At 44.5% G+C, this 67,440-nt stretch overlaps 3 protein-coding genes and 4 pseudogenes across 4 annotated transcripts; 3 read left to right on the top strand and 4 right to left on the bottom strand.

Annotated features, from left to right (window-relative positions):
• Positions 1-2,812: 2,812 nt before the first annotated feature.
• Positions 2,813-5,164, bottom strand: LOC136523163 (uncharacterized; annotated as a pseudogene).
• A 1,927-nt stretch (positions 5,165-7,091) lies between these two features.
• LOC136523164 (LRR receptor-like serine/threonine-protein kinase ER1) lies at positions 7,092-15,936 on the bottom strand. Of its 2 annotated transcripts, none has more exons than XR_010776127.1 (7): positions 15,374-15,936; positions 12,919-13,051; positions 10,158-10,229; positions 9,992-10,063; positions 9,827-9,898; positions 9,674-9,745; positions 7,092-9,157 (listed from the first exon to the last, which is right to left on the bottom strand). XR_010776127.1 is itself a non-coding variant. In XM_066516940.1 (7 exons), exons 4-7 carry the CDS (start codon positions 10,016-10,018, stop codon positions 9,094-9,096), a joined length of 231 nt encoding a protein of 76 aa, XP_066373037.1. In that variant the 5' UTR covers positions 10,019-10,063; positions 10,158-10,229; positions 12,919-13,051; positions 15,374-15,936; the 3' UTR covers positions 7,092-9,093. The 2 variants fall into 2 exon arrangements, 1 of the variants encoding a protein (XP_066373037.1); XM_066516940.1 differs by having other exon boundaries at positions 9,996-10,063.
• Positions 15,937-17,607: 1,671 nt separating this feature from the next.
• On the top strand, positions 17,608-23,282 carry LOC136523302 (uncharacterized). Its single transcript, XM_066517026.1, has 8 exons — positions 17,608-17,665; positions 17,803-17,909; positions 19,396-19,876; positions 19,998-20,092; positions 20,183-20,249; positions 20,396-20,722; positions 21,096-21,711; positions 23,007-23,282. Exons 1-6 carry the CDS (start codon positions 17,608-17,610, stop codon positions 20,518-20,520), a joined length of 933 nt encoding a protein of 310 aa, XP_066373123.1. The 3' UTR covers positions 20,521-20,722; positions 21,096-21,711; positions 23,007-23,282.
• LOC136521054 (LIMR family protein Os06g0128200-like) lies at positions 21,761-25,074 on the bottom strand (annotated as a pseudogene).
• Positions 25,075-30,752: 5,678 nt separating this feature from the next.
• LOC136523301 (uncharacterized) lies at positions 30,753-32,148 on the bottom strand (annotated as a pseudogene).
• A 521-nt stretch (positions 32,149-32,669) lies between these two features.
• On the top strand, positions 32,670-35,839 carry LOC136522904 (probable receptor-like protein kinase At2g21480). Its single transcript, XM_066516701.1, has one exon. It carries the CDS (start codon positions 32,892-32,894, stop codon positions 35,478-35,480), a length of 2,589 nt encoding a protein of 862 aa, XP_066372798.1. The 5' UTR covers positions 32,670-32,891; the 3' UTR covers positions 35,481-35,839.
• Positions 35,840-45,574: 9,735 nt separating this feature from the next.
• LOC136522433 (peroxisomal membrane protein 11-5-like) lies at positions 45,575-48,081 on the top strand (annotated as a pseudogene).
• The last annotated feature ends 19,359 nt before the right edge of the window (positions 48,082-67,440 follow it).

Raw genomic sequence — 67,440 nt, 5'->3', positions numbered from 1 at the left:
AGATATATATAGACGAATACAAAATACTAGGGTTACGTAAGCCTGATACTAATTAATACCCTTACAACAAAATAAATTCCTTGATTGATTCTATAAATCGGTCGGATGTTCAGGGGCTACATCTAGCAGGTGCACTGGGAGGGTCGGATGAACCAAGAAAGGTACTTCACTAGAGAAGGGAAGCTCACGCTCCCGAGGGGACACATTAAATTAAAACGATTAAAATCTTGTACAACAAACAATGCTTGAGATCGTGACATTACCCAGGACCATGAATGAACTACATATATTCTTTCAAGAAAAAAAAATCGATTATGACCTATAAAGATGAGTTATGTGAATATGCAGTACAGCAGTAGCATGCTAGTTGCTACTTGCTAGCAGGTAGCAGCTACGATGTCCACTTGTCCAGCATATATAGCATTTGGTTGGGCCCATGCGATGCGGCTCCAAGAACAGGCAGCATGCACCTGCCAGGTTGGGAAAAAAATCCAGTGGATACAGTATTTACCGAGAGCCGGTGCATACTGCTGCAGGATGGAGGACACGTGTGCAGTCTGCAGATCCTACGTTCACTTGTGAAGCGCCGTGCGACTCCGACGTCGATGGACCACGAGCCGAGCGGGGCGGAGCGGAGGACTCTCCATGTATGCACAGGTGTCAGCCAGGGAGTGGCGGTATGCACCAGGTTGCAGTGGATACCGGATGCACTGCCCTGCCACTCCCTCTGAAAGGATTCTTCATTTGATCACTTCCATGAGAGCCTCCATATAACAAGCTAGAACGACACTGGAAAAGAGTGTCGTGCGGTGAATTCTAAGCTAGCGACCTTTCGTCAGTTGACATGATAGCTAGCTGCTTTTGAAGAAGAGGTTCAGATGACTCAGGAACTGGTTCTGGTATGTGTGGTCATCATGCATGTATGATGCTGCTCCGATGTGACGCATAAGGAACAAAGTGACCCTGGGATTCTTTGATTTTAGAGCAACGTGATTCCTGAGAAGGAACAAAGTGACCCTGGGATTCTTTGCTCTTCACCCACCTGTGACTGTGAGCGAGAGAGAGATGAGAAGCATCAATAAGGCTCTGGGACAGCGAAAGCCAAATCCTCCGGCGTGTGGTGAGATGCAGTGAGGTGTCGTCACAACGGCGAAGTACAGCGAGAGGCCACATGTACGTACGTATGGTATCCGCTTGTCGATCGTATCCGCAGCGCGAGGCAAGCACGGCGACAGAGAAGCAGAATGCCGGCGCTTGAGAGCACGTCCCTGTCACTTGCCATGCCGTTCCCGGCCGTAGTGCACACTGCACAGCAGCACGTACCTTGCTTGTCAGACAGAGAAGCAGATTGCGTGGATTTGTGTTATTGTTGGGCATATATTACGATGCCAATATTTTAGAGACGGGCATGATGCATGCTTGCACTGCACGGCCTAAACTGCTCCTGAACCATTCATTGTTTTCATTCCTTGGGGGGAGCAACTAACAAGTACATGTGTACATGTACAAGTTGATAAGCACCCTGCAAAGTTTTTGTCACTATCTCAAAATTAATTGATTGCTCCATCACTTTCTTTTGGTGTTCCTACCTAAAGCAAAATTGCGGTTTTCAAAAGTAGGTTGATGGTGGTTAGTGGAGGGTTCATGAATAGTGTTCTGAAGAGCCCGAAAATGAAAGATGTGTGCTTTCTCTGTATTTTCTTCAATATGTTGTTTCTAGCCCCTTTCACTCAAATTGTTTGATCACATAAAGCTTACCTTCGGTATACCTTTAGTGGTATCAATGACCTTAACCAATCATTTATAGTCGATGAACTATTTATTACTTTTAATATACATGCGCCTGTCTGACATATGCCTGTATACTTCATTTGCTAACCTGAACTGATGGATTATTGATTCTCTCCTGACCAGTGATGCTCCTCTCTAACTCCTCTCTAACCTGCACCGTCAATGGACCGAGCGGCGGTGGCGGTTGGGAGTCTGGGGCGTGCAAGACACTCACGCCCTCGGGGAGGCGAGACAGAGAAGGACGCGGCGACGTCCTAATTGTACTCTCTCCTTGTTATGTATAAGTGTTCTCGAATTATATATATGGTCATATACAATTGCGTGAAACTTGAACTATAGAAAAAAAAAATCGTTATTTGGTTGTTTTCATATGCATCTCTGAAAATGAAGTCGTAGCGTTAGCACGAGTACTATACTAGTAAGATTAACGAGGCAGAATTGCATGATCCTTTGTTTCTGCATGTATTAAATTAGCCTGCTTGTGGTGGTCGCATTGCAGAGCTAAGTTTTTGCAGTTAGGACTGAAAGGACTCTGCTTGATCCATTGCTTGAAAGAATTGCATGAAAGGACTCTGTTTTCATTTGCATCCCTGAAAATGAAGTCGTAGCGTTGGTACGGGTAAGATTAACGAGGCAAGAATTGCATGATCCTCTGTTTCTGCACGTATTAAATTAGCCTGCTTGTGGTGGTCGCATTGCAAGCTAAGTTTTTTGCGCTGCGGATTCTGTGCCACGTCACTTCCGGTATCTACCTCTTCGTTTCTACTAGAAAAACTGGCATGCCTGTCCATGGTACAGCACATATGCTGTAGTCCAGTGGATGAACTTGTTTCGTTTCGTTGCGCTACTGTATACTAAGCATTAACTACATGCTAATTCATTAGTGAATAAGCCCAAAAGGCCTAGATACAGAGCTGAGTCTATAGCTTTTTAATAAAATCGCAATAAGATACATATGGACTGGTTGAAAATAAAAACGAGCACACAAATAAATAATATAGATTGGTATCAAAATCTTTGCATCTGAAGGACTAATTTATTAGCACGGACAATGCTTCAAATTGATTGAAAATGGAAAATGGCAAGGGCATAAAAATAGTGTTTATATTGAAGGCTACAAGAAAGAAACTTCTAAAGAAGAAGAATAATTCAAGGAAGCACCGGCATTCATTCTCATATGGATAAGACACATTGGGAATATGCTTTGAGTGCCAGTGACACATATTCCTTCTTGAAGAATTTTATCAACGCTTACTAGAACAATGCTATTTGGCGACAGGTCCTTCAGAGTATAAAACCATACGTCCTGCAGAACAATAACACATCAGGTAATCAGGTGACAGATAAAACCAGTTCAATGAAATATAAATAGTTGTTTATGATTTGAAGTTTGAGAGACCAAAGAAAGTTGCTATTGGTATAATACCAGACTGTACTCCTTTACAAATGCAAATATCTAAAACTAAATTTCTAAACAAAATTAAATCTTATTCGTCTAAGATAACTGTGTTAGATGCACAGAAGCCTTAGAAAATGAGCTTAGCATATTACTTTTCAATCATCTTGTGGAGTCCAAGTTTCTTCAGAATCACCTTATTCAGTAACAACACATAGCATGACTGGTTGTTTTATCATTGCCTAACACATCACTTTTACTAGCTCTTGATCTTTTTAGAAAAACTACTTTTGATAACTACAAATGTGTGGTTTTGAATTGCTACTCTCTACTTCTGTGGACTACTTACGAATTCTGTATATTCCTGGTTTCAAGTTTTGATTTCCAGCTTAGACATCGTTTACATACTTGAGCTTATTGGTGTCGAACCTTATATCAGTTTGTAATATATCCTAACCAATTCTGAATGATGAATAGACTCAAAGAACGATCTCAAGAATAAAGATGTAAATTAAATGAAGAAAAGGAAACCCCTGCTATTGACTTTATTGCCTAATGCCTATCCCAAATTTGCTTGGAAATAAAAGGATTTGTTATTGTTGTTGTTAAAACTTCATTGCCTTTCTTAGCTTCTTTGTCCATCATGGTTAATTAATGGGAAAGGGCAAATTTGCATAACAAAAAGGCACCATACAATGAGATTTGAGATCCAATGTCCAGCCATAACAAAAAGGCACCATACTGATTAGGCCAATAAAATTTGCATCCAGTTAAAGCTGTTACCCTTGATTGCTAGGGATGAGATCTACTGTCATTGTAATGAAAATGGCAAGTGAAGTGTTTTAGCACTTACCAGCCAAGTAACAAACATTGCAACTCCATTGACAATGTATGCTTTGGAATTTTTCTTTCCAGCAACATCAAGGAACCTTGATGAAACAGAGGTAGACAGAGGTAGAACAGCAGCTTAGATGGATTCAAAGATGACAACATCCAACCAACATTTTGTGTGACCTGCTAATTTATTCACTTACCATCGTAGGTTGGTTGTTCCTGGGGTGGTAGTCTCAGAGATGAGAAACATGTATGCTTATAACTGTCCTTCCCCAGAAAGCATCGCATATACAACACAAACAAGGCACAGAATGTGGTGGAAAACCTGACAAAGGACACCAGGAGTAAATGTTGCAAGCAGATAATGAAGTTTATAGGGGGCAAATGAGAGCAATATGTCTAGGTTAAAACGAGAGAGGAGAGGGGGCGGATAGGCTATGATGTAGCATGTTTACTTACATACTCCATACCACCAAGAGAAGGGTAGAACCAAAATATCATCGCAAGTTCTGCAATGAAGTACCCAACAGAGACCTGGTAAAAAGGAGAACTGAGACATATGAGGCCAGGGAACATAAAATATACTCCCTCTGGTCACAAATACTTGACACATTTGACTTTGCATGGTCTTCAATGCATATCTTTGAACAGTAATTTCTTCTAGATTATATATTTCTTAAAATCTTTCAAACATAAGAGATTTTGCGAGTATTTTGAAAACAAATCGACACATATAACTTACACATGCTTCCAAACTAAATAATGTAATAGTTATTAATGTTTGTAGTTTTTAAGGTTTGACCAAGTCTTGTCCTAAACGATAAGTTTTGGTGACCAGATGGAGTATATGTCAACAGAAAACCTGCCTGCAAGAACAGTGACAACAAATAGCATACCCCCAATGCTAAATTGGAGACGTGTGAACTCTGAAATGTTACTGGACTGGACCATCCAGCTGATCAGAGAACAAACCTGATAAGATGACTAGGTATACTGACATCATTGTAATGAATATTGCATGGACAGTGGACATTCCTCTGGAACAGAAAAGGATTAGACCAAGTATCATCAGAAACTTATAGATAACCTGCTGGATAAATTGCAGTGCTAATCTAACCTGTTGTTCCATTCAATCTTTTTCATCTTTGTAAGAGAGGCATAACCTTTTAAGTAGACAGAACTGATTATGTGTGTGAAGTCATAGGATTGAAGTAGTAAGAACAAACAATAATCAAGATATTAGATGGGGCTTTAGTATGTTATACGAGGCTACAGGTCATCTGAAATTTTTCTTGATGAATGTATCATCAGCATATTCAATTTCTGAAACTATGCCTGGTATTAACATCATACTGTTGAGACACGTGAGTTATTTCAACTCTCAGTGATTCTGTTCACTCGTAGTTATAAAACAACCCTACAGCTAGCGTTATGCAACTGAGTCATCTCTTAGCTTAGCTGTGCCACTTGGTTGAGCCTTAGAAAAGATCCTATAGTTCAAATTCCTTTTGTTTTTGAAATGTGGTCCACATTTGCCTTAAGTTGCATCCACTTTCCATGTACTTTGTTTTCCCTTATAATGCAAAATATGCAATTACCATTCATATACTAGGTAATGAACAATGTACTGTTATGTTCAAACGCTTTTTTCAAAGAATTATTTTACATTGGGTGTTAGTTCAAAAATGTCATTCGTCTTTTCAAAATGTTTCTCATTTATGCACAGCTTAGAACACATTGAGCTAAATTCAAGAAAATAGCTTAACTCCGAGTTTTTAATACTGTGAAGGCTACCTTTCACACTGGAAAAAGAAAGGAACTATAAGCATTGCCCAATTTCTCTTTGCCAGTATAAATAAGGATTAGGCAGAAAAAGAAGATTTGCACAGGTTGCCACAAAAAAAGGCTTCACAATCTTTGAAAGTGCTTTGCTGATTCATGTATTGAATAATGAATACTCCCTTTGTTCTAAATTATAAGGCGTTTTGGCTTTTCTAGGAACATAGTTTTTGCTATGTATCTAGACATAGCATAGTATCTAGGTGCATAACAAAAGCTATGTATCTACAAAAGCCAAAAACGACTTAGAATTTGGAACAGCATAAGTACTAAGGTTCGAAATGAAATCAAACAAACTACTGAGCTGATCTATCAAGTTAGGAATACTAAGGTTCGAAATGAAACTCAAACAAACTACTGAGCTGATCTATCAAGTTACGCATATATTTTGTTTCCATCTACAGATACAAATATGGTCCCTTGTAAATGCACTGTAATATTAAGCATACAATTTAACAGATGAAGTTAGAGTGAGTAAATAACAGTACCAACTTGCACATCAGGAGCCCCACGAGCACAGAAGTGTATAGAACATATGAATCTGCTAGCAAGTATTCCTTAAGAAGTGTATAGAACATATGAATCTGCAGGGCCGGCCCTGAGGGGGGGCAAGAGGGGCGGCCGCTCCAGGCCCCTAAAGCCAAAGGGCCCCTCAAGTATGTACTGTTATATAGATAATTAGTAGCTGGCCCAAAAATAAAACTACTGAAAACTAAACTAGGCCACATGTCCGCACAGAGATAGAATTCATGCAAATTAGAATCTGATCAGTTCACACAGAATTGATGGCATGAGTAGCGACGCCGCTACAATTTTTCTAAATTAATTTCTGAATACAAAATCCGTCTATCCATCACGTTATAGTATTATTATTAGTATGTGATGTGAAGACTGATCGTGTAAATGTCGAACTAGTAGTTACTAGTATTATTATTATTCAAGTTGGCTATAGCGTCGACTGAAAGAACCTTTTTAAAATTAAAATTGTTAAAAATCGTTGGAGATCTACAATATTTCTCTGTTTTAAGAGAGGTTAAATAGTTTGGGGAAGGAATTTTTAGATAAGATCAATATTGATGTCATCGTTAGCGACTTTGCAACAAACGTTAGAAGGTAATTTTAAGACAATTTAATGTGTACCGTTTTATGTTTTTAGTATTTTGATATCATAGGGCCCGAGTGTTTAGTCTGGCTCCAGGTCACGAAATCCTCAGGACCGGCACTGTGAATCTGCCTAGCACAGAAGTGTATAGGCCTTAGCTGGGTCAAAAGGAAAATACATGATCTGATCTATCAAGTTAACAGTCAACACCTATTAAATAAGTCAAGCAGATGCATGTTAATTAAGAATAGAAAGGAAAACAAACAAACAGACTGAATAATAGAACGAATTATAAGTGTCTCATGGTATCTAGGGTCCCATAGACAGTATGAATATTGGGTGTAACAGCCAGTGGAACCAGAGCCAGAAGTATTAATACAAGATCAAGCCGTTTGAATATTTTTGGAATTTGTAGAATTTCTAGAGGATTTGCATTGCCTTTTTGGCACAAAAAGAGGAAACATGTTTCAGGCAAATTGGGATTTTCATCATGGATGACTAGTGCTTTGGTGAAAATATCATTTGCCATAGCTAGTGCACTTCCACCTGTTATGCATCCTTTCAACATTAAAAAGGAACTTGATCCCTAGTGGAAAGACCTCCGCTGAGACATTGCATCAAGAAGAGGATCACAACACAGGGCCAAGAAAAGAGACCAAAGGCCGGACTGCCCAGGAACACAATCAGCAAGACCCTTTTTTTTGCGAGACCCAGGGTTCGGTTGGTGGTGTAACAATTGGGCGCCAGGGTGCGTGGCACAGCAGTTGCAAGCAGGGCAGCCTTATGTTCTATTGTTCTTAAAGTTTTCCCAAATTTGGATCTCAAGATTCTTGTCTGGGCTCATGTGGATCAACGTTTCTACTCCAGCAGCTTTCTTTTCAGCACAGTTCCTACAGCCTGTTCGGTTGGCTGGTTTATATCGTTGCTGGTTCGTGTAGAAATACTGCTGACTGGTTTGTGTGAGAGAAAAATACTGTTCCGACTGAAAATTTACGATCGTTTACGACAAGCCACAGCCAAACGAACAGGCTGCTAATCAGCGAACCAGCATACTCATCCCAACTTTCTCCATGGGTGCTACTCGAGTTTGCCATAAGCGAGTTCTGATCTGCTTGCTCAGTTCTTCCTAAGGTTTCGCCTCTCCACTTATGTTTAAAGGATTCTTTTTGGCCAAATTCGAAAAAAATTATTCACTGAAAATTTGAAGATTTTGATTCAATGGTCAGGAGGTCATCCGAATTGTAAGTCAGGCCAACAAAACAAAAAGGAATAATAATAACAGAATAATCAGGATCCGGAAGAAAAAAAACTGCTCAAATGGACAGGCCGAAGTTCTATCTTTTCCAAACAAAGTCAATACAGGATGTCTTTTCAGAATAAAGGGAGACGCTATATTTCATGTGCCTGAAATCTAACATTTTTTCAGGCGACGGCCAGATCTGCATCCAACGGCCAGGCTGTCTGCAGCTGCTTCTGTCACCCCCACACCAATAACGGGTCCGCGAATGAACCCGTGAACCCACCAGTCTGTTCGTTTGGCTGTGGCTTGTCGTAAACGATCGTAAATTTCTAGCTGGAACAGTATTTTTCTCACACAAATCAGCCAGCAGTACTTCTTCACGAACCAGCAACGATACGAACCAGCCAACCGAACAGGCGGTCAGCCACTTACCGGGCCCACCCAAACCTTAACGGGCGCATGAACCAAAACCCGCTAAAAGTTGCTGCTCATTTGGGCCAAAATGCAACAATCGGCCCAAAAAACATAGGTACAAGCAAAATGAAAAAATAACAAATCTGCCACTGCACCCTACAAACGCCGATCAATTCTGGATCCAGATAACATGCATGAAGAAAGAGAAGAAAATCAGTAAAAATGTACAGAAAAACCACAACAAGAGAGGAAAAGAAGATCAGCGAAAAAAATATGATCCTGGAAATTTTCAGAACATAAATATGAAAATTGCAAATTTCAAATACTGCAACTACTACTTGTCATTAATGCAATTATACTGAATATGTATATAATTACAAAAACTAGCTCATGCATGTGAACCCTGCTGCAGTTTACTACTTATAATCATCTTAGGTGCATCTTCTCAGTTCAGCGGTTAGTTCTTCTTGTACCCTTCTATTGTAGCCCCATGTTGTCAAAACTTCCACAAACTTCATCATAGAAATTGAAGTATTCAGTTCTGTACATTGCAAGAATGGTACAGAAGTTAAGTAAATCAAAAGCTATAGGACAAGTGAAGAACTAAACCTAGCATCAAAGTGCCTAAGTAACAAATTGATGCAAGGACTTCAGTAAGTCCTGCATTTTCTAGTCATACCGCTAAAAACACAAATCACAATTAACAGAAAAAAAAAACACAACAAACTTGCAGCAAACTAGGCAAGTTACAAGTACCAAAGGCCAGTCAGCTGGCACATATCAGGAGAGAGGCTTCCATCTAAATGATTGCCCCGCAAGCCCCTAGTAATTATAGTTACTAATTTAGCCACAGAACTCAGAAGAAATTACTTGATGTTTCAGTAACAACTTATGTGTTTGAATGCCATTTCACAAGAATATGTCCAAACCATAAAAACTTAATAATGTTTCCCAGCTTTTCCTGAGCAGGCATGCCCTTAAATATAGTAACAATGTAGGTATACTACCAGCAGTCCAGCACTAGTACAAACTTTTTGAACCTCAAAGGATGACTTACAAGTATTGAAGAACCTCCTTAAAATAAATAAGCCTTTGTATCTCCCTAGTCAGATTGTTTTGTGCAAAGTCCCTGGAGTGCGCATCACATTAGAAATTCTGAACCATCCTAGTTGATCCAACTTATAAGAATCATGTAGCAATAGTAACTTACAAAATCTTCAAATCTGGGAGTTGTGACAATGTTGATGGGATCGCACCAATCACCTGGTTGTTCTTCAATATCCTAGAAATCACAAACAGCACCACAACATCTGTAAAAACATCCAAAGCCAAAATGACATGTATTTCTATACATTTCAGAGCGAAGAAGCCTCACAGACTTTCCAGGAGCTTCAGTTTTCATATTGAAAATGGTATGTCACCATCCAAGTTGTTGAAGGAAAAGTCCCTAAACGAAAAAGGCAAGTTTGAATAAAAGCACTTTATGCTAAAACCTACATGCCACAACTACAAATAAACATGTTACTCGAAGTTCAACTAACAGCATCCTGAGTGATGAACAATAGCCAATCTCATCAGGGATCTACTCGGATAGCCCATTTGACTTCAGATCGCTGAATGTAAATGCAAAGGACACCAATTAACATAGGTCAGGAAACTAAAATCCAAAGTAGTGAGCACACAGCCCAACACAAGCGCAGACAAGGAAAATTGGGTCCCCTTATTGAATATTTATGTTGAAACTTGTGCCATTGAATTTTGAAATAAACTACTTAGTTCTAAGCTAATCAATTTGTCTTTTTATATGCAGGGTGCTTCGGCAAGAGATTTGAAAATAAATATTGAAAGTTATTACAAATTTGATTCAAAGCAAGTAAATCCCAATTATACTCATGAGGTAAACAAAAATTGCATTTATTGCATATTACGACAACTACAATTGCAGTGCTACATACTTGCAATTTACACTATTCCTGATTGCAACTACTAATATTTGTGTTTAATTTGTTTGTTTCTCATAAATAGGAGAGTTCGTCTTTTGGACTAACACTTGAGGTGCATAATCAGGCTCACACTTGAGGAAAATATGACTCCGACAAGCCAAAAGGGTAGAACATGATGGCTGTAACAAGTCTGCTACAAACTCAGCTTATCATCTTCCACCTTGAGGTGCATAAATTTAGTTAAGGAATCCCAAAAGTTAATAAGCAACAAATATGTTGATCTGCCTTTCGCTAAGTGTTTTGAGTTTTACAAAATAGAGCACAGGAGTGAAAGTCACAACTATGTTCAGAAGTATACAATGAAGTCCATCCCATTAGATGACTAGAGCAGACGAAAGGTACTCAATTGATGAGTTCGTCTTTTGGACTAACTTATAGTGGCAGAGCAGTAACTTTTGACCACCAGGGCAATTTACAAGAAAGATAATGTTCAGAGAAAAATCGAGAAAGTTTCAGCAAACCACTATATATAACGTACTTTATTATATAAAAAAACACAGCAGAACCAGTTCAAATTAGTAAGCCGAATTCATCAAAGGAACCAAATAAATACCTTTCGCTTACTGTCAGTTTTCTAAAGCAAATAAGGTTCACATGAAAGATGTACTGTGGTCCTGAGAACCTAGTGAGGCAGTGAAACCAAAGCTACATTCATCATCAGCACCTACCGCTACTGGTGCAGCTTCAGAACTTCTTGAGCTCACAGAATTCTCTCTAAACTACTAAGAGGCATGTGTCTAGGACTCTGCTTTAGACTAGCACAAAATTGACTAGACAACACTCTAAAACCACATTGGCCAGTGCTTTGTTTTGCATTCTTTAAACAGGACAGAGAGGATGAATTAGTGGCAGCAAAAGGTCATATAATATACAAAAACATATTATAAGTCTTTTGCTGAAAATTACTATGGAAAAAACACAAAATATCCTGGGAAATGAAGCAGACATGCACAACACAGGGAAAACCAGCAAGGATGACTTGTTTATCAGTATTAACAAAGATAGATGACAAACTAGGACACAACCACAAAATCATGACAAATATAGAATGACAAATGCTCTAGCACAAATCACAAGTAACAATTTTTTCTATAGGATGACAAGGACAAAAATATGATGTGTGCTAGCACAAATCACAATAAAAATGCAAAGGTGTGTTAGCACAAATCACAAGAAACAATTTTTTCTATGAAAAGACAAGGACAAATAATTGGTGTGTGCTGGCACAAATCACAAAAAACAAACTTCAATATGTGTTAGCACAAATCACAATAAACAATTTTTTCTATGTAAGGATAAGGACAAAAATGAGATGTGTGCTGGCACAAATCAGAATTAACAAAGTTCATGAAGTGTTAGCACAAATCATAAGAGACAATTTTTTTTCTATGAAAGGACAAGGACAAAAACTTGGCTTGGGCAAGCACAAATCACATATTCTCTCCTCTGAAATGTGTTGCCACAAATCAGAAAACAACTTTTTCTCTATGAAAGGACAAGGACACCACAAATCACAGAAAAAAAAATTCTCTATAAAAGGACAAGGACAAAACGACCAGCAAGCTGGCAACTCCGCCACCGACAACACGACCGTCTGGGCTCGTAAGAATTAACTATAGTACTTATCATCTGTGTAAAATTAATAAAAAACGAGGAATGACCAGACCATCAAAGGTTTCTACAAAACTAAACAACTTTAATCAACAAAACCCCATGATTTTATCAAGATTCTAGCACCGTAGTTAATTTTTTAGTGAATTCACTATGGTTCTGCGGGTCAGAACTGAAGCTATTCGATCTGCAGGTCAGTGCAGGAAGGGAGACAGAGATTATGAAGAATGGAAAGAACAGAGCAGCCCCAGCGGCTCCGTCCGTGGCACTAATGGCCTCATCCACGCCTGCCCCTGTCAGAAACCGTCGTGCCACCTAGGAGCGCAGCAGCAGCAGCACTGCCGGTCTCAACCCTGCTCCAACCAGTGCCCGGTCGCTCGTCATCTGCCGCAGCTGCGAAAAAGCAACAGCACACACGACAAAAAACCAACCCAGAAACCATGAAAACCTAAACAACCAAAACCTAATTAACGGAAACAACTACAGAAACAACCACAACCCAATCAATCATGCTAGGAACACCAAATTTCTGATTGGCAAGCAGAAAATCAATGTCAGAACCAGGTTTCACTATCATTGTAGTGGACACACTGCACAGCATAATAATAATTGCATACATTATCAACTGCATAGAGAGAAATGACAATTGTATAGAATAGATCAGGGCTTATAGATGATAAGAACGGACCAATATTGAGGGACAGTGCAGTGGCTGCTCTGAAACTAGAATGAAACCACGTACAGCCCAGTACACCACCACCCAAGTCAACAAAGTTGGAAGGATTCTTATGGAAGAATGATTTCCTTACTAATAGGCAACCCTGCAAGCAAAAAGGGACATATTGCATATCCTCATAACTAAAATTGTTGTGCTCGGTACTTGCAATTTATATCATTGTTGATTGTAATTAATTAACCGAATGATTTATTTGTTTTGTTTTCATGGATAGGAAAGATTAATAAGAACAGAGCACTACAACTACTATGGAGAAGAACATTAAAAAAAAACTCAGTAGTATACTGTGGATGCATCCTATTTCTGTAGTACTGCACCAACACAACTTCAAAGTAGCTGGAGCATATTTTCAAAGCTGTGAGGTTTTCTGAACTCAAAACTCAGTATTCCATATGTGAGAAAATTCCCTATTAATTTAGAGGATGGAAAACTGAAAGGTCCTGCCGAACTGAAAGAGATGTTCTTAGATAATCGTGGCCGGTGGGCTTCATTTCAGTTGGGCTTTCAAACTAATCGAATTTAAAATTTGAAAGAGCCCAGTGGTGGTGGGTGGGGAGCAAGCAGCGAGCTCCAAGACTGGGAGCAAAGAGGAGCAGGTCACATTTGCGAAAAACAAATTCAAAGCCATGAAAAAGATGGCAAAAAAAAAGAAGCTGATGGAGACTGCACCTCAAGAATAGGGGCTTTGGATCTGCGCGGAGATTTTCTTGGTGTTGTTTGTGTGAGTGTGTGTGGTTTCTTTCTTCTTCTTTTATATATATATATATATATGTTTTTATATATATAAGTGTGTGTGCGTGGTTTCTTTCCCTTTTTTGATATATTTTTATATATATAAGAGAGGGTGTGTGGTTGCAGTAGTAACAAAAAGAAGTTAGTTGTTCAATGATTTGGTTGTGTTGTTTATGTGCTTTCTCTTTAATCTCCCTTGATTTTCCAGGTGATGTTTATTGTTGTACAAGATATTGATGACCAGTAGAAGGGTACAAGATACTTAAAGGGAACATCATGTGAAAATCATGAACTTGTATACTGTACATAAAAATTCGGGTATTTGACTCTGCACTTACTTCGGGGGGGGGGGGGGGGGGGGGGGGGGGGGGGGGGGGGGGTTGGGGGGGGTGGCGGCAACCTTCTAGATAAAAGAGAGATTTGGAATGAAGTGTCCAGGGTGATCCTCCATTTTCTCTTGTCCTGTGATTCATTGGCGTGTTTTCTGGAAGAGGGTCCCATGAAGATCTTCTTGATGCAAAAGATAATATCTCCTTACACTAATAGGAGACAGTTTTTATGACAAATAATATTCCCATTATTGGTGCAGAATAGTAATAGGATAAGGTCTGCAATAATTTGGCGTTTTTTTTTCTTTTCTTTCTCAGCTTCTCTGAAGCTAAGTAGAGCACCAGCAACTTTGCTACCAGCTGGTTGAAACTTCAAACAATTTTATTTTCAGTTCATTTACAGGTATTTTAGGCTGGTCAATGAGACTGTAAATGCTGTTCAAGCTATTAGAGTTTATTTACAACAAAAGGTCAAATCTCTCTGGTCAGTAGCACTAGAAGTAGCACACCCAATTTCTCAATAGCATCAAAAAGGTTTGGTAAGGTGTCACTTTGATGGATCCCCTCTGAGCAACAATACGCTTCACTCTTGTTTTGCCTGTTCTCATGTTACTATGCTAAAGCCAAGAAAAAAGAACAAAATGTGTTAAGATTTGGCATGAGGCCATAGGTGATAAACAATTGCAAATGGTGATAGATGCTGCATCAGCTGTGAAGGTGATGCCCAATTTGGCTACAAATGGTTGTTGCAATCATTGCTCAATCCTAGCTCCTTGTTTAGCCAACAATTAATCCTTCCTCATTTCTTTATTTATTATAGGTTCTAGAAAGCAGTATGACTACCGGAGCACCTACTCTGCTACTCAACATGTTGCGTAAGCAAAAAAATATCTGTAGGGTGTAAAGATACACATGCTCATCCTAAATTTTGACGGCAGGATGAAATACATAATTTTTTGCACATAGCCATTTCTTTTATATAATAGTACTGCTGATCATGATTAGTCTTCTCATGTAGATTATACAAATACACAAATTATACAAATCTAGGTAGGATACCTGCCATATATAATTTTTTGCAGTAATAATGCTTGATACAACAACTGGGTGATTGGGTATCTAAATCAAAGGTGGAATTCATGTTAGATGAATTGGTTTTGATCAATCAGTACCAGTTTCTTCACCATTGTCATCAGCTTCCTTCAGTTATTTTCTTATATACAGGCATCTTATCTTGGCTTCTCTTATTACTTGATATGATCATCTCACAGAAAAATAACAGTTAACAATACACTAATTGCAACATAAGTTTCAAACAGGAGAGACGTAGTGGACTACAAGCGTACTTTGAATGGCACCAGCAATCCCCAAGGATAAGGGATTCCATCATATTTCCTTTCCTGGTGTCACCTGCTCTTCCAACACGCACATAAACCAATGGCAAATGATCTGGGTGACGATTACTGTATCTTAATCCTGCTCCACTTAGTATGCAGAAACAGTGTGTTCCAAATCAGAGCAGCGCCTGTAGTTTTGCTCATACAAATATATACAATAATATTATGCTCGTTTACATCCCCCAAGATTCTTCCTTGGTGCATACAGGCTTGGACCTTGGACCATTCTTCGTGTACTCCATCGAACACACGCCCCATACTTGTTCCTTTCAGGCATAACAATACAATAATTTGATCCCCTACCCTGAACTTTTTGGCTAAGATCAAGAGCATGCAACGGTGTAATAATGCAAAAGAGAGTTGGGCGCGTGCACTGACCGAAAGGCATTTTTGCCATGAAGAACTACTTGTAAATCAACCCAAATCTTTGCTGATAGAAACTACGTAAGTGATCAAGTCAAAGACCTTGATCAACATAGTGGTCCAACATCAGCACCCTGCAAAACCATAAACTAAGCCTAATGATATGTGACTGTGTCAAGTGATTATGCTTATTGGTTCAGCTGAAAGGCACAAGATGATGATGAAGGCTTAGACTCTCAGCAAGCACACAATAGGTGGTTAAAGCATAATCAACCTTGTAAAGTATGTTAAGGAGAGACTGGAAGGCAGTAAAGTACCACTTGTGCAATGCAAACACAAGTCTTTCTGGTTTCCTCTTTTTTGTTTCCACACCAAAGAAGGCCGTTAAAAACTACTACAGGAGAGACTGCATAGCATTAAGTGATGAATCATTTCATTTTAGTATGTGAGTCTAGGTGATAGTTAAAACTTTAAGATCAGAATGGGCATAAATTTCATACCAAATTCAAAACATTTACATATTATAAGATCTCAAGGATAAGGAACATATGTAGAAAGCTAAGATTAATTCTTCACATGAATATTTTACAGGTGCGAATGTGAATATTTGGGCAAAGCAAGGTCATTGAAAAACTTGAACATCATATTGTCCTAAATTATGACATTTCAAATAATGTGTTGGTTTCACAAAAAAGAATCTCTATAAGAGGCACTGGCTAAAAGGATTCAATATGGTTGACAGTTTCATTCAAGATACATAGTAAGCTGCGGTTACAACAAGCCAAATTGAAGCATTCAAAGCAAAAGCATTTTTCTTTCTTTGAAACCGAAGCGAAGAATTACAGAGAAAAGTCAAAATCACGTAGATAAATATGTATACACGATATAGTCTTCAACATATGCATTCTTTTTCAAAACGTGGCAATCCTCATTTCCCTTACAGAGGCAACGGAAACACAAGCAGTTTAAGACTTGTTCAGAGCAGCAAAAGAAAGCGCTAGAGGTAGCTAGATCGCATCAGGAGCTAGAGATAGCTAGATCGAAACGAAAAATAGGAACAGCACACTGGTTACATCCAAGTTCAGAGACAGAACATCACAAAATTCGTGCAGATTACAGAACATTGATTCTGCATCAAACGTCTTTCCACATCCTCGTCTTGGTTACTGTCCTTGATCATCAGAACATCATTGGCCTGTCCGTCCTCCTCATCCCTCATTCACAGGAAAGCCAAGAAGTTGTCCAACCCGGTTGAAAAGAGCAGGCATGGTATGGAATGGAAACTTATTCACACCCAATAAGTTAATGTCTTCTCTTATTCTTTGACACAAGGCTAAAAAAAAGATGACCTGTGTTAAAGTTGGGAAGCAGTTCTAACTATTTTTTTTCCATTTTAACGTCTATGTAATAACAACAATATATATGTTTGTAGTTAAACTAAAATTTATGAACAAAGATTCTGAAAATTTATGCAATAAAAGCACTATGTTCAATAACATCTTTACAAAAATATCACGACATTGGGCTAACTAAAAATCTTGTGTAACACAGGATTAACATTTTTCCACGCAGGTAAGAAAATATAAGGGAAAGAAAACAAATCACCTTTGTAATGTTCTGTTTTTGTATATTCACTTCCACTCTTCCAGAAAAATCAATCGGTTAACTTTTAAAATATAAGAACCGCATTAGATTGGCATTAGAAGTTAGTAACTTTATCAGTTCTTCTTGAAAAAAATGATAAGATTGAATGAGATGTTTCATCGATCCTTAAGGAACATAATTCTCCATAGGTACCTTCCCCATACAACTTCGGCGGCATGAAGAATTCACATCCAATGGCTTTCACTTCCGCTAAAAAAGCTTCAGCTTTAGGAAGTAATCCATTAACCTGCTCTTGGACACCTGCAACAATTTGAATAAAACATACATTAATCAAAATCAATCTGACATTGTTTGTCTTTGGGAGGTCAGATTGGTTTTGATTAATGTATGTTTTATTCAAATTGTTGCAGGTGCCGAAGAGCAGGTTGATAGATTACTTCCTAAAGGTGAAGCTTTTTTAGCAGAAGTGAAAGCCATTGGGTGTGAATTCTTTAAGCCGCCGAAGTTGCAAGGGAAGGTACCTGTGAAGAATTATGTTCCTGAGGGATCGATGAAACATCTCATTCAATCTTATCATTTTTTTCAAGAACTGATAAAGTTACTAACTCCTCCTAATGTCAATCCAGATGTGGTTCTTACATACCAGTTTTGGTAGGATGATATCGTTAATGAAAATCACAAGAGTTACTGCCTTAGTCTTCTTTGACGTGTGAGCTTAAAAGTTAACCGATTGATTTTTCTGGAAGAGTGTGGAGGTGAATATACAAAAACAGAACATTATAAAGGTGATTTGTTTTCTTTCCCTTATATTTTCTTACCTGCGTGGAAAAATGTTAATCCTGTGTTACACAAGATTTTTAGTTAGCCCAGTGTCCTAATATTTTTGTAAGATGTTATTGAACATAATGTTGTTATTACATAAATTTTCAGAACCTCTGTTAATAAATTTTAGTTTAATTACAAACATATATATTGTTGTTATTACATAGAGGTTAAAATAGAAAAAAAAATAGTTAGAACTGCTTCCCAACTTTAACAAAGGTCTTTTTTTTAGCCTTGTGTCAAAGGATGAGAGAAGACATTAACTTATTGGGTGTGAATAAGTTTCCATTCCATATCATGTCTGCTCTTTTCAAACGGGTTGGACAACTTCTTAAATTTACTGTGGATAAGGAGGGATAAGGAGGACGGACAGACCAATGATGTTCTGATGATCAAGGACAGTAACCAAGACGAGGATGTGGAAAGACGCTTGATGCAGAATCAATGTTCTGTAATCTGCACGAATTTTGTGATGTTCTGTCTCTGAACCTTAATGTAACCAGTGTGTTGTTCCTATTTATCGTTTCGGTCTAGCTATCTCTATCTCCTGATGCGATCTAGCTACCTCTAGCGCTTTCTTTTGCTGCTCTGAACAAGTCTTAAACTGCTTGTGTTTCCGTTGCCTCTGTAATGGAATGGGGATTGCCACGTTTTGAAAAATAATGCATATGTTGAAGACTATATCGTGTTTACATATTTATCTACGTGATTTTGACTTCTCTCTGTACTTCGTCGCTTCGGTTTTAAAGAAAGAAAAATGATTTTGCTTTGCATGCTTCAATTTGGCTTGTTGTAACTACATCTTACTATGTATTTTGAATGAAATTGTCAACCATATTGAATCTTTTTAGTCAATGCCTCTTATAAAGATTCTTTTTTGTAAAACCAACACATTATTTGAAATATCATAATTGAGGACAATATGTTGTTCAAGTTTTTCAATGACCGTGTTTTGTCCAAATGTTCGCATTTGCACCTGTAAATATTCATGTAAAGAATCAATCTTAGCTTTGTACATCTTTACCATATGAATCCTGGGTCCAAAAGCTGGCCGGCGAGAGTGGCCACGTCGCCTGCTTTTCCCGGCCGTTCAATCGGGCACGCGGACGGCCCAGATCGGGCGAGGCGTGGTTTTTTTGCAAAAAAACCTCGAACTTTAGTCGAATCAACCCGCAGTCCAGGCCTCCTCTCATTTTGTTTTTCAAAAAAGCCCTCGAACTTTACCAAAATTTGGCCTCACCTCCATCTCGCCCTCCCCTTCCTCTCTCTCTCTCTCCTTCCCTCCTGATGCGGCGGCGGGTGCGCCCCACGCTCCGCGCCGCAGCAGCCCGTCTTCCGCCGCCGCCCAAGCCTGTCCGCTTCGCCGCGTCCTCGCAGCCGCCGTCCCCAACTCCGCGCCATCGGGAGCGGCGCCGACCCGGCACCCTCCGCCGTCCCCGGCTCCACGCCGCGTCCTCGCGTCCACCCGCCGTCCCCCGCTCCGCGCCGTCGACAGCGACACCGCCACGGTCACCTCCACCGTCCCCGCCCCCACGCAGCGTCCTCGCATCCACGCACGCCGTACCGCGGCTGCGCTCGCCTGCACGCTGCTGCTGTCATCGCCGGAGAAGCTAGATGTACCTCCCCTCGATGCTACTGCTGACCTCGCAGGAGAAGGCAGATGTAGCCCACTGCTTTATCCCTCCTCCACTCGATCTCCGGTTCCTCCGATTCCGTTGCCGTGCCGCCCACCGGAGCTTCACCTCCGCCTCTTTTCTTATTTTGTTTAGCTTTTAATCCCCAGTGGGCAGGTACCTCTGGCCGCAGATCCATTTTCCCACGCGATTACCATCGCTGGCGGCCATCAACATGCTGTCCGTTCAACAGACACGACTCCTGGTATGCTTCCTCTCCTGTTCTTGGTGGCCGCTGCATGTAATGTGCTCGACAGAATGTCAAATTCACGGTATGATGTTCGCTACCTTTTAGCTGCAGGTTCGTGGATGTTTTAATTGCAGGTCCATGAATGGCCACGACCTGCATATCTATCATCAAGGTATGGATAAATCAGGATATTTTCAATGCGTACTTTACAATTGAACTCAGTCGCTGCTGCTGCTGAAACGCACACACAAGGAGTAGTGATCAGATTTATCACTACACCTAAGCATATTTAAAATTCTTTCGTGTTCGTGCCTGCAGCTTGCGAGAGTTCCATTCCACTTCAATCTGAGCAACACGCCGATTTTAGACGCACCAGGCGGAGACTGTTTGCAGCTTCCAAGACCGAAAACGGAGAGTTTTCATGCTTTCACTGCAGAAAATAAATGGATATTTCCCTTTTGCTCTTATGAGTTTCTTTGTGCTCATTGTTCACTGACATTTCTTTGCAACGTCGGTTCAACCAATGCTGACGAACGCTTCTTCTCCTGCTACAGCTGACAGGAAGCATGATGAAGCCTCTGTTCCAAGAAGGTATATTGTTCGGTTCCAGCAGGATAAGTACACAGCTTTCCAACATCTTATGGGGTATTGCTTTAATTCTATGGATTAGTGGAAAAATGTTGCTTACTGACTTTCAAGCTTCAATGTCTCTAGCATTCTGTAGTGCTATGTGTTGTTTACTCAATTCCCCTTTACATTGACTTGATTGAAAGAATCTGCTAATATCTATTGATACTAATTCATAGTTCTCCTAAAAATGAAATGATAAATGTGTATTTTGTGTTAAAAATCACAATGGAATGAACGCAGTCTGCCTACATAGTGGAGCCCAAGAATTTGTCTGTATTTGGGGTCTAAAATTCTAGAAAAACTCTGACCAAGTGTTTTTTTTTCTCCCAAAACTGAAGATGTCATCACCCTGCATAAAGTTCTCATACATGTTACTTTTTCCATCTAGATTCATCACTACACGGGTAAAGGTCGTGACATTGTTCTGAGAGTGGACATTCAAAGAGCAGCAACTAAAAGACAGATACTTGGAATCTGCAGTTCTCATATTATGCTGATAGGTCTGCCCTCCATCATGTTCAGCTCAAATCTTAGTTGTTCTCCAAAAATACAGCCTCTTGATCCAAGTTGCCTTCATTATCTACAATCACCGTTCTACCTGCTCAGTCCGCTGGTACCATTATCACCATGCCATTTTTGCTATTTCTCTTCAGGACTATATTAATCACGTTATTCTGCTCCCTACATATCCATGTCCTACATGTCATGAGGCCTTTTGAGTTTGCAATATGCTAATCTATATCACTAATTGTTCTATACTGCCTATGTTCATTCTTATCTGCTTTCTAACCATTGCATGGTTGCTAATGCAGCCACTCTGCTCCCCCATCCTCCTCGACGTCGCCCCGCAATGCCGTGGCTTCTCCTGTGCTCCATGAAACCCTAGGTGCGAAAAGCGCGGCAACGCCGCTCAATCCACTCCTTTTAAATGGGCCGGCCTACCTCCCGCTCGGGCCTGTATAGCGCCGAACCTGGGAGGAGATAAGCTTCCATACATCCAGCAGGTACATTTTTTTTAACACAACCTAAACTGAAATGTTTAGCGATCTTCTTCCCAAAATCACCACCGCTCCCATGCTGTCGCCACCAATCCGTGCGCCACTGGCCTGGTCTGCCGTCCGCCGCCGCGAGCCCATCCACATCCGCAGCCACACCCGCGTCCGAACACCACCACGCCGACATCCGCTGCCGAAAAACTGCAGGAAAAAAAATAGTATGCCAAGGTATGAGCTGGTTACTTCATCGGGTGAATTGTGATGAAAACAAGTTTCAAACCAAGCATCAAATCCCCAGCAATCACTGCAATAAGGAGATAGAAGCAGAAGAACGCGAAAGCAGCAGTCCCAAGGAGACCTGGTACATAAATCAGAAGATTAATTGGATTGTTCTCCTCAGCAGCATAAGTTAACAAGAATGCAAGATCAGAATATACCCCAAACACCATCCAACTTTATGAAGACTTCATTCAGGAAAGAAGATAGAGGAGGATCAATCAACAAGTATATGACGATATGTGCAACCCAAGCTATTGAAACAATTAACCTGCAAGCACAACAACATTTTAAAGAGATCACTTTGGAAAGTGCACTTGATTAAGATACAGGGCAAAAGTTTTGCACTCACCCAACAACACCAAATATAAGTTTTCCAATGTACCCAAGGACTGTGAATGCCCAAGTAGCCTCAGCCTGTACCATAACAGGTGTCAAGGAGAGAATATTAAACATAAAAAAACGTATGACATGATAATTTACGTCGGATTACCTGTTCTCCTTGAGGATACATCTGTTCTAGAGCCTTCATGTCATCTTCCAGAAGTAATAACTCCTGATATTTGAAAGATTGAACTTAGCAGTTAGTGTCACTACAATACACAAAAAGGTATGACAGGAACGTTGGGAAAAAGGTCTACACTACAATAATCAGGGACCAAGTACCATATGAACAAGAACAACATCATGTGGCATGCACATGGACACCAACTCAACGAGAGAACTTGTTAACCACCAAAACTCCAAAATGCGATGACTTCTATAAATACTCCCTCCGTTCCAAATTACAAGTCGCTTTGACTTTTTTGGTACATCCATTTTGCTATGCATCTAGATATAATAATATGTCTAGATACATAGCAAAATGGATGAACCAAAAAAGTCAAAGCGACTTATAATTTGGACTGGAGGGAGTACATGTTAAAAATACTTCCAACTTTTATTTAAACCAAATATTTGAAATTGATATCTTCTTTATTCTGATCATTGACAGACATGTGACTCTTATTTATTCTGATCATTGACAGACATGAGACTAAGTATTGCAAACCGCAGAGTACCCAGTAGCTAAAAGGGAGGCAGAGACCCTCAATAACCTAAGTTGTTACCATTACACTAAATATATAGCTAGGTACTTAGCTTTTACGTATTTGAAGTAGCATGCCTACATCTGTAAAGGACATATGCCATTAACTAATCTCTTGGGGTTACTTTATAACACCACGTGTAAAAGGCTAAATATGGTGGTGGTGGTTTTTGTGGAAGTAATTGCTAAACATTATCAATGCCTGGAAAGAGCAATTCCAATAAATAAAAATGTGTACCTTTTCTAAAGCCTTCACGTTTTTGCGCCATTTCCGGCCCTTGTTCCCACTTCTTTCTTCTTGGTGAAGAGCTTCAGCCGCTTTTTTCAACTCTCTGGCCTTCTTTCCCAATTCAGTTGCTTCCTGCAGGGCACATGTTTAACCTCAACGAAGCATTGATATCCAAATAATTACTAGCAACAGAAAGATTGATCACAAGTGAGGCGAGCATCCTTTATGATCAAAACGGTGTACATGAGAATGTAGTCCCACCTTTATATATTGTGAGCGTGTAATTACAGCTTTTGGACGCCGGATAAATGAGAATATAAGTCCCAATGGAAGGCAGGCAATTCCGACACCACCAAATATCTACCAAACAAAAGTATAGTCAGCAAAATGGAAGAAAAAAAATGCAGAAAGATGACAGCATGATTACAGGTTACAGCAGTACTAAATGGTGGGGAGAGCACAGTGTTCATATTTCAGATTCAACTTATACCATATCTAAAAAATATGGCAAATTTGAACAAAGCAATACATATACCAAAAATGTCCATAACACAAGCCATTAAGTTTAAACTAAACTCACCGTGAAAAGCACAGATCCAACGATTGTAGTAAGAGCAACCACATATTAAGGGAAGGTAGCACGCATTGTCCAAGTTGTTTGCGAGTTAGCCGGTGCGGTAGAAGCCGCACACTGAAAAATAGATGGAGTCAGAGACTAGTACTCGTTCAGTGAAACGTAAAGACAGTGCAGAAACAGACTAAAAGTCATCAACAAAGAAAAGGGTAATTCCATATTTCCATCAATGACTAACCACACGGGGCAATTGACTAAAGCAAGGCTGGCCACTTGAGAATCCAGAAAATGAGTTTGGAAATGTCTGGACCGTTGAAGATAGGTGCCTGACAGTGAAGTCCACTTTACCAACAAGTCCTGAAGCGACAAAATGGAGATGGGATCAGCCTACTCTGAGTGGGGGATGAGGAGAGGAATGGGGGAGCATGGACTGATCCGCGCGCACCGTATAAGATGCCGAGGACGAGGCCGCACCACCGCAGACGCGACGACCCACATGAGAGCGGTCCTGAGCCTCTTCCCGACGGACCTGCAGGGAAGGCGGATCCAAACCATCAGCGGGGATGAAGGAGGGATGAAGACGCAGGCAATAGGAGGAGGGAAGCGGCGAGGGAGGAGCAGGTTACTTGTCCTGGTCGCCCTCGTAGTAGAACATGGCGAAAGGGATGACGAGGAAGACGAGGACGGCGTCGACGATGTAGACGACGAGCCAGAGCGTCTTCATGGGGAGCGTGAGGTTGCAAGCCCCGTTGTAGACGGCCTTGCGGCAGGCCTGGCGGTTGGCGACGTCGGCGGGGAGATGAGGATGGAGAGGACGGCGACGGTGAGGCCGAGCACGACGACGAGCTTGGGGAAGTAGGCCTGGTTGACGTCGTCGGGGTGCTGGTAGTTGACGAGCAGGTAGACGCTGACGAGCAGCACCAGCACGCTCACCACCGCCGCCACGATCACCAGCGCCACGTTGAAGTCCCCCATCGGGGCGGCCGCCGCCGGATCTCGCGCCCCTCCGCTTCCAAATGCTAGTCCTACTAGGGTTTGCGCAGTCCCCCTCGCTCCGGCGGCGCCAGCGGCGGGTGGGGGGCCACCACCGGCGAGCGAGATCTGGGCAGCGCCGCGGGCGGTGGGTGCAGGAAGCGAGGGAGGGAGCTGCGAACCGAGCGAACAGCGTGGGCTAGGCTGGCGGCGGCTCGGGCGGTTTGGTCGGGGTAGGGGGGTGGGGGTGGGTTTGGTTGGGTTCCGCCTGTGCGAGCGGACGGAGTTGGGGTCAGCCGGCCAGCGCGCACGCCGTTTTGGTTTCCTTTTTTCGGTGGGCGGGGGTGAGTTTTTTTCTTTCTTTCTTTTGGTCGCAGGCGACAGGATTTTTTTATTCTTTCATTTATCTTATTTATTTATTTATGTATTTAATACACTTAATTAATATATGAAATTCAAAAATAACATATCATCGTACTCCCAAGGACAACTTTGGAAAATCGTTTTACAATAGGACGAAAATGTTTAAACCAATTCTGTTTTATGGGAAAACAAACATTCATTTTCACAAATAAAATGATGAATATAATGGAGAAGTGCCCGATATACATGGGTAGGGTCTCTGCCATACCTTTCAATCAATACGGAAACATTCATTTTCTCTAGGTTTGTATCATGATGAATCCAGCCCTTGAGTCTGTGAACTGTAGATATGTCCTGCTTTACTTTGTATCCATCCTTAGACACTGCATGAATTGTTAATGAAATCGCTTCATCGGTAAACAAAAAGTTCAAAATCGTTATATGGTTTACAATGACATGAGCAAAATTGATGTTTGGGGAACAAAATTTACTTATGTTATATGGTTTAATAAAAGATAAAAAAATACTCTTCTTTAACAAAATTATATATGCCTATTCGTTTTGAACTAATGGCTAGGTTTTTATGATAGAATTTGTCGAGTTTAAGTTCTAAAGCTAACATGGGTGACCGTATTTTTTAAGATTTATTTTAGGATTCAATAGTTCTATTCTTTTATGGTAGGCAATTATCCATCGATAACGAGGTCCATATAATGACTTAATGAATCTCTACATATGTCGCATAGGGTATGGTGTGCTTTTTTATAAGCGTGGGTGTGTCCGTAAGGAGTGTCATATGCCAACGTTTGCATCTATTCCCTCTGTCCCTAATTAACTGTCGTTGTTCGTTTTCGTGGCGAAAGTTTGACTCGATTTGTAGAAAATATGTGCAACATTTGTATCTCTAAATAATTTATTAAAAAACTAGATTCAAATATATATCTAATGATATTAATTATATACCATACATATTAATATTTATATATATATAGTCAAAGTTGTTTCTCGGGAAGTAAAAACGACAGATATTTAGGGACGGAGGGAGTATATTGGTTTTGCAAAAAAAACAAATATTTATGTGATATGAAATGATGAAATACCTACTAAGATTCTTTTTAGAACACATGAAATTTTCCAATTCAGATATTTAGGGACGGAAGGAGTATATTGGTTTTGCAAAAAAAAACAAATATTTATGTGATATGAAATGATGAAATACCTACTAAGATTCTTTTTAGAACACATGAAATTTTCCAATTTCTTGTGAAAATAAAATGACCCTTGTAATGAAATTCTTGCGTTCTAGTAGAATTAAATGACGTTGACACCAATGCAGAATACGGTGTGACTCGCTACCTTCTCATCAATCGATAAATATCACCCACCTTCTCAATCAATCAATACAACCCGGATAGGCACACAAAATAACATTTTCTCTTTCTCAATCCAAATAATTACTTAAAAACAATCTTATTAATGGCATTGTAAATAAAGTTGTACAAGCCATCATTTTTATTTGCCAAAAAGCAATAATGTCGTTTCCTCACGGAACAAAATTAATCAAAACCATCTTTGAGCATGGGTCCATTTAGCATAACTTTAGCTCTGTAGTTTGTAGGTTAAATTAAAGTAAAAAAAATGTAAACAAAATAAGTCATTAAATGCACTGAACAAGCTTGCAGTTCTAGATTCAGAATTTTTAGAGCTACATGTGACTAGGATTTTCTAGAGCTAAACAGCGTTTATACATATGATGACTTTTAAGTTTTTTCGTAACTACCGGTATGCCGATGCTGCAAAGTCGTTCAATGGGAGTACGACAGTATGCTCGCACATTTGGCGTACTGTATATGTATAATATATACTACTATACTACTCAATTCATCCCAAATTATAAGACATTTGACTTTTTTGACACCAAGTTTGACCACTCGTTTTATTCAAAATTTGTGCAAAATATCACTTCTTTTGTCGTGGCTTGGTTTATTAATAAAAGTTCTTCAAGAATGACTTAAATTTGACTACGTTTATACAAATTTTTTGAATAAGACGAATGATCAAACTTAAGGTTAAAAAAGTCAAATGTCTTATAATTTAGAATTGATGGAGTATTTTTGAATAAGACGAATTTATTAAGCTTAATTAATCTGTCATTAAACACATGTGTGCACTGTGGCACTTTGTTATCAAATTATGGATTAATTAAGCTTAAAAGATTCATATCGTAAAGTAATCGTAATCTATATAATTAATTTTTTTAATCTATATTTAATACTCCATACACGTGTCAAATATTCGATGGGATACGATGTAAATTTTTAAGAGAGAAACTGAACCAGACCTACATTGCTTTCGGTTCAAGTTTTGGAAGGATTTTTTTTTTTTTGTGAGAGATGAATCCCCCGGCCCCTATCCTTGGTTGATTTTGCACGCCCTCGCGGACACGCGCGGAGGCGAGGATCTATCCACCGATCCATCTATAGTTAGAAATAAATAAATATAGGCAACAAGCTATTAAGCGCGTGTTAGATTAGGAAATCCCGTGCTCATATCGATTTTACAGCCTGCTGCTTCTTGCAGCATGTTATTATACTTGCAGGCTGTTGCATCGGCATGCATCGGATTCTCAGGGTAAAAGAACCGGATCAGTCGAAAAAATTCAAGCAATACTGCACTGCCCTTGACTCTCGCTTGTTCCAGGATTCTTTACCTCCAGCAGATCACGTCCACTCTGCCAAGTTAAGCACAAATATTTTTGGGTTATTTTGATTCAAGCCATTACAATTTTCACGTTTTGAAGATTTGTCATTACAATTGAGCTATTTGAAAATTTGACATTATAATTGTTGAAGTTACTGATAATTGCCATTTATGGACGTATCCAGTGCCCTTGGGTCCACCTGTAGGTGTTATATGCATATTGTATTTCCGTATGGACCGAATTGCCCTTGTGGACAAAAGGATAAGGCATCCTGGCCATACGACCGATTCAGCCCCGAAGACGAACCCTACCAGCTCGATTTGTTTCTCGACGGCGGTTGCTCACCAGGCCAGTGCGGGCGCAGGTGGCCGACGGCGGCTCTCCAGGCCGGCACGGGTGCAGGCGGGTGCCAGGCGAAGGCGGCTCTCCAGGCCTGGCGCGGGAGGTGGCGAGTGGTTGCAGGCGTAGGCAAGCGGTGGCGGGCGTAGGCGCAGGCAGGCGGTCGTCGCAGGTGGCGCAGGCGGGCGCAGGCAGCGCAGGCTTAGACGGGAGTTGCGGTGGGCACGGCGATGCAGTGACCCGATCATTGGGTCACCTGCTGTTCCTGGAAAGTTCCGGTGTTCTTCCCATTCACAAAAATCTCAGTAAACTATCTTTGTGTGGCTGCCTCTGGTCACCAGCGCCCGCAGTGCCTGCTCTAGCCACCAGCACTGCAGCACCTGCCTTCGTAGCGACAGCATGCGCCTGCCACGACTGCCTCCGCAGCGTCCGCCCACCACGCCAGTTGCGCCCGCCGCGACTGCCTCCGCAGTGTCCGCCCGCAGCGCCAGTTGCGCTCGCCGCGACGGCCTCCGCAACGTCCGCCCCCGCCTCCGCTGCATCACCTACGCCTGCCACCGCTGCGCCACCTGCGGCCGCCGCGCCTGCCTCCGCAGTGACGGCCCGCTCGCGACTGCTCGCCCCGGTCTTGTTCAGCCACGGACACATACGACTGAAACGCTAAATCGAGCTGATAGGAATCGGGCCTTATCCTTTTGTCCACAGGGGCAATTCGGTCCATACGGAAACACAGTATGCATGCAAAACCTGCAGGTGGGCCCAATGGCATTGGATACGTCCATAATGGTAATTATCAGCAACTTCAACAATTATAATGGTAATTTTTCAAATAGCTGAATTGTAATGGCAAATCTCAAAGACACTAAAATTGTAATGGCTAAATAACCTAATCTTTTTTTTCCCATTCACTGTTGTATTTTCCCCGGTACCGGAACGAAGAACACAAACAGTGTGGAAAAAGCTGACATTTTGTTGCACGACCACTGCTGCTGGTCGACCGTGACGCGGTCTGCAGGCAGTGCACGACAGCACGAGAGCGGCGATGCTTCCGCTGAGGGCCTGTTTAGATGTGAAAATTTTTGCAAAATGATATTGTATCGCTTTTCGTTGTTATTTGATAATTAGTGTTCAATCATAGTCTAATTAGGCTTAAAAGATTCGTATCGTGAATTTCGTCTAAACTGTGTAATTAATTTTATTTTTTATTTATATTTAATGCTTCATACATGCGTTCAAAGATTCGATGTTACGGGAAATCTTGAAAAATTTGGCATTTTGGAAGGGAAACTGGACCTGAGCCAGAGCAGCACCAAGCCCGTGACCTCGACGCAGAGCAAAAGTGCAGTGACGTGGTGCCAATTTTCCGGCCGGCCGGTCATCTTTCATCCATCCAAACTAACGACACTGTTTTTTTCCCCCTGCGGCAGCCTGCACTCGGCAACAACCATACTTTGAATCTTTCAAAAAATTGAAAACTGTGCACACCCATAGTGTATCTATAGATGTATACTATTATAACAAAATTTGAGATTCAAAACTCCATCTAGAAAAAATCATACAAAAAGAATAAATTTCAGCTTTATAGGCACTAGAAGACAATTTTTTTTTGCATATATGCACCCAAAATTTGTCATTTTCCATACGATTTTTTATAAAATGAGTTTGAAACTTTCAATCTCAAATTTTGTGAGAATGTACATCTATAGATGCACTATGAATATGTGTCGTTTTATATTTTTCGAAAACTCCTAAATATGCTTTTTTGGGGAACAAAAAAAACTCCTAAATATGCTGATAAGGTGGTTTGAACCTAACATTTTTCCTCACCTCCTGGTGAGCTTGAGGGTCCATTTGTACCTAACATTTTTCCTCACCTCCTGGTGAGCTTGAGGGTCTGTTTGATATGGCTTTTCCCTAGTACGACACTGAGAGATTGTTATAATCAGGAAAGAAGGTTAACAAAAGAAACAACAACAAAAAAACATTACCCATAACAACCGCGGCCACCGCACTGGTTGGAGACATCAACCGCGTTGTTTGGAGACATAAACAATAGCTCGTTTAAATAACATCTTCTAGGAAAATATAGCAACTCGTCTTAAGATACGAGACAATAATAACACGGAGACATCAACTAAATAACATCTGAATCGAGCGAGTTCTAGGAAAATATAGAAACTCAATGTGAGAATAACATCAGTACCAAGGTACTCATATGACAAAAGATACCACTTTTACAACTTAAATACTACTAGTACAAGCTAACAAAGCTGAATTTCTCTGATACAAGCGCAGGTTCATCACTTATACTAAAATATAATTATTATGCTAGGCAGACTTAACTCGTTACCACACCAACCACAAGTGACAACAGTGCTACATCAACTTGTGGTCATCGCCTTCGTCATCGGTGACCTCCAGCTGGACCTCAGCACACCCCTTGATGGAGGAATGGCATTGCAAGTACTCAAGTAACACACGATCAACCTCATCATGGGCAGTAATAATATCAATCATGCGTTGGTTCACGTAAAGCGAATTGTCGATGAGGGGCTTGGGAGGGGGCTGATTCTTGAAAAAAATGAATGGACTTCTTGTCCAACCTCTGAGTCACCATCTTAGTCTTCCTATTTCCGACAGCCGATTCCACCTCCCATTGAGACTTGACAGGGGGCTGATCGATCAAACTCTTGAAGGCCTTCTTGTACCTAAAAATCTCCGTCTTAGTCTTCCTATCTACACCGTCCGATTTGATGGTGTCCTCAATCTTCGCTGCCTCCTTCAATTCGCTGCCATTCATCTTCGCCTCCTTCGATCCACTGCCCTCCATCTGTTAGTTAATAATTTCAATTTCATTAAGGAAAACAAAGTAAATAAATAGAAAATAAAAATAGATTGAATTCCTTTTATTTTTCTTTAAATCCAAAAAACCCTCCTTTTTTATACATAGGTCACCGCTTTAGCATTTTAAAAGAGGATGTGTGCCCTTCTAAGTAAATAGTTCAAACTATTTTATCGATATAAGTGTTCTATATCAGACAAATTCTACGCTAGCTATTTCCCGCTTAAAGCATTTTGAGACTATACAATGTAGTTATACAAAGAGTACCCCTTTTTCCCGGAATTCAAGCAATTTAGCTAAAAAAGGAGAACTCATTGAAATAAATATTTCCTTCTAATCGAACTTGAAATAAGATTCCAAAGAAAGCTACTCTGAAAATAAAAGAAATACCTCGCTCGATCTCTTAGGGGGCGCTCGCTGGTCTGAACATTTCAGACCAGCCGACTGGTTCCCCTCTTATTGTACTGTTCATCAAACCAGCCAACAGTGTTTCTCTCTCACACAACAAGCCAAGTTTCTGCCAGCCGAACGGGGCCTTAGCCTTCTTCTTCTTTGATCCACTGCCTTCCTTATCCTCGCTCTTCGCCTTCTTCTCCTCCAATCCGCTGCTAGATCTCTTGCCCTCCTCCCTCGATTGCTTCAACTTCTGCTCCGATTTGGCGTCTGCCACCATCACCTCGTCCTTTGTTGCAATCTTCTTCCTCTCCATCCCGCCCTCCGACGGAAGGACAGCCATGAACTCGCTGCCCTCCTCCATTGAGCTAGTCGGGCACGCCTCTAACAGCAAACTGGAGCAAGTCGGGCACTTCTTGGTCTCCATCATAATCATCCTCCTCTTCTGCAGAACCTTCCATTGCTCCTTCGTCGCCTCAGCGGGCTCTCTCTCCTAGAGGGGCCCGTGCAGCAGGACCGCCTTCATCAAGTCCCGCATCTTCTTGGCTTCCTTCACCACCTCCACCACCTCGGCTCTACGCCTCCTCCTGCACACAAAACTGGAGCACGTGGAACACATGACCCACTCCGTGGCTGGAAACCTCCGCATCGTCCCACCCCCGTTCTCCATTGCCCCTCCTAACCTCCGGCCGGCGGTCAGCTCTTCTTACGTGGAAGGCGAGATTGCGTCGGCGTCGGCGGCGGCTGTCTAGATTAGACCGAGGGGAGCATTTGGCTGTCTATATATATATATATATATATATATGATTCCCCCGCAAACCCTAGGTGCCAAATGGGCCAACAAGCCCAACTCGGTAGCAGGGGGTTTATGACCCACAGAAGCCCAGCATATTACAGCATTTGGTCGGGCCCTAGGAAGGAAGCAAAACGATGCGACGCGGCTCCAAGAATAGGCAGCATGCACATGGCAGGTTGGCGCACAGGTGCAGGTGCAGGTGAGCTGGCACGCAGCGGCAGCGGGGGGGCCGGACCGCGGGAGAATGCGGTGGAGCGCACGTCTCGGCGGTGAGCCGGTGACCCGGTCGCCGGGCTGTGGCCAGTGGCCACCACCCCAAACATAGCGGGCGGCCGCGCGGGCTGCTTAAACTTGGCGGGCCGGTGGCCACCACATAACCCGCCATTTCACCCCCTCCCTCCTCCCTCTCCTCCGATTGGGCCCACCAACCAGAGAGAGGGTGAGAGGGCCCCGCCATCGTCAATAACCCACCCAGTCAGAGCCTGCAGCGTGTGCCGGCGTCCGGTGCTGCTCTGCCGCCCTCCGGTGCCGGTGCTGGTGGTGACGTGCACGCACGCTGGACTAGGTAGCTAGCAAGCGCTGGTGGTGGTGGTGGTCGAGCACGTAGCACACCAGCCATGACGCGCCGCGGGACGCTCCCGCCGGCGCTGCTTCTGCTGCTGCTAGCCGCGGCGCTGGTGGCGACAACAACCACTGTGTCCGGGCAGGGCCGGCCCGTGACCGACAGCGGCGCGGAGACGCCTCCCACGCCGTCCAGCTTCACGCCCAAGGACAGCTTCCTGATCGACTGCGGCGGGACGGCGCCCGTGACCGCCGACGGCAAGTCGTACAAGACGGACGCGCAGGCCAACCACCTGCTCTCCGCCAACGACGCCATCCGCGTCGCCGCCGCCGACAAGGCCGACGTGCCGTCGCCGCTGTACGCCACCGCGCGGGTCTTCAAGGAGGAGGCCGTCTACAGCTTCCCGCTCACCGTGCCGGGGTGGCACTTCATCCGCATCTACCTCTTCCCGATCAAGGGCGGCGACGTGGACCTCGCGTCGGCCACCTTCAGCGTCGTCACCGACGACAACGTCCTGCTGCACAGCTTCACCCCGGAGAACAAGCCGGTGATGAAGGAGTACGTGATCAACGCCACCGAGAACCACCTCGCGCTCAAGTTCCAGCCGCTCAAGGGCTCCGCCGCCTTCGTGAACGCCATCGAGGTGGTGAACGCGCCCGACGAGCTCATCACTGACTCGGCGCTGGCCGTCGCGCCGCTGGGCGAGATCAGCGGCCTCGTACACGACGCGTACCAGGTCCTGTACCGGATCAACGTCGGCGGCCCCGCCATCGGCCCCGCCAACGACACGCTGGGCCGGCGGTGGGAGACCGACGCGGCGTACGTACAGACCAAGGAGGCGGTGAAGGACGTGTCGGTGCCCACCAGCACCATCAAGTTCCCCGACGGGACGTCCCGGCTGGTGGCACCGACGCTGGTGTACGCGAGCGCCGCCAAGATGGCGGACGCCGACGTGGGGAGCCCCAACTTCAACCTGACGTGGAAGGTGGACGTGGACCCGTCCTTCAGCTACCTGGTCCGCCTCTTCTTCGCCGACATCGTGAGCAAGGCCACCAACGACCTCTACTTCGACGTGTACATCAGCGGGCGCAAGGCCGTGTCCGGGCTGGACCTGTCCACGGTGACCGGCGGCGAGCTGGCGGCGCCCTACTACAAGGACTTCGTGGTGAACTCGTCGTCGCTGGAGGGCGCGGACGGCAAGGGGAAGCTGAGCGTCCAGGTCGGGCCCATGGGGCAGGACACGGGGCGGATCGACGCGCTGCTCAACGGCATGGAGGTGCTCAAGATGAGCAACTCCGTGGGCAGCCTGGACGGCGAGTTCGGCGTGGACGGGCGGAAGGCCGACGACGGGAGCGGCGGGCGCAAGGCGGTGGCGGCCGTCGGGTTCGCCATGATGTTCGGCGCGTTCGCGGGGCTGGGCGCCATGGTGGTGAAGTGGTACAAGCGGCCGCAGGACTGGGAGCGGCGGGAGAGCTTCTCGTCGTGGCTGCTCCCCATCCACACGGGCCAGTCCTTCACCGCCAGCGGCAAGGGCGGGTACGGGTCCCACAAGAGCGGCAACACCTTCTCCTCCACCATGGGCCTGGGGCGGTTCTTCTCGTTCGCCGAGATCCAGGCCGCCACCGGGAACTGGGACGAGAAGAACATCATCGGCGTGGGCGGGTTCGGCAACGTGTACGTCGGCGAGATCGACGACGGCACCAAGGTGGCGGTGAAGCGCGGGAGCGCCGAGTCGGAGCAGGGCATCAACGAGTTCAACACGGAGATCCAGATGCTGTCCAAGCTGCGGCACCGCCACCTGGTGTCCCTCATCGGCTACTGCGACGAGAACCAGGAGATGATCCTGGTGTACGAGTACATGCACAACGGCGTGTTCCGGGACCACATCTACGGCAACGAAGGGGTGACGCCGCTGCCGTGGAAGCAGCGGCTGGAGATCTGCATCGGCGCCGCCAGGGGCCTGCACTACCTGCACACGGGCACGGCGCAGGGGATCATCCACCGCGACGTCAAGACCACCAACATCCTGCTGGACGACAACTTCGTGGCCAAGGTGTCGGACTTCGGGCTGTCCAAGGACGGGCCCGGCATGAACCAGCTCCACGTCAGCACCGCCGTAAAGGGCAGCTTCGGGTACCTGGACCCGGAGTACTTCCGGTGCCAGCAGCTGACGGACAAGTCGGACGTCTACTCCTTCGGCGTGGTGCTGCTGGAGGCGCTGTGCGCGCGGCCGCCCATCGACCCGCAGCTGCCCCGGGAGCAGGTCAGCCTGGCGGAGTGGGGCATGCAGTGGAAGCGCAAGGGCCTCATCGAGAAGATCATGGACCCCAAGCTCGCCGGCACCGTCAACCCGGAGTCGCTCGCCAAGTTCGCCGAGACCGCCGAGAAGTGCCTCGCCGAGTTCGGCAGCGACCGCATCTCCATGGGCGACGTGCTGTGGAACCTCGAGTACGCGCTGCAGCTGCAGGACGCCAACCCGCCCGAGGGCGCGCAGCAGGACGGGGAGGACGGCGCCGCGGCCGAGGGCGGCGGCGGAGGCGCCGTCGTCCCCGCGGCCAGCGCCTCGGGCGGCGGCGTGCCCGACTCGTCCACCACCGCCGCCGGGGAGCTCTTCCAGCAGCTCGCCGACATGAAGGGGAGGTGATCGATCGCCGATCGTACGTCAAACCGACACACGCACAAACAACATTGTACGTGGCATGGCAATCTGACTGACTCAACTCAACTGAACAGTCGTACGTAGTTGTTCTCGATCTCTCGTGCACGTCGTCGCATCGATGCATGTATTGCACGGTGAAAATTCGATTCACTAAAACACACAGATTGAAAAGAGTGGTGAGTACGTGTATAAATATATGTATATATATGTATGTACGTGTAACAACTAGCACTGATCGATACATTCTTTCAACCTGCTGTTCTGAGACGTGGGGTCTGGACTACTGGCTACTGGTGAAGGAGGGGGAGCTGATCATTTCTGAAATACATGTGGCATAATGTATTTGTAATTTCGTGATGGTTTAATACTGGTCTTCAATTTTCACCGTGGTAGTGAAGCCGGAGACGTGTAGCTGTCGCTGTAAATTTTGCTCCACTTTGTTTCTTGATTTGCCATTATTAGATCATTGCCTCGAAGTCCCCAATTCATCGACCCTAACCCTCTAACACCCCCCTCCCCCCAATTTCACAATTCGATAGATTTCATCTTGCCAGAGTTGGAAGGGCATCCGCAGTGGCACTCCCCACGCCTAACACATACGTGCAAGCGCAAGAGAGATGAAATACTTTTTAACAACCGAGCACCAATGACGACTGAAGAAGCATTGGTTTCGGTATTTTTTTTTATCTAAACACCGCACACTGCAACATGAAAGACGATGCTTCGACCTTCTCTCTCCTTTCCGAGCATCGATTTTTTCTCTCGTTGTGGCTGCTTGAACAAAAAGAGGATAATTGATACCCAGAGTCCAGAAGGACCAGAGGGTGATGCTCTAAGTAAAGAAAAAAGTTCAAGTGCGTGAGTACTTCAAGCAAGGCACACGTGTTGCATAGCATAGAAAATCCTTTATCTCCGAGGTTATACACGATGAGAGGTGATATACAGAGACACACCAATGAATTGACATATTAATCAACTAATTTGGATAAATGCGTTCTCACATGATACATGTGAGTTGGAAACGGAGATCAACTAAGGTGTCCTTAATCCCCCTAGTCTACTCCAGTCCACATAACGAATTTATGTGAATTGAAACAAACTCTCACAGCAAGGCTAATAATATAGCCAGCTGCTGGCTATAATGATCTTTGCAACCTGTCTCTCACTCACCCATATAGTAGTTAACTCTTCATCATTAATACATGATCCACTTGTCTCTTTCATAAGTTTCTCGGTTCTAATGTCTAAGCCGGCTGTAAGCTTACAACCCGCTTCTCTTCTCTCTTTCACCTCAGCATTTAGTCTGCTATTATACTTGCTCTTAGAGTTGTAGCGTCCGACTTAACTATTGATTCAATTAATTTAAAAAAATATTGATTCGGTTAAAGTTCCTTCAAAGGGAAACTTTTCTTAAAAAAACTAATAAGAACTATGGTATTTACCAACTATAGAAGAAGATGACCACGAGAGTCAGTCTTATATATATGGTACAAATGATATAAATCCAAATGAAGGGTCTTGAGCGACCTTCCAAACATCAGCAAATCTGGGGATTTTTAGTGCCTAATGACTAACATCCTCGTCACGTGTGCTTCGAGGTGAAGGATGCAACTTTTTATACACTACCAAATGGGTAAACCCACACGCAACTATAGCTGGCCATTCGGGCCGCCCGGCCCGGCGCGGCACGGGCCCGTGCCGGGCACGGCCCGGTAGGGCACGACACGGTAGAGCACGACGGGCCGCCGGGCCATGCCGCCCTAGTCCACCGTGCCTAGCCAACGGCCCAGGCACGGCCCGTCGGGCCACTTTCCGTGCCGGGCCGGCCTAGAAAGCACGACCTTTTTAACAGGCCAGGCCGGCCCGAGGCCCGCATCAGCAGGGGAAGGGAGAGAGTGTAGGCCGGGCGCTGCGACCGAGGCGGCCCAGGAGGAGAGCGCAACGGAGGCCCTGACGGCGAGCGCGGCGACCTCCTCGCGACGACGGGCAGCACGAAGTAGATCCGCCCCGCGCGGAGCGCCTCCGCGTCCCGCACCACGGGCACCGCGCCCTTGATCCCCATCCCGTCCGCGTCGCACATGAACCCGTCGCTTTCGCCGTCGGTGGGGAAGGCGCCGCAGCCGCCGGTGAGGGAAGTGGCTGCCGCAACCACTGCTGTTGGTGGGGAAGGGGCCACCTCCGCCGCTGCTGGTGGTGGGGGAAGGGGCCGCTGCTGCTGGTGAAGGAAGGGGCCGCCATGTGTGCCACGAGCACGCCTGGGGTGGGGATGGAGGAGGCGCCGTGGCCACCAGGCAAGCAGATCGGGGCCGCCCAGCGCCAGCCATGCCTGATGTTGGAGACGGGGAGATGGGGACGGGGAGCAGATGGAGACGGGGAGATGGGGAGGCGGAGCAGATGGAGACGGGGAGATGGGGAGACGGGGAGATGGTAGGGATGCCTTGGTTTGGTGTACATGGGCTGGTCAGCTGGAGTATCTTGGATACCTGGGGCCATATCTCTAGTATTTTTTTGACTTGGACCGTTGGACATTTGAAAAGTGAACTCTAGATGCACTGACATTCTAAGAAGTAGTACATGATTTTCTCTTTAATCTCTCATTGAAGAGAATATGAAATTTTAGATACCATTGTATTCATTTGCATATGAACTTATAATATATGAAATACTAAGTAGTTTATGCAAGATCAACTAGAAACACACATATTAAAGTTTATGCGAAGACGCTGGCGTCGGTCTCTGACCGGACGCTGGGTCACTTAGTGACCGGACGCTGGAGGGGTGCGTCCGGTCCTGCTGACGTGGCAGCGCACAGAAGAGTCACCGTGTGATCGGACGTTGGGTGTGTCCGGTCAAGCATGACCAGACGCGTCCGGTCGTGTAAAGTCGTCTCTGGATGCTTACTGAAAACGACCGGACGCTGGGGATCAGCGTCCGGTCACTTTGAGCTGGTGTGTTCGGTCGTCACTTGACCGTTGAGATCGGGTGATCAACATTTAAAGAGAGGGGACACGTGGCATACATCGCGTGACCGGACGCTGAGGTCCAGCGTCCAATCAATATGACCGGAGCGTCCGATCACCCCGTGTTGTGCCCAGTGAAGGGGTACAGCGGCTCTATTTCGTGGGGCTTCTATTTAAGCCCCATGGCCGGCTCAAGCTCACTATCTTGGCCATTTATATTGACATAGCAACCTTGTGAGCTTTGCCAAAGTCCTCCCACTCATCTCCATCATTGATTCAATATCTTTGTGAGATTGGGAGAGAATCAAAGTGCATTGCTTGAGTGCTTGCATCTAGAGGCACTTGGTGTTCGTGTTTCGCTGTGGGATTTGTTTGTTACTCTTGGTGGTTGCCGCCACCTAGACGGCTTGGAGCAGCGAGGATCGTCGAGCAGAGGTTGGTGATTGTCTCCGGCTCCGATCGTGGTGATTGTGAAGGGTTCTTAACCTTTCCCCGGTGGAGAGCCAAAATGTACTCTAGTGGATTGCTCATGGCTTGTGTGATCCTCATCTTGTGTTGGTTGTGCGGCACCCTATTGTGGGTTTGGCGTGTGATGTCAATTAGCGCGTAAACCTCCAAGTGAGTGAATCGCCACAACGAGGAGTAGCTTGCTGGCAAGCAAGTGAACCTCGGTAAAAAATCATTGTGTTCATCATTTGATTCCGAGGTGATTGGTCTTCATTGATATTGATTCTTGTGATTGATTGGTTCACTCCTCGACACGACGGTATAACTCTCTTGCTCTCTCTCTCTCTTTACATTACCACAACCTAGTTATCAAGCTCTTTAGTGTAGCTAGTTGTGAGAACGTGTTAGTTTGGTTAGTGTGGCCATTTAGTTAGTCTTTGAGAGCACACTAACTTAGTGTAGTGTCATAGCTATTGTGTGGATAAAAACTACATCAACTAGAATTGTGGTAGGTGGCTTGTATTTTTTAGTAGGCTAGTGCAACACTTGCTTCGCCTCATAATTGTCTAACCGGTTTATTAAGTGTTGTTGTAGAAATTTTTAATAGGCTATTCACCCCCTCTAGCCATTAGGACCTTTCAAGTGGTATCGGAGCCGAGGTCACCGTGATTTGAGGCTTAACAACCTTCGGTGTAAAAATGGCTCAAATCAACAATACTAAGAAGCCACCCCAATTTGATGGCACAAATTATCCATATTGGAAATTAAAGATGACCACACATATCAAGTCAATCAATAGAAGAGTGTGGAAGGTGGTAGAAACCAAAATTGAGATTGATGATCCGGAAAATTCCACCGTGACCGAAGAAGTGCTTCTCCAAAACAATGACATTGCTCTAAGTGCCATTCATGATGCAATTGATGAGAGAACATTTGAGCAAATCAAGAATATTGATATGGCTCATGAGGCTTGAAAGAAGTTGGAAGAATCATTTGAAGGCACTCAAGCCGTGAAGGGTGCAAAGGCATATATTCTTAAAGAGAAGTTTGCAAGCTTCAAGATGAAGGAGGATGAGAGTGTGCCGGAGATGTTCCATAGGCTTCAAGTGCTTGTCAATGATCTCAAAGCACTTGGAGAAGAGGTGAAGGACAAGGACTTCTCCCACAAGTTCTTGAGATGCTTGCCTTCAAGATTTGGCACATTGGTCACCCCCCTCTAGCCGGTTTATTAAGTGTTATTGTAGAAATTTTTAATAGGCTATTCACCCCCCTCTAGCCATTAGGACCTTTCAACGGGTTCAGGGCACCGACGCGGAGCCGCTCGATGGCGGCGCGCTCTTCCTCCGAGGAGCGCGTGCGCTAGCGAGAGGGCCCACGACAACGCCCGCTTTCCTCCTCCGATGTCGCTTAGCCGCCGTCACTCGATGCACAGACGAGAGAGAAGAGGAGGAGAAAGGATAGAATGGTTTAGGGTTTGGGGTTGCGGCGGAGGGGGGAAGGGGGGTTTTGTCCCAGCGAAATCCACACTCGGTCGTTGGATCGAGATCTACGGCCAGGGATAGCTGGGCCGCCTTTTAGCCCAGGCGGGAAGGACAAAACCCGGCCCAGGCCCAGGTTGCAGCCTGGTGCGCGGGCGCGCCACGTGCGAAGATGGGCCTCGGGCCGATTTGCTGTCTGGGCCGCATGAACAGTGCATGTTTTGTTTTAGTCTTATTATTTTCAGAAGTTTTTTCTTGATGAATTTCACTCAAAGTTTGAAGTTTAAATCTCTATTAAAATTTGAACCAACGGGATAATTTTTCAGAGAGTAGATGAGGACCGTGAAATGCTTCTGAACAAGTAGAGCATATTTTATTTAAAGTTTCCGCTGCTATAATTATGTTTATCCTCTAATTAACTTGAAACCAAAGGGAAAATTTAATTAGAGGAGTAGTCATTTTTGTTAAAGTTAAATTATGATATTGTTATTTTTTCTGACCAACGTTGATGATAACAATATTATAAGTTTATTTATGAGTTTTCTATGCATTAGTTCTATTTCTGCCCAACGGTGATGTAGAATTAATGTAGAAGAATTTTGTATTTATAATTTATGAGTTTTCTATGCATTAGTTTTATTTCTGCCCAAAGGTGATGTAGAATTAATGTAGAAAAATGTTGGATTTATGATATTGCTATTTTCTGACCGAAGTTGATGATAGCAATATTATAATTTTTTACTTATGAGTTTTATGCATTAATTCTATTTTTTGCCTAACAGTGATGTAGAATTAATGCAGAAGCACCTTATATGTTTTAATTTTGGCCAACGAGATCACTCAGCTGCAAGCCAACGGGCTGCTCAGCTAGGCTATGTGAAGGAAAAGGTTTTGCGCCGTTCTGTTTTTTGGTCGGTACGACAAATGTGAAAAGGGAACTCAGCTGACCCAAAATGAGTTGAGCCAATTTAGGGTTGTTTTTGGGTCAAAATGAGTTTTAGCAATTCTCTCACTTAAGTTTCCCCTATTGCTTAGTTTATTAATTTTCTGATTAAATTGGAACCAACGAGAAAATTTAACTAAAGTGAACGTTTTAGTCGTCGTGACTAAGTTTTCATTACTGTAAATAGTACATTTTTCCATCATTATAATAAGAGTTGCAATAAGTCAAATTAGACATGACACCTGTGTTACAGAGTATTCGGATTTATTTCTGAATTTAATGTCTTGAATGTTCAAACATTTTTTGTGTCCTGAGAGCTAATTCTGGTATTTATATCCCATTTAGGGAATTGTCCCGCATGGGGAGAAGTTTGGCATAGTACATGTCGGTGTTTCGGACCTGGGGGTCCTCAACCAACCAGTGAATTTGAACTGCGTGCCCCTAATCCCGGATGGTGATGCAAAGAGACACAAGGTTTATACTGGTTCAGGCGATCGATGCCCTACGTCCAGTCTGAGAGATCGATCTTGTATTCCTTGCACCGAAATACTTGTATTAGGGGGTTACAAGCTAGGGGAGAGAGGGAGCTGGTCCCAGGTCTCGGCAAGGTGTCGTATGGGCCGCTTGAGACGTTGCTCTAAGGCGGCTGGGACGTGTGCGTGTGTGTGTGACAAGGTGTCCCCTTTTCCAAGTGGCCCAAGTCCTCTCCTTTTATAGTTGAAGGGAGGATAAGGACAGTACATGTGTTAACTATGCGGCGGCGTGCCAACAGGGGCGGCATGTCCGAGCCCTGTGGCCTGTTCTTGTGGCGGCATGGTCGTCGGAGTGGTCCGTCCTTGGAGCACTGGGGCGTCGTGCTAGTCCCATCCGATCCTGTGCGTCGTGAGAGCCCTGGGACTGCCTCAGAGTGGGTGCGGCGGTGGACGTGCAAACCGCTGTGGACGGACTGTGCGCGAGGCCGAGGCTTGGTTGGTGCCGAGGCTGCACCGCAATGGGGGGTCTCGGCGGGCACGAACCCCGAGATAGCCGAGACCTTGGTGCACAGTGCCGAGGCCCCGAGTGGGCGGCTGATCTGGTGCGTCGGCTTGGAGGCGGTGATGACCCGGGCCAAGTTGTCAGTGCGATGTTGTTTTCGAGGCGGGGATCGCGGGACACAGTGTAGTATGGGCGCTGATCGTGGGCACAGCGTCAGAACACAGTGGCCGATAATCCCCGCCGTGCCCTGTCCCAGCCGGTATGGCGCTGATACGACCTCAGGTCCCGTCGGCCATCCTGTGGCGTCGAGCCCTCGTCCGGCTGAGATTGCAGGAGTGGTTGAAGTATTAATGAGACATGACGCGCTGTCGAGAGGGTCGACCGAGGCGGGGGGCGACAGGCTGCGGATGAACCGGCCTCGAGCGACATGGAGAATGAGGCCTCGCGCGAGATGGAGATCGGGCTCCTTGCCGAGGCCTTCCGTGAGAGGCCTCGCGCGACACGGAGAATGCACCCCCTGCCGAGGCCTTCCGTGGGGAGCCTTGCACGAGGCGGAGATCGCATCAGGCGCCGAGACCTCCTGCGCGAGGCTCGAGGCGAGGCAGAGGGCTTGGTAGGCTCGATCGTGGCAGGTGAGGGGTCCACGGCTTACCTTCTAGCTTTGTTTTTTGATGGGACTTAAGCTATCCCTTTGATGTTCGCTTGGGGTACCCCGTTCTAAGGTACCCGACAGTACATATGCTATTCAATCCTGCATTGCGAGATAAGTTTTACGATGCCTCATGCGTTTTTGTGTATCCCGCACAGCGAGAGAAGTTTAGGGTAGCTCTTATGCTATCCTAGTATTGACCGTGCATTTCTATTGTGTCATGGTCATTAAGCACTCAATGGGTTGAGGGCCATAAGAGGAGTAATCCCAAAATCACACCATTGCTAAATCTCAAGAATGTGGAATTTTGAATGTATAATATGGCCAATAAGATGGAGTCATTAGACGTGGATCGAAAGGAAAGGGAAAGATTAAGGCTTGACAGGTTGAATCTATCAATTGAGAAGAGCACATCAATTAGAAAATGAACAATTCAAATCCTTCCTTGTAGTATCATTTTGATATAAAATGAGTTTAACGACAAAAGGAAGTTGCATACGAACCAAAAGATAAGAAAAACATGCGAGCATGACTTGCAGAAGTACTGCTAATAAAGGACTTTGTTGAGTTCTTCAAAAGTGGAATGAGAAAAGTGTACTCCCATACGAATTAAGAAATAACTTTGTTTGCATGACATAATCATGTTAATGAAGTAAGTCATAAGTGTCTCCTCGTTCACAGGAGTTCTGAATGATTTTCGAAATTATGACAGTAAAGTTTATGTCATATTTCGAAGGGGAGAATTGTGAAATCAATTAAGAGTGAGATAAAGATCAATTAAGAAAGATAAGATAAAGATCAATTAAGAAAGATATTGATAAAGATCAATTAAGAAAGATAAAATAAAGATCAATTAAGAAAGATATTCTCCATTAAGAGTGAGATAAAGATCAATTAAGATAAATGTGATCGTCGGAGGAGAACAACGGTCATAATAACGATACCCCTAAACAGAGACATAGTTAAATTCCTGAACCTTTTACGGTTCTAATAGGAAGATAGCGTAGTCAGCCAAAATTCATATTGGACGAGCCTCAAAGATATTAAGACGATGCTTAAAGCGTCATATAAGGTTTTAACAGATTAAACCCAAATAAGAAATTTGAAGATACACTATCTTTACAGAAGATGGGATAATCTGGAGGAGCATGGTATGTAGAGACCTAAGACTTGAAGAGAAGAGGGACTGCGTGCCCACTCCAGTGATTCAAGAGCAACAAATTTCTCAATACATGTTGATGTTGTATGACTTATACAACACGTCTTGTTAGCTCTTCAAAGAAGATGAATAATATAAACAAGGATCTTGTTATATAGGAGCCTGTAGAATCAATTGTCTCTTGGCAATAAAGAGCAACAACAGTCCTATATGAAAGAAGTGCCAGTAGCTGAGGCCCCAGAAGGTCTCAAAGAATTAGAAAACCAGCTATGGAAGATAAAATGAAATCGATGAATACCAACGATATTTGGGACTTAGAAGAAATTCCTAATGGAGCCAAAACAATAAGCTGTAAATGGGTCTACAAGACAAAATGTGACTCCAAAGAAAATGTGGAAAGATATAAAGCACGACTTGTAGCAAAAGGCTTTACGTAAAGAGAAGAAATAGGTTATAATGAGAGTTTTTTCTCCAGTCTCATGTAAGGATTCTTTTAGAATCATAATGTCGTTAGTGTCACATTACGATTTAGAGTTACATAAGATGGATGTAAAGACGATATTTCTCAACGGGGATTTGTATGAATACGTTTACATGGCACAACCCAAAGGTTGTCATGAAAGAAAAAAAATGTATGAGAAGCTGCCTGTAGAAATCCATTTATAGGCTATAAGAAGCATCTAGACAGTAGTATTTAAAGTTGAAGAAACAATTAGAAAGTTTGATTTAAAAAGAATAAGAAGGATAATAACGTTTATGCAAAGTTCAAAAATGAAATTTTTTATTTTTCTCATCCTGTGTATATATGACATCTTACTCACCGGTAGTGATATTAATCTGTTATTGGAGAAGAAGTCAATGTCCTCAAGTTTTAATATGAATAATCTCGGTGAAGCGCCGTTGATCTAGAAATTAAAATTCACCGAGAAAGGAAAAAAAAGGTGAAGCGCCCACCCGAATCCGCCGCCGCTTCTCTCTCGGTCGCGGTGGCTGGGTTGGGTTGACGGCACAGACACGTACCGATGATGTGCCACCCGGCGACCTTCCAAGGAATTACCGCACCATGGATGCGACTTGGGAGGGCTCACGCCGTCAACTCGTGGCGGCGCTGCTGATGTTGGTGCCTCAGGTGGCTGTTGCTGCCCAGCTCCAGCTCGATGGCCGCAGCGTGGATCTTGCATCGAGCTAAGTTTGGTGGCGCAAGCGAAATTACATCTCATGGAATTGAGCTAACTGATCTTTTCCTCCCAACCGTATTAGCTACTTTTAATCTTACGGATTGTAGAATCATTTATCTATGCATAACCAATTAACTATGCAGGATAGTTCATTCATTGAGTGTCCACACCAATTTTCAGTTTCTCCGTGTGTGCTTCAATTGCATACCTGCTCCTGTCATTGTGACGTCCATCCATTCACCTCCATAGTTTTGACTCAGCGTCACTTATGCAGTTACTGAAGATACAGTATGAGTTCTCTGGACACCGTGAGAGGAGATCTTGCCCTGGTAAATTTGTACCTAAACAAGGCTGAGGCAAGGGATAAAATCTGCCGAGCGATACAGTATGGATCAAAGTTCCTGAGCAATGGAGAACCAGGGCCTGCACAGAATGTTGACAAGTCAACTAGTTTAGCTCGGAAAGTTTTCCGGCTTTTTAAGGTACTGCATAATCGTTTGCTTAGTACTACTGCTTTCAAATTGAAAGGCTTAGCATCTTGGTGTGATTTATGACCCAGTCTTTCCTTATTTACAGTTTGTCAACGATCTTCACGCTTTAATTAGTCCTCCTGCCAAGGGAACTCCACTTCCACTGATCTTACTCGGGAAGGTATGATGATTGCTGAAGTTTGCATTACATGAGAACTTGTTCAGCTGAGGATGGTTTTGCTCTGAAGTTTTCTGATTGATTTTGTTTATGCATATTCCAGGCGAAAAATGCGATGCTGTCAACTTTCCTCTTCCTGGACCAAATTGTGTGGGCTGGGAGGACAGGAATATACAAGGTATGAATTTCCTTTCACATCTTCATGCAAGAAAAAGTTTGATTTGCTTTGGTCTTGCCCTGTGTCTTCTATTTTGGCATGAGAAAAGGACTGGGTGTTGCTATCCTTTGTGTTCAGATAAACAAAAGGGGGAAAAAGTTGATACAGAACTCTGTTAGAGAAATTACATATGGAAGTCAATACGACTTAGGGCATGTAGAACCAACAGACGGCTTGCTGTCTGTACGATGACGTTGTACTACATACAGACAGCGTGTATAGTGAGTTATCTGTTTAGCTGTCTGTTAATTATTTAATGCCTGCATGTAGTCATGATCAAGCCTAAATATGATTCATGTATACCATTGTGTTGTTTGTTGATAAAAAAAAGATTAAGCATAAATAAGACAACCATTGCTACGAAAGATCAAGCATAAACAAATTAGAAATGTATTAAAAATAGATGGAAAGTAAAGAAAAAACAATGACAAAAAAACAAAAGTATATGAAAATACCATATTGCTCTATATCTTCCTATCCTCTACCTCTACTCACTCGTGACCGTGTGGTTCTTATCTCCGTTTTTTTTTCTCTTCCTATCTCTTCTGTATTCTCTCTAGCGTCTCCTCCATCATGATGAGACAAAATTCCAGTGCTCGGCCTTGCTTGGGCGATGAGCAGTGCGGCGAGCTCCCCGCACCGGCCTTGAAGCCAGCGATTCCTCGCTCCTCGGCCTGCGTACAAGTACCGTCGACGAGCTCGCGGCCACTCACCGCCTCCCAGTAGTCACTTCGCCATGAACAGCAGTGCGACCAGAAGCTGCAGGTGGCGTCGCTCATCAGAAAGAGCTACACCATCACGCGCCTGGACCTTGCCTCCCTCGATAGCGTGCAGCAGTACGTGGACAGCTTCCGCCGCGCAGGGATGCCGCTCGACTCGCTCATCCGCAACCCACCATCTACCGCACTCAATCCTGAGAATTTGGCACTCGGAGTCGACGATTCATACAACGCGCGGCGAAGGCGTCGGTTTGGCGTGGGAGCACGAGCGGATGCCGTCGTTTCACCAGACAACGGCTTGCATCTCTCTCTTCTTTGAATGCAGTTCGCGAGGGAGTATTTTGCAAAAAATACATAATACAGACGGCACTTGGAAGCCCGTTGTACGTGCCCTTACTACACGACTTGGAAGCCCGTTGTACGTGCCCTTACTACACGGTGACAAACAAGAGACAGGAAACTAATCCGATTATTTATACATTACAGAACAAGGAGCGAGCGGAGTTCCTTGGAAGGATAGCATTTTATTGCTTCCTCGGTTCAAACACCTGCACAACCATTATCGAGGTACGTCGCTGCTTCTAGTGTATTATACGTATCATGTATAAGCATGTAACCATCTTCGTCTGGAAACAATTCTATCATGTGAACCTATACGGTTTTCGGCACGATGTTGTTACCACACCTGATGCTTGCTCAAACCGTGCAGCTAGCTGAGCTCCAACGGTTATCCGCGTCAATGAAGAAGCTAGAGAAGGAGCTGAAACACCAAGAGTTGTACAAGGTACGGTTTCTCTTTTGATACCAAAGACATACGTATTGTACACCTTGTCACCTCGATGAAAATGGAACTGCTCTCCACGTCTCTTCTCTCTGATGCATTTTGCTGTATCTGTGTATTCTTAAAAAAAGAAATTGACTGTAATCTGTGTGCCAGAACGAGTAGTACCGCATGAAGCTGCAGAAGTCCAACGAGCGGCTGCTGGCCCTGGCCCTCATCAAGTCGAGCCTCGACATCGTGGTCGCCGTGGGGCTCCTGCAGCTGGCCCCGAAGAAGGTGACCCCTCGTGTCACGGGCGCGTTCGGTTTCGCCAGCTCGCTGATTGCTTGCTACCAGGTAAGTTGAGTACCTGTACCACCCTTGCTTATGCTCGTCCTCTGTTCTGTGGAAAAGACGCAGCTGCTTCCAAGCCTACCAGCGAAGAGCAAGTGAGGAGGTGACCTGGTGTACACGAGGGCGTCGGCTGCGTACGCAGAGATCGCCGATCGATGGATGGCATCGTTGTCAGCAGGAAATAAATCCCGGATGGAACTCTCAGCTCTGCGTGTAGCGTGTACTAGTAGGTTGGTTGCCACGCAAGGTGGCGGTAACCACGGCAATGGTGATGTCTGGTAGACTAATAATTCTTAAATAATCTGTAGCTTGATGAAGGCACTGTGTGACCTGTGGCAGAATAAGAAATGGTCACCCGTGGAAACGATGAGTGTTATAGCATCTCCAAGCAGTGTTCTTTCTATTCTTACTACTGCTTGTTTGTTTCATTGTTTGGGTATATATATGGGCTTTGAGTAGATCGAAATTCACGTGCTGCGTGTAAGCGTAAGCGTACAGTTGTCGTGGGGAACGATGCATATACCCGGGGCCCGGGGGAAGTGGGGTGCACCGTGCACGCCGTTCAGCTTCGGGCCAGCGGAGCTGTGCGTACGGGCCGCGGTAGTGTGAAGATCGTTGACAAAAGAATCTCAGGGACATTGGATGACTGAATCTACATGACAAAAGAGAAATCTTGTAAGCCAAAGGTTAGTAGCGAGCGAGAAATATTATTACGACAAGCACAAGTCGATTAACCGGCTGCGATAGCCAAAATATTTTCCTTGCATACCTTCAGAAGAAAGAGTGGTTAGACAAGCATCCAAAACCCAAGATTCCTCAATGACTCTTCAAATCAAATCTAATTATTAGTCAAGAAAAGCGTAAATGCAATTTCGAGGTATGGAGGGTAACGGCAAGCCAGCAAGTAACCAAATCATCTCAGGTCTCAGGGCCAGCATCCCAAAAGTGGTCCTTACATAGAAAATAATCACACAATAAAAAAATTTGAAATATCCCTGCCAAATAGCTTCCAAACAGTAACATAGTGTAAATCTTGGAGAAATCAACAATCCCACTGTCGGATATAAATATCATGACTACTGATGACGAGAAGTTAGCCCGCATAAATACTGATCCAGCCGATAATAAAGCAGGGCCATTCGACCCGTCCCGACCCTGGGATGTGGGTCCTGCCCTGGCCTACCCCTTGGAGGAGGTTTCCGTCTCGTCCGACCCCTGGAAGGTGGGCCCTCCCCGACTGGCCCGCGGTATGACGAGACCAACCCAAGGGACACGGGTCCCTCAACAATCGACCCTGCGGCGGAGCGCACCGCACCGCCCGACCCACGGGGGCGCTCTCCGTCTCGCCCGACCCTGCGGAGGCACGCTCCGTCTCGCCCGACTCTCCTGTGCGGGTTTCCGCCTCGTGACATTATGCAGAATGGCCCTCGGGCGGAGCAGTTAAGGCCAAGGCCCCGAATCCCTGCGTCCTTTTTGACTACCCCGTACGGGGACGAATGGGCCATAATGGGGACGGGGATCCCGATCTTCTGTCAAGTAGAGGTAACTATCGTTGTGGCGGAGAATAACACACCGATCCGGCTTCAGATCGAAAGATCGAACCCTTCAATCTTAGCACCACAGCTCTGTCGATGTTTCACCACCGATAGCCTGCCACGGGAGTACCCGGGGCAGTATTGTTCGGGCTTTAGCGTATGCGGAACTCGACGGTTAACGCAAGAGACAGTCAATTTATCCTGGTTCGGGCCCTCGACCGTGGTCGAGTAACAGCCCTACGTCCAGTCGGCGTTAGCCTTGCGTTGGATTGATCGTGTAGTATACAATTGTTCTTCTGAACCTCTAATCTCTCTTCCAATCTAAGGAGCCCTGCCCTCCTTTATATAGTCAGGAGGCCAGAGTCCTAGTCGGTTTATAATATAGAGTTCTAGTAGGATTACAGAATACTACTACTAAGATTACATGGAAAGAATCCTAGTTAGACTAGATCTTCTCCCTTCCTTGCGGGGTATCCTATGGGTCCCGCATCGACAAGCCCCCGAGCACTTCATGGTTGAGCTTTGGAAGCCTCGTCTTGTTCCTTCCAGTCTTGTCGAGTAGGGACAAGCGTCGTCCGAGTACTTTCTTGAGTGAAACCATGTAGCGCTTCTTGGGATCTTTGAGTGGTGTGTGCTTTTTTTGAAGAAAAAGTACATCCATCTGGGTGTAGCCCCCGAGCCTCTTGCTATTTGGAACAAGGAGCTGGAGGATCTTGTCTTGAAACTGTTCTGATTCTTCGTTGAAGGGTTTCCGAGCACGTACCCGGGTTCTTTATCAAAAAAGAACTCGGATAAGTTCGGTCCAGGTTCTTTTTGTTGTAAGGTCTTGAAGTGGTGTTGTTTGAAAATTGTTGTCTTGCAATGTCTTGAAGTGGTCTGTCTTGGGGAAGTCTTTTTGGTGACGTGCGCTTTTTCGAAGAAAAAAGTGCACTCACTGAGTGTAGCCCCCGAGCCTCTTGCTATTTGGAACAAAAGTTAGAGGGTCTTGAATCTGAGTTGTTGAAAACTGTTGTCTTTTTTCAAGGAAAAAAGTGCACTCACTGAGTGTAGCCCCCGAGCATCTTGCTATTTAGAACAAAGAGTTAGAGGGTCATGAATCTGAGTTGTTTGAAAGAACTAAAAACTTTTCCTGTTGCAGCCCCCGAGCATATTTCCAGGTTCTTTTATTCAAAAAGGACTCGGATAAAAAGTATTGTCGTATGCTTCAGTAGTCTGATGTTTGTCAGGTGTAGTTGTATGGTGGTGGTTGAGTGTAAATGTTGCCTGTTCACGAGTTGTACAGTGTTGGTATATTCTTCCAAATATGCTTGTACTTGAGTACTGTTGCTTCACGCCTGAGTCCTCTCTCATTGAATTCTGTCTTTTCACTGTATCCTTTGTTAGGTTTGTTCTGTTGGTGCTCCTAGTCCATGTGCACCGCTTCTTTGGTCTATAAATACCCTCCTGGAGTGCTGTTTTGATTCATCGAGCCTTTTGTTGCTTGTTCTGAAGTCTCTGTAGTCATGAATATGATGGTTTGTGAAGTAGAGCAGCCCCCGGGCGTATTTTGTAGTTCTTGTACGTAGCTGGAGGAAGTCTTGTGATAGGGATTAGAGGTAGACGAATCTCGCAGCGGCAATGTACCAGGAGGTACGTGGCGGTAGTTGGAGAAAGTCTTTGTGATGTGGGCTTCGTTCCTTCATCCGGCAGTTCTGGGTTGATCCTCGCCGCCTGTCTTGAGACTGTCCGGTGCAGATCAACACCATATCCGGTATCACATCGGACTTGGGTAGACAGATGCCTACAGGCTCCTCTTGGTCCACGTTGTCCCACCGTGTCGCTGATCTCCGCCTTGGATGTGCTGCGTCCGTCCTTTGAAGAAAACAGTGTCGCCGAGTACGGTTTGTTCTACTGAGTAGCAATTTAGAGCCCGTAGTCGTTCCAGAGCCTAGTTGTGTCTGGGCTCCTTTTTGCTACCTTGCTTGTCGTAGTATCGAGTTCATTGGGTCTTGTAATATGTGTAATCTTGTAATTCTTGAAGCCATTTGTAATGAAAAAGAGTCTTGTCTTCTTAGTTGTCATGCTTTTTCCTGCTGTATTGTCCTGGTTGTTTATGAGATTCCTGAGTTCTTTCTGAAGGACCCGGTTCTTTGTGTTCCCTGTGAGGACCGGATTCTTTGTGTTCCTTGTGAGGTAGCCTTCCATTGCTTCATGGTTGATGAGTTCTTTTTATAGCAAATATGACAACTCTGCCGTGGTGCTGATGGATAAGTCTGAAATCTGCCCGTTGAACTGTACCGTCGTGTGGAAATGTGCCGTCCGTCATTTCAGCTGTGTCAGTTGTGGTGGGAGATGGACCGTTGTATTCTCATGCGTTGCTTAAACGGGCCTTGTGGGCCATGTTTTTACTGCTGTAAAATCTATTTAAAGGCCTTTCTCCTCCTTTTCTTCGTTACCCTGCCTTTGCCTTAAAACCCTAGCCTTCAGAGCTCCATCGTCGCCATTGCCGCCGCCATCTGAGCGCCTCTGTCTGAGCCTGCTTGATTCTTAGTGCCTTTTTGCTTCCGCTAGTACATGGGTAGGAAGAAAACCGTAAGCAAGTCCTAGGCAGCCTTTGTGGATGAGGAGTCATCACTTTCTGTGATCGAGAACCAAGAGTTCATGGCCATGAGGGCTGCCCAGAAGGTTTGGCTGGCTTCGACAACGACTGAAGACCAGCTTCGTGAGCTTGTTGGCGATGGTCTGATCCAGAGCAAGGACATTGCTGAATGGAGGGCTCCAGGCGAGCATCGGGTCCCTGCTCCAGGTCCTAGTGAGATCGTCCTCTTTGTCTCCTTTGTCCATGCTGGACTCTGCCTTCCTACTTCTTCTTTTCTTCATCGGTTCCTCAAGTATTTTGGGGTTTCCTTGAACCATCTTACTCCTAATGCCGTCTTTCATCTCTCTGTTTTTGTTCATCTTTGTGAATTTTTCCTTGGAATTCCTCCTTCTCTTTCCCTCTTTCGTTACTTTTTTCCTCTGAAACCACAACCCCGCCGTGATGACACCTCTGTTCTTAGCGGGTGTAGGATTCAGTTTGGCCAGGGTCTTAAAATTAAATTATTTGATTATGACCTGGTTGATTATATGAGGGATTGGCATTCCGAGTGGTTTTATTCCGCCAACATGATTCCTCCTCTTTCTGTTCATTTTTCTTCTGGTCCTATGGTTAATGATCGATGGGAAAAGAACCCCCTGACAAATGATGAGCTCCAGGCGATCAAGCCGTTTGTTGATAGGATATGTACTCTGAAACAGCAAGGTTTGACTGGCCTCGGGATCATCTCTAGTTTTCTTCGCCATCGAGTTCAACCTCTGAAGGAGCGAGAAAACTTTGGTTTTGAGTACTTTGGGGCGGAGGATCCTTCTCGTATGGTCCCTGCCCTTGAGTTGACCGACGAGGAGGTGCTTGAGCGCCTTCAGAAAATGTTGAAAGGAGTGAACGTCATTCCGCATGCTGTTGTTGAGTATTGCGCTAACAATCCGCCTCCTGCAGTGAGTTGTTCTTCTTTATTCGAGTACTTTTTGAATTTCCTTTGTTGTCTCCACTCCTGCTTAATCTTTCTGGTCTGCTTAAGCTTTGTTGATCCCATCCCTCTTGAAGACCTCCCTGCCATTGCAGAGACTGGGGGGAATCTTGCTGGGGCTTCTTCAACCAGTAAGTTCCAAATCACTACAATGTTTCCTGGAGTTTCTTCCGGAGTTGTTGATGTATATGAAGAGTATGTTCCTCGTCCAGTCCCTCGAGGTCCTCGTAGTGTCTCAAAGAGGGGGCGAGCGGATGGTTCTTCATCTGGTTTGCCTGCTTCCAAGAAGTCTCGCTAGCCGAGTACTCATCCAGGTACTCTAGTTATAGGTAGCATGCTCCTACGTGAGCATATTAATATGTTTTGTCTTTCTGTTCTTTGTTTGTGCCTTTGATCGAGTTCTTTTCCCTCTATCTTTTTTAGATGGCGCTGTAGCTGCCTTGCTGGAGACTGAGGAAGATGAGAATGATGATGTGCCCCTCATTATGCGTCGGTGAGTTGTTTACTTGTCTTTCTTTTGTTGAGCACTTCTTCTTGTTCTGACTTTGTCCTTGTTCTTTTTGTAGCAAGCGGTCATTGAGTTTGAGTTCTTCTGGGGCTCCAATGTCGACCGCGCCACCCCCATCGTAGGGTGGTGGTGATGTTTTTGCTGCCGTGGTCCCCCCTACAAGGTCTTCTTCTTTTGGTTTTACGAAGAAGAAGATGGCTGGGTGAGTGAATTCTGGTTTTGTTTCCTTGCTTCTGTTCTCCTTTTTTCTTGTTCTCATTGGTGAGTTTCCTTATCAACTTTCAGGCCATCGTCTTCTCTCGACCCTCCATTGGCTTCTTGCTAGTCCTCTGGTGTGCCCCCGAGTACTGAGCCTCAGGACCCGGAGCGCATGGTCGGTGAGGTGGCTGTGGGGGAGACAAGGTTCTTTGTTGATGATGCTGCTGTTGACTTGGTTGCTCCGGAGGTGACCGTGGCCATGGCGGTGGATTCATCTAGAGAGGTAACCGGGGCTTCCCAGGACACGTCCTTGGTCTTGCCTTTGTTGCTTCAGCCAGCTTCTTCCTCTGTTCCTCTCGCTACTGATGATGTGGTGCAACAATTTGACGCCACTCATCGATTGTCCGAGCTGACCACTGCCTGGGGAAGCTTCGCGACACTTGCTACTTCTTTTGGAGAGAAACTCCAAGTAAGTTTTCTGAAGTTCTTTCTTTGGCTGTTCGTCTTTCTCCTATTCTTATGCCTTTTTTCTCTCTTTCTTTTTGTTCAGTCCTTCTCTCGGGACCATACCGGCTTCTTTTTCTCGTCGGAGACCGAGAAGAAGTTGTCTTCTGAGTTGAGTGCCCTGAAGACAGAGCTTGATCTCTGCCGGGCCTAGATGGAGGCTGAGCGTCAAACGCACCAGAAGGAGGAACAAGCTCTTCGTTCCCGGGTTGCTGAGGCCGAGAAGCAGAGGGATGCTGCTATCCAGGAGGCTTTGAAGAATTCGGAGGCCATGAAGAACTTGGAGGCCATGAAGAAGGAGTGCAATGGTATTGCAGGTTCTTTTTGTTTCCTTGTGTACTCATGTCTTCCTTTCTGCTGACTTGTTGTTTGGTGCCTTGTCCAGCTCTCCGAGTTGAAAAGTAGAAGCTCTCGGAGGGTATTGAGGGAATGGAGACACTTGTTCATACTAGTCACAACAAGGGTAAGGAGGTAATTACTCATGCTGAAGATGAACTCACGCTTGCTAAGTTGATTAGGCGTGGAGCTGACAGAGATCTTGTGCAGGCCCAAAAAACTATTGAAGACTTGTCTGGCAAATTGGCGACGGCTACTGAAAACTGGAAAGCTTTGTGGAAATCCTTTCGTTCAGTAGCCAATGTTCTCCGGACTCCAACGGATGATGGCCAATCTTGGGCTCAGTTAATTCCTCTAATTTCGACTCGTTTCCAAGAGTTCGTGAAGAGGTGCGTCCAACTGTGTACCAAGAATGTCCTGGCCCAAGTTTGGGTTCTTGCTCCGGAGGTGCCTTTGTTCAAGGTCGCAGAGGAAGCCGAGAGTCGAGAATACATTGATGCCGTTGAGAGGATGGAGCCTGAGGTCGAGGACTTAGCCAATAGAATTGTAGATAATCTTAATATTGATATCTCTTCTCCTGGTGATGACATTTGATGTAATTGACCTTTATGCTCCTGCCTTGTAATATGACATTATACTTCTTTTTGAATGAAGAATTTTTGTTGATGTCTTCTTTGCCTAGATGAGGCTTATTTACTCTTTGGATGAGTTGTCCAAGTGATCAGAGCTGTTTGACTTGCCGTGTGTTTGTTTTGCTTTCGTCTTTGTCATGTAAGCAACCTGGCATATGTGGATCGTTGTCTTGGCAAACTTTCTTGATTTGTCGAGTGCTTGTCTGGTCTTCGTTTGCGCCATGTAAACAACTCGGTACATGTAGGTCTTTGTGTTGACAACCTTTCTTGATCTGTCGAGTGTTTGTCTGGCCTTCGTCTACGCCATGTCAACAACTCGGTATATATAGATCTTTGTGTTGACAACCTTTCTTGATCTGTTGAGTGCTTGTCTTGCTTAGGATTTGTGGGTGTTTGCTTATTAGCTACCCTCATCGGCGGGCTCAGGCATCTTTTCAGCTCTTTTGCTCTCGGCCGGTATGCTCAGGCATATTATTAGCCGTGTTGCTTTTTGGTTCGGGTGTTAGCTTGTTAGCTACCCTCATCGGCGGGCTCAAGGCTCTCGGCCGGAATGCTTAGGCATACTATTAGCCATGTTGCTTTTTGGTTCGGGTGTTAGCTTTTTAGCTACCCTCATCGGCGGGCTCAAGGCTCTCGACCGGGATGCTCAGGCATACTATTAGCCATGTTGCTTTTTTGGTTCGGGTGTTAGCTTGTTAGCTACCCTCATCAGCGGGCTCAAGGCTCTCGACCGGAATGCTCAGGCATACTATTAGCCATGTTGCTTTTTGGTTCGGGTGTTAGCTTGTTAGCTACCCTCATCGGCGGGCTCAAGGCTCTCGGCCGGAATGCTCAGGCATACTATTAGCCATGTTGCTTTTTGGTTCGGGTGTTAGCTTGTTAGCTACCCTCATCGGCGGGCTCAAGGCTCTCGGCCGGAATGCTCAGGCCTACTATTAGCCATGTTGCTTTTTTGTTGGAACAACTCGGAGGAAGGCATAATAAGATATGTTGCCGATGAACACCATCTTTATTGATCTTGAATGAAAATCATAATGATACATGTGTTGTCAGGGAACATCATCTTTATTGGTCATGGACGTTGATGTCTTGTGGCTTGTATATATATTCTTCCTTGAGTTGTTTTCATGCGTAGAATCTTCTTAGTTGGCTGATGTGCCATGTATTGTTGACTTCTTTTCCATCTTCAGTCATCAGCTTGTACGTGCCCGGTCCGGTGACTTTTGTGACAATAAAAGGTCCTTCCCATGGACTGAGTAGTTTGTGGCGTCCATCGATTTTTTGTATTCTTCTTAGTACTAAGTCTCCGATTTGAAGTGATCGAGGCTGGGTACTCTTGTTGTAGTGGCGTCTTAAACCTTGGAGATATCTTGCTGATTGAAGGGTAGCATTTATTCTGACTTCTTCTATACTGCCGAGTTCTAATCTTTGGGTGTGTTCTGCTTCTCCTTCGTCATACTGCTCTATTCTTGGTGACGTCCAGATCAAGTCGGCAGGTAGTATAGCTTTTGATCCGTAAACCAAGAAGAAAGGTGAGTACCCGGTGGCTCTGCTTATTTGAGTTCGTAGCCCCCATACTACTTTGGGTAATTCTTCAATCCATTTGGATCCATAGTCCACTAGTTCTTCATATAATCTTGGTTTTAATCCGGCTAGTATGAGTCCATTAGCCCTTTCTACCTGTCCGTTGGCCTCTAGATGTGCGACTGATGCATAATCTATGCTAAAGCCGCAATCTTGTGCCCAACTTTGGAATTTTGTAGCTGTGAAGGGAGAACCCAAATATGTGATGATTCGATTGGGCATGCCGAAGCGGTGCATGCTATCTTGGATGAACTCGACTGCTTTGGCTACGCTGTATTTTGCGAGTGGTTTGTATTCAATCCACTTGGTGAACTTGTCAATTGCTACAAAAATGTACTCAAAACCGCCTTTTGCTTTCTTGAGAGGTCCAACTTGATCCAGTCCCCAGCAGGAGAAAGGCCAAGCCGGTGGGATGCAGATGAGATTGTGAGCTGGTACATGAGCTTGTCTTGCGAATATTTGACAACCTTTGCATTTTCTGACGAGTTCTTCTGCGTCTTTCAAAGCGGTTGGCCAGTAGAATCCAGTGTGAAAAGCTTTGCCGACTAGCGTTCTTGAAGCGGCATGATTTCCGCAGCAACCTGAGTGTATTTCGTCTAAGATTTCTTTGCCTTGTTCCAATGAGACACATTTTAGGAGTACCCCTGATGATGCGGCTCTTCTGTAGAGATTGTCCCCTACTAGGACGTAGTTCTTGCTTCTGCAAACAACTCGGGTAGCCTCTGCTTTATCTGCTGGCAGCTTATTCTCTTTGATATAATCAATAAAAGTCTGGGTCCATGATGTGGTAATTACCAAAATCTGTGCTTCTTTGGCTGGTGGTTCAGGGGTTATCTCACCGGGTAGTTTGATAGAGGGAGCTAATAACTCCTCTATGAACACACCTAGTGGGACCTCCGCCCTGTCCGATCCGAGCTTGGCGAGAACATCTGCTGCAATATTGGAATCGCGCAGGACATGTAGAATTTCTAATCCTTGGAAATGTTTTTTTAGTTTTTGTATTTCAGCATAGTAGGCGCCCATATTTTCTTTGGTGCAGTCCCAATCTTTGTTGACTTGATTGATGACTACTGCTGAATCGCCGTAGACAAGTAATCGTTTGATTCCGAGGGTAATTGCCACTCGGAGCCCATGGATGAGGGCTTCATACTCTGCTTCATTGTTTATAGCTTGCCATAATATCTGAAGAACATACTTGAGTTGTTTTCCGTCTGGGGAAATTAAGAGAACGCCTGCACCGACTCCGCCTAGCTTGAGAGATCCATCAAAGTACATCTTCCAATGGTCAAGGATGGTATTTGACATAGGTTGTTGAATTTCTGTCCATTCAGCAACAAAAACGACCAAGGCTTGAGATTTAATTGCCTTCCGTGGGGTGAAATCAATATTGAGAGCACCAAGTTCAACTGCCCACTTAGATATGCGCCCTGTTGCATCTCTGTTGTGTAGGATGTCTCCGAGTGGGAAATCTGTCACCATGGTAATCTTGTGGCTTTCAAAATAGTGGCGAAGCTTGCATGAAGTGATCAGGAGGGCGTAGAGTAGTTTTTGCACATGTGGATATCGAACTTTTGATTCTGACAGTACTTCGCTGATGTAGTATACCGGGCGTTGTACTTTATATATGCGCCCCTTTTCTTCTCTTTCTATGACTATTGCCGTGCTGATCACAGTAGAAGTTGCCGCAATGTACATCATCATGTCTTCATATTTCTTCGGAGGTGTGAGAACGGGTGAAGAGGTGAGGTATTCTTTAAGTCTTTTGAAAGCTTCGTTGGCTTCTTCTATCCACTCGAACTTGTCCGTCTTCTTTAGTAGTTTAAAGAAAGGTAACCCTTTTTCGCCGAGTCTTGATATGAAACGATTGAGGGCCGCCATGCAGCTTGTTAATTTCTGCACATCTTTGACACTTCGAGGAGGGCCCATCTCCGTTATTGCTCAAATTTTCTTGGCGCTGGCTTCGATTCCACGATGACTGACCAAGAATCCGAGTAGTTGTCCTGAAGGAACTCCGAATACACACTTGTTTGGGTTCAATTTCCACCTCCACTTTTTTAGATTTTCGAAGGTTTGCTTTAGGTCTTCAATGAGTGTATCCAGGTTCTTTGTTTTCACTACTACGTCATCCACGTATGCTTCTATGTTTTCGCCGATCTGCTCACCAAGGCATGTTTGGATAGCTCTTTGGTAAGTGGCACCGGCATTCTTGAGTCCAAACGACATGGTCTTGTAGCAGTAAGCACCGAACGGAGTGATGAAAGATGTCTTGCTCTGATCTTGTTCTTCTAATGCAATTTGGTGATATCCTGAATAGCAATCAAGAAAGGATAATAGGGCAGATCCTGCTGTTGAATCAACTATCTGATCAATGCGTGGTAGCCCGAACGGATCTTTTGGGCAATGTTTGTTTAGATCTGTGTAGTCAACGCACATGCACCACTTGTCCGTATTCTTCTTTTGAACTAGAACTAGGTTTGCTAGCCAATCAGGATGAAGTATTTCTCTGATGAATCCGGCTGCCTTTAGCTTTGTGATTTCTTTTTTAATTGCTGCCTTCTTGTCGGGTGAGAATCATCGTAGCCTTTGCTTCACAGGCTTGGAGCCCTCATTGATATCAATTATGTGCTCAGCCAACTCTCTCGGGACACCTGGCATATCGGCCGGCTTCCAAGCAAAGATATCTTTGTTGTCCCGAAGAAAGTTGGTGAGCGTGAGTTCCTATTTTGCCGAGAGGTGGGCACTGATGGTTGTCATCTTGGAGGGATCACCGGTGCCCAGGTCGATTTGCTTGACGTCGGCTTCTTTTGGTGGTGCGAGGATGCTGGGCTTTTTAGCTGGTATCTCCAGCTCTTCCGAGTTCATTTCTGCGGTGATAGTGGCAATTTCTTTTCTACCATTGTCGGCTTGTGCTTTTGCTGCAATTTGGATTGCCTGAACATCGCAGTCAAAAGTGCGCTTCAAATCACTTTGAAGTGAAAGCACGCCATTAGGTCCTGGCATCTTGAGCAATAGGTACGGGTAATGTGGAATCGCCATGAATTTTGCTAGCGCTGGGCGCCCGAGGATTGCGTGATATGATGAATCAAAATCTGCAACTTCAAATTTGATGAACTCTGTCCGGTAGTTTGAGGGAGTTCCAAAAGTAACCGGTAGAGTGATTTGTCCGAGTGGCATAGCTGCCTTGCTGGGTACTATCCCATAAAAAGGTGTGCTCATTGGTGTAATCATCCCGGCGAGTTGTAGTCCCATCTTTCTTAGTGTTTCTGAAAATATGTTGTTGAGTCCGGCTCCCCCATCGATTAATACTTTAGTGACAGTCATACCGGTGATGGTTGGATCTAGAACCAGTGGGTAATGGCCAGCGTTGCCTACGCTAGTCCATTGGTCTTCTCTTGAAAACTGGATTGGGTATTGTGACCAATTGAGATATCTTGGAGTAGCCGGTTCTGCTGCCATGATGGTTCGTAGAGCTAGCTTTTCTTGGTGTTTGCTTCTGGAGTCTGGGCCCCCGGCAAAGATCACTCCTACTGTCCCTCCTGGATTTTTGGAATCCCTTGTCTTCGTGGTTGTCTTCATCTCTTTTCTGGTTGTCTTCTTCAGTGTTCCTCTTACTATCTTTTCTCGTGTAACGATCTTTGAAGGTGTAGCACTCTCCAATTGTATGATTTGACTTAGGGTGCTAGATGCACTGCATGCTTTCAATGTCGTCATACCTTCTGGGCTTGGAAAACTTCCTTGATATGTCAGTTGTGGCTACAGTGTTGTCTGGTCCATGTTTTCTTTCCTGATGTCTGTTGTTTTGATGATTTCGCTTGTCTGGGTTGTCTTGGTTGTTTCTATCTAGGAACCTTTCTCTTGTCTTTTCTTCTACAGTAATCATCCTTTCGACTGTGCGTCTGAATTCTTCATTGTTTCTCGGGTTTTCTTTGTAGAAGTCTTGAAATTGCCACCTAGCCATGATTCCATGAGAGAAAGCTTCGATTACTTCACGTTCGGTGATGTCATGTACTTAAGCACGTAGTTCACCAAATTGTCGATAGTAATTTCTGAGGCTTTCGCCTCCCTTCTGTTTGAGTCCTTTTAATTCCACGTGGGTGATGGGGTGTGTAATGATTCCCGCGAAATTTTCACAGAAAGCTCTTTGCAAGTCTTCCCAATTTCTGATTGACCCTGGGTTCAACTTGTCGAACCATTGGAGGGGCATGGTTTCTAGGGCCATGGAAAAGAACAAGGTTTGGATATCGTCGTCTCCTCTGGCTAGTTCAATTGATTGTGAGTAGATCCTGAGTCACTGCCTTGGTTCGGTCTTGCCATCATACTTGGAGTGGTTGGACGGCTTGAACTTGTGAGGTAGTCGTATTGAAGCGAGTCTGTTCATAAAACAGGGGAACCTATCGTGCGCTCCGGCTTCTTTGTACTCTGATTCACCACCTCCTTCTGGCCAACTATCGTCTTGTTGAGAGTAGTTTTGTATGGCTGTCTGAGCAGGTGCTTTGCTTTTGGTCTTTCTTGGTTGCTCGGCTCGGTAGTTTTGACTATGGTCCCTTCTACTTTCTCTGTTGTGACTTCTACTTGGCCCAAGTCTCTCGAAAGCGGACTTCCTTCGATTTTGATCTTCCTTCTCATGAGATGTTGATCTGGCGAGTAGTCTTGAGCAGGTCCTTCCGTCATGTGTCCTTAAGGCTGTTGACCGGAGATAGTCCCGGAGCTGTTCCTGTCTTTCACTAGGATGTGAGGTCTCCCTGAGTTCTTCTAGTGCTTCTCGGATCCTGTCATAGGGTGTATTTGCTGCGCGTCTTTCTTTGACTTCTTGTTCTGATTTTCTTCTTTCGTACTCAGCTAGATCTGATTCATATCTGACCCATGCTTCCTTGCGCTGCCTAGCACGGCGTTGGCGTCCTTATTTCAATTTGTTTTTTCTTTCTCTGGCTTGTTTTTGATTCTCGATTTCACCATCGTGCCCCTGAGCGAAGGGTGATATGTTGAACTCAGATTCATCTGATGACCTGATGTCAGGCGCCTCTAGGGGAACCAATGGTGATCGAGGACGGCAGACCATGAACACTTCTCGTGCATGAATTGCTCTGTTATTAATGTTGGTTCCTATACTATCGGAGTTGCTGATAACTTCGGTAGATGCTTTAAGATCGCAGATTGAGTCTCCTTCTTGGTAGGGTAGAATTGCTATCGTTGTCGTGTCGACTAGTCGGGTACTGTTTTCCTCAGGAATAGAACCAGGCCAGTGGACGATGCAGTCTTGGGATGTTACGGCTAGTACGAGGCCCTCTTGGGCTCCTTTTAGCAGCATTCTAAACACCGGAACGAAAGATCTTTCGAGCTGTGCCTAATAAGACGCCGCCATGTTGCGAAGACCGAACGAAAAAGGCCCCGACTTCTTCAAAGAACTCTGAGTGTACTTCGAGTTGTATCCTTGATAGGTTGATGTCATGCTCCGAAGCCTTGTTAGAAAAGAACTCAGTTTCCTGAAAGAACTCGGATAACACTCCGTCTCGGAGGCGGAGCCTGAGTTTGAATCGGATGCATGAAGCCACGAAATCTGAGTCGGATTAGATATCGCGAGCTGCGTGAATCTTCTGGCAAGTTGATCTGTTATTGTCGCTGAAATGGAAAAAGTTTTGATGATGACCCGAATCTTCGAGGAGACGACCTTGGAGCTTGCCATCGTCGCCTGCCTCGCAGATCCACGAACCGAAGATGAAGGTTGATCCCTTCGAAAAAATCATGTTGTCGAGGTCTGTCGAGCTCTCGGATGCAAAATCACCGAAAGCCCCAACCTGGCACGCCAGCTGTCGATGTTTCACCACCGATAGCCTGCCACGGGAGTACCCGGGGCAGTATTGTTCGGGCTTCAGCGTATGCGAAACTCAATGGTTAACGCAAGAGATAGTCGATTTATCCTGGTTCGGGCCCTCGACCGTGGTTGAGTAACAGCCCTACGCCTAGTCGGCGTTAGCCTTGCATTGGATTGATCGTGTAGTATACAATTGTTCTTTTGAACCTCTAATCTCTCTTCCGATCTAAGGAGCCCTGCCCTCCTTTATATAGTCAGGAGGCCAGAGTCCTAGTCGGTTTACAATGTAGAGTCCTAGTAGGATTACAGAATAATACTACTACTAAGATTACATGGGAAGAATCCTAGTTAGACTAGATCTTCTCCCTTCCTTGCGGGGTATCCTGTGGGTCCCGCATCGACAAGCTCCTCTGGTTATCAACCATGTCACGGACCAGGTTGACCTCACCATGAAGGCTAATCCCTGCCTACGCAACAAAGAACATAAGCAAGAACAAGAAAAGAACACAACCAAATTGCAGATATATGATTAATCTCACGAAGTTGGGGTCTCACAAACCGATGAACGGCGAAACTGTTCTTGACAGAATAATCTAAGTAAAACCCAAACCCTAATGGAGGAGCGGCAGCTTTTTATGAAGACTCTAGGGTCATGCAAGACCCCTGGACGCGCCCCTAATGGGCCCAAACACGATACATGGTCCAACGGATCAAAAGACGGTGTCGCAGCACCCTAGCAGATTCTGGATGCTGACTTGTGACCACGATTTCCTTTGATTCTGAACAGATTTTGACGTGAGACCACTTGGATTGGCTTCCTTATCAAATTAGCTTTCCATCCATATATGGATCATCGAAAACGGAGTCCGGATGCATCCTGGGTGACCAGTTTAAGGCAGACTCAAAATCATGTTGGATCGGGCCTCCAGTTTCTGTTGGACGTCCTTGCTGATCATCATCGCCTCCACCACATCCTCTAAGTCCCTCATGACCATCTGCAATGTTCCTAAGCAAAATAACATCATTAGGTAGTAGTCTATTCTCAAAAGTATAAAAAGAATCGCTTAAGAACGAGCTCACCTCTAAATTGAGTTGACGCATTCGAGCCCGGGTCATTGGACCTTGCATGACGGTTAGAGGATCAGTACCTTGCATGACGGTTGGAGGATCAGCTGGTACATCCGAAGGAGTGATGTCCTCATCATCCTCCCCCTCTTGAATCTGAGTCGTCCTTGACTCAAGCTCATCTTCTTCTCCCAAATAAGGCTTCAAATCTGCAATGTTAAAGGTGGGACTAACCCCGAACTCGGGTGGCAACTCAAGTTTGTAGGCATTATCATTTAATTTCTCAATTATCTTATAAGGACCAGCTGCTCTTGGCATTAATTTAGACTTACGTAGTTCAGGAAATCTATCTTTTCTCAAATGTAACCAAACCAAATCACCTGGTTCAAGTTTAATCTCTTTTCTACCTTTAGTACCAGCAATTCTATACTTTTCATTCATTCTTTCAATATTTGCTTTAGTTGTTTCGTGCAACCTACGAATAAAATCAGCACGCTCTCTAGCATCATTATGTATTCTCTCAGTGGTAGGTAAAGGCAAAAGATCAATAGGAGCACGGGGATTAAAACCATAGACTACCTAAAAAGGACTTACCTTGGTGGTGGAATGTTCCGCCCTGTTATATGTAAACTCCACATGCGGCAAACACTCTTCCCACATCTTCAAAATGTGCTTCAAAATTGCTCTCAACATGGTAGACAATGTTCGATTCACAACCTCAGTTTGCCCATCAGTTTGGGGATGATATTTTGTAGAAAACAGCAGCTTGGTCCCCAACTTATTCCACAACGTGCGCCAAAAATAACTCAAGAATTTTGCATCGCGGTCTGAACCAATAGTAGAAGGCATACCATGCAAGCGAACGATTTTTTGAAAGAAAAGGTCAGCAATATGAACAGCATCGTCGCTCTTATGACAAGGAATAAAATGTGCCATCTTAGAAAAACGATCAACCACCATAAAATACTATCCCTCCCCCTCTTAGTCCTTGGCAAACCCAACACAAAATCTATAGATATATTAGCCCAAGGAGTAGAAGGAACATGAAGAGGCATATACAAACCATGTGGGTTCAACCGCGACTTACCTTTTTGACATGTGGCACACCGAGCCACGTATCGCTCTACATCTTGCCTCATCCTTGGCTAAAAGAAGTGTGTGGACAGCACCTCCTCCGTCTTTTTGGCACCAAAATGTCCCATCAATCCGCCTCCAAATGCCCCCTGCAACAACAAAAGACGAACGGAACCAACTAGAATGCATAGGCGGTTAGCTCTAAACAAAAACCCATCATTGATCATAAACTTATTCCATGCACGTCCCTCTCTACAATTAAGCAACACGTCCTTAAAATTAGGGTCAAACGCATATTGTTCCTTTATTGATTCAAGACCAAAAATCCGACAATCAAGTTGGGACAGCAATGTATATCTTCTAGATAAAGCATCAGCAATCACATTATCCTTCCCTTTCTTGTGTTTGATAATATAAGGAAAAGATTCAATAAATTCAACCCATTTAGCATGCCTACGATTCAGATTATTTTGAGAGCGAAGATACTTAAGCGATTCATGATCAGAATGAATAACAAATTCTTTATGTCACAAATAATGATGCCACGTCTCTAATGAACGAACAAGTGCATACAATTCCTTATTATACGTGGAATAATTAAGAACGGGACCATACATTTTTTCACTAAAGCAATGGGTTTACCATCTTGCATCAAAACACCTCCAATGCCAACTCCACTAGCATCACATTCTAGCTCAAAAGTCTTACCAAAGTTTGGAAGTTGCAGCAATGGTGCGTGTGTAAGCTTGTCCTTCAAAGTGTCAAAGGACTCCTCATGTGCCTTTCCCCAATGAAACACCACCCCTTTCTTCGTCAACTCATGCAATGGGGCAACAATAGTGCTGAAATCTTTGACGAAGCGGCGGTAGAATCCTGCAAGACTAAGAAAACTCCTCACCTGTGTCACGGTTTGGGGAACCGGCTAGCTCTTTATGGCTTCAATTTTCATCTCATCCACCTCAATTCCCTGTGGAGTTACAACATAGCCAAGAAAAGAAACTCGATCCGTGCAAAAGATGCACTTCTCAGGGTTACCAAATAAACGTGCATCACGTAAGGCATTAAAAACAACACGTAAGTGATCCATATGTTCATCAAAAGACTTGCTATAAATCAATATATCATCAAAGTAAACTACCACAAAATGACCAATAAAAGCTCTTAAAACCTCATTCGTTAAGCGCATGAAAGTGCTAGGTGCATTTGTCAAACCAAAAGGCATTACTAACCACTCATACAATCCGAATTTGGTTTTAAACGCAGTTTTCCATTCATCTCCAAGTTTTATTCTAATTTGGTGGTAGCCACTTCGCAAGTCAATCTTAGTGAAAATTATAGAACCACGCAACTCATCGAGCATGTCGTCTAGCCTAGGAATAGGATGACGATACCGAATAGTAATATTATTGATGGCTCTACAATCAACACACATACGCCAAGTTCCATCTTTCTTGTGCAGCTAGCCCATTCCACCAAATAATGGCAAAATCCTTAAACTCACTAGTAGCTTGTCGAACTCTATGATGCTCAGGCACAAGGTGGGCGCTAAGCTTTTGTTCTACTGTCATCTCCCAATCAAGATATCCCTCAGCATCATAATGACCCGAAAAAGATGGTATTGTGAACTTCATCTTAGCATAAGGATCATCGGGCACATGGTGATTATTACCTTGATGGAGGTGGACACCACCCATACCTGTCGTGTTGCGGTGAAGACGTCGTCGTAATCTTGCTTGTCGGAAGGCTGCTCGATCTATGTTCCCAATAGCATCATGCACCGTGTCTTCTAGCAAGAGACCATCGGTGTTGCTGCCAGAGACGTCATTGTTGTTGACCGCCACCAAGGTTTTCAACTCAGTAACCTTGTCGGTTAGCGTGGAAATTCATTTGTCCAATCTCTCCATGCTATTGTCAATGTTGAGTTCAATGAGTGCGTCAGTGATGGCCTTCCTGACGGCCTCATTCATCCTTTTTTAGGCATCCTCTACAACAACTTGTAATTGCTCTTGGCTGACACACTCGTTGAAACCCTTAGGATTGTTATCTCCAGTCTAATCACCTCCTGCCATTGTAAACACAAAAATAGGAACAAACAGTGAAAGTTATCCCTACCAAATGACTACGTGGTTACAGTGGTGTCACTTTTCACAGTAAGTGGAAGCGTCTTACCAAGCTCTTACAAAGTTCTTACCAATGCAAGCAGTGGGTGGTACAACCAGTGGCTGGTTTGTGATACCTGTGAGGCAGTGGTACCGAGATTGCAAGGCCCTTTTTTGGTACTGATCTGAAGAGTTTGTGGAGCTTGGAAGGCACACAAAGAGTAATATGTATATCTGGCACACAAGTCAGTAACAGAAAGTAATGCTGAATTATAGTCCAAAGTATTTGTTCTCGTTGCTGGTCTAAAATATTCCAAGTACTAGGTGTGTGACAAACAAATATGGTGGATAGCAAGGTGACAGGTGTGTGAAAAACAAGTATGGTGGATGGAAACAGCAACACAAACAAGGAACCAGACAGCACACGCTAACACAACTCACTTTGGTCTTCTCTATGTGCTCCTCTAGATATTGTTCCTCTTTTGCCTCTCTCTTTTTTCTATTTTTTGGGCTGTCGTTGTTTTTTGGGGAAATTTTAACTTTTTATTTTATTTTATTTTTTTGAT

Source organism: Miscanthus floridulus, chromosome 18 (genome assembly GCF_019320115.1).
Source record: "Miscanthus floridulus cultivar M001 chromosome 18, ASM1932011v1, whole genome shotgun sequence".
Taxonomy (NCBI): Eukaryota; Viridiplantae; Streptophyta; class Magnoliopsida; order Poales; family Poaceae; genus Miscanthus; species Miscanthus floridulus.
This window is presented reverse-complemented; position numbering and strand designations above follow the sequence as displayed.

Coding starts and splice junctions, on each gene's coding strand:
- LOC136523164 (XM_066516940.1), bottom strand. CDS start 10,018: ATGAAAACTGAAGCTCCTGGAAA. Junction 9,899..9,995: donor AAAACTGAAGCTCCTGGAAA/GTCTGTGAGGCT, acceptor TGTGATTTCTAG/GATATTGAAGAACAACCAGG. Junction 9,746..9,826: donor CTCCCAGATTTGAAGATTTT/GTAAGTTACTAT, acceptor TGCGCACTCCAG/GGACTTTGCACAAAACAATC.
- LOC136522904 (XM_066516701.1), top strand. CDS start 32,892: ATGACGCGCCGCGGGACGCTCCCGCCGGCGCTGCTTCTGCTGCTGCTA.
- LOC136523302 (XM_066517026.1), top strand. CDS start 17,608: ATGAAGAATTCACATCCAATGGCTTTCACTTCCGCTAAAAAAGCTTCA. Junction 17,666..17,802: donor AAAAGCTTCAGCTTTAGGAA/GTAATCCATTAA, acceptor AAATTGTTGCAG/GTGCCGAAGAGCAGGTTGAT. Junction 20,250..20,395: donor CCTGCATATCTATCATCAAG/GTATGGATAAAT, acceptor TCGTGCCTGCAG/CTTGCGAGAGTTCCATTCCA.